This window comes from Parus major, chromosome 20, assembly GCF_001522545.3.
Source record: "Parus major isolate Abel chromosome 20, Parus_major1.1, whole genome shotgun sequence".
In the NCBI taxonomy this organism is placed as follows: domain Eukaryota; kingdom Metazoa; phylum Chordata; class Aves; order Passeriformes; family Paridae; genus Parus; species Parus major.
Genome location: NC_031788.1, coordinates 8,863,871 through 8,934,249, shown reverse-complemented (window position 1 = coordinate 8,934,249; position 70,379 = coordinate 8,863,871). Strand labels below are relative to the sequence as shown.

The following is a 70,379-nucleotide window of genomic DNA, read 5'->3' as shown; positions in this document are numbered from 1 at the left end:
CATTGGAACTACTGCCAAGCCAGGCTGATGGAAATAAGAGGAAAATCACTGTCCTCCAGCCTGAATTCCCAAAGGAAGCAAAGCCTTTGCACAGCCCTGGTTCCCACTTGCTCAGCCAAAAAAAGAACAAAAACAAATAAGGAAGGCAGGGGACAACACCCACAGAGTCTGACCAATGCACAGATCTACCTGGCCTTGCTCTGCTAAATCATCTCAAAATATAGGCTGGTTTCTTGGTTGTTGTTCTTTATTTATATATTTTGGGGAAGGGGAAAAAAAAAAAAAAAAAGGAAAGGAAAAAGAAAAAATCGATTCTTCTATGATTTACGGTGGGGTTAAGGCAAACGTGAAGCTCATGTTAAGGCTGTTCATCTCATGATAAGGCAGCAAAAAGGTCAACAAATTACTCTCTCCCTAATGGTTCATTTGAACCAATGAAAACAGGATATTTTATCCTCCCGGGTCAGGCCTCCTTAGAAATCCTACGTCCCCTTCCCTCCTTCCCTCCTCAGCCTCCCCCTATGCCCCCCTCCCTCTCTCCCCCTCCCAGCCCCTTTCTTTTAACTCCCTATCTCTGATCCTCCAAGGTGACCTTTTCTCCCACTCCTAACACCAAATTTTCTGGCTGAGTGCTGCTGAGCGCTGCTGCCGCCCTGGCCGGGGGTCCCGGGGGCTCAGCCCAGCCTGGGGCCGGGCTGTGCCGGGCTGATGCTGCTGCTGCTGCCCGGAGCGGGGACAGCCCTGCGGCTCCTGCCCCAGCCTGGGACAGCTCCGTGTGGCCACGGGAGCCTCAGCGCTTGGAACCTCGCAGGGGATGATCCAGGGCTCTGCTTTAGCCAGAGCTGGAGCAGCGAGCGCTAACTGCTGCCTATTAGGAATAGCTATCACATCTAATTGTTATCCTTGCCGCTGATTGAGGGGGGAAGTGGAGGGATGGGAAGTTCAGCCGGGTGACATGATGCAGTTTTAATGAGTCTCTCTTTTTCTTTCCCTTTTCTTCTTCCATTTTTTTTTCCCCCCCGGCCTGGCTGTTTTAATATGGAAATATAGTAAATTCTAACAAAATCAGGCTGGCACGCAGAGCACAGACCGAAGGCAAACCTCCAGGAGGCTTTCAGCAGCGGCTGGGCAGCAATAGCAATACAGAAGCAATTAGTTCCTTAAGTTCTTTAGTGCAGGGCCTTTGGAAGGGGGTGGACACTAGATTAAGCCCTGCTTCATTTGCCTATTTATTCAACTGTCAGGAGGCTGAGAGGGTTAAATCGCGTGTTGGAGCAGAAAAGCTCCCCAGAGCCCGCTGCGAGTGACCGTCCCCGGCAGACAGCGCCGGCTCCACCGCTCGCTGCAGCCTGGCCTCACGCCTCAAACAGTTAAAAATGGACTTTTCCCCCCCCTCCCTCTGCAAATGCAGAGCTGCGAGGTGGGGCGGCAGCACAACCTGACTCAGCAAAGGCTCCTGATGTCAGCGCAGCCCCATCCGTGCTGGAATTCACCCCAGCAGAGGCGAGCGGAGCCCGGGGCTGCTCCCAAAGCCAAACACGAGCTCTGCAGAATTAGCCCCACTTTAGAAAAAGAGGATTTCTGAGCTGGGGTGCATGTCTGACACCGGGAGAGGCTGGTGCACAGCGACGGACTCTCTGTCTCTAAATAATGGAGAGATTAAGCTCCACGTTGGGATCTGGTTTGTATTTGCTCCTCGCCTCGCTTTCCCGTCCCCGCAGCCGTGCGTGAGTCCCAGCCCTGCATCCCGGGGCTCCTGCACATCCCAGCTCCTCCCTGTCTTCCACATTTCATCAGAGCTGGATTCAAAAAGTTAACTCTCCCAGAGTAGTTGTTTTGCTTTGTATGCCTCGACGCGCACGCTGGGCATCAATTGTGTCTGTACCAGGGAAGGTTTTAATTACAGCATCATGTTTGTGGTGCATGACCAGTTTATCCCCAATATAGGTCACTAATTTGGATTCTCTTTTGGCTGGAGGATCCCGTAGTGCTGCTCACTGTGATGTCTGGCAGCCCATACCCAACTCCAGAGCTCTTTCTCTCTGTGTTGTTTGAGGTAAAAAATTCAGAGAATCTGTTTTCACCATCTAAGAAAAGTGTGTGCTTGGTTGGTTGTTGTTCCAGGGTTTTCTGCTGTTTTTTTTTTCCTTGAAGAATTAAAAATGTAACATGCTTGAAAGGTATTTAGGGACTCACATACAATCACACACTCAGAGGAGGGATGCCAGTGTGTATGGAGTGTGAGAGCTCAAAACACAGAGAGAGCATGTAATGCAATTTTGTTGTAGCATATCACTGAAATTTGTTGATATAATAACCTGAAATAAAGTATTAAGACAGATTGACATGCCTGGGTAGCACAGCTGAGGATTCAAATATTTAAATCTAACATGTTCTAGCTTGTTCCTGCTGAAATCGATGGAAGTTCTCCTTCACAGCTGATTGCAGTGGGGAAAAATGGATCCAGTTTATGCAGAATAATGACAGGAGGGGGAAGGGGTAAGTTCAGCTGAGTTTTCAAATGTTGATTTCTCAGCTCAAATCAGCCCTAATTTCCATCTGGCTTTTGGTGGGTTTTGGGGGTGGGTTTTTGGGGTTTTTTTTGTTAGAGAAAAAAAAAGGAAGCTATTTTCTTTGACATTCATAAATAAAACAGAAATCATCCCAATGCAAGGAAAGAGAGAGGGAAAAGAGTGAAAAACCTGTTTAATCTGTATCTTCCTTTCATGCCTTTCACTTCCCTTGCCACTCTTCTATTGCCACTTCATCTACCCAAGGGATGAGACCATATCCTGCTGGAACCTGGAGATTCTCTAAGTCTGCTCACAACGGACACAAAAACTTCAAACCACATTTTTGAGCTCCAAATCTGAAAACACAAATATTGCAAAAAATATCGTGGCCTCACACTCAATTTATGGGCGGTCACATTCTCATTCCAGTCACCTCTCTCTGTTCCAAGACCATCCTGAGCAGGCAGTCACTCTTTTACCTGCCTGATAACGTAATTTTTATTTTTTTTTCCAGGATTCTGCAGCCTCACATTAGCAATTTCTGTCTGGGCATTCAACCTCCAGACTGACTTCAAAAGATTTTAGCAACAAGGCACTGGTACTTCCATCGAGACAACAGGGATGCCCCAGTTAATCACAGGAGAAGGAGGTTCTAACCCAGATCCCAAAAGCTGAAATCTTTCAAAAAAGACTAAACCTATTTCAAATTATTTCTACAGAGGGTATTTTCCATCACCCCTCCCCAGGAATATTTCCTTTGATTGACTTTAAATGTTGGGAAAGTTATGGGAAATAGAAAACTTCTGTAATAAGACTCACACAAACACATTTAAAGCTCATTTATAGAAAATTCAAATTTCCATACTAAAAACTTGCCACTTCAAAGTGCTTTCTCAGACTAAAAGCCGAGTTTTCAAAAATAAAGCTGTAACAGCTACAAAAGCAGACTGGAGAATTTTGCTAGAAATGAAGGGTAAACACCTCTTTTCCTCCAAACAAAACTAAATCAAATGAATTAATGAATGGTGAGGAAAATCGACAGGAAGGGTCTTGACATTTCCAATAGGAGCTTTGAAGGGAAAGAAAATGGCAATTCCCAGACTTCCCAAATCAGCCCAAAGAAATCCTTTCTGTGGCAGAAGTCTGGAAAGAGGAAAAATGCATATCCCAAAATACTGCAACACCGCTCAGGGAAGAGCAAGAGAAAACCCTTCCACTGTTTCCAACCTCCTGACTGAAAACTCAAACAAAAATAATTTCAGGTTTTCTCTACAATGTTCCTCAGGTTTGTTTTGTTCAGGAGGGGGGACTGGTTTGGTTTTGTGCTGGTTTTTTTTTTGTTTCAGTTGAGCTTGACAAAAACCACGAACCTTTCAGCTGCTGAATCCTTCCTGCGCTGCTCGCAGCATTCCCGGGAAGGTTCATCTTTTGTGGGAAACAAAGAGTTGGGGGAGGCAGAGGGGAGCAGCAGCCCAGCCCTGCTGCCCCATCCCGCATCCAGGGGAAGGAACGAGTCCCTTGCAGGGTACGACCTTGCTCAGGACATTCCCTTTGCATCTTCCCGGGAAAGGAAAATGCCATTCCCTGCCCCAGCCGGCTCCTTCGGGCTCGCTTTTCCATTCCAATCATCCTCCCAGGGCTGGGTGCTCACCCCAAGCCACGAGCCAAAGTGGGGCTGTGTGCTCCTCAGCTGGAGGAAAACACCGCCAATACAAATTGGAGCCCGGATCGTTTCCTGGCGTTATTTCACTGTAAATTTAAATGGCCTTGGCATTGTGAAGCTCTCTCATTTATTTTAAAAGCAGGAAAGATTTATTCTACCCAGAAGTCGTTCAGAGTGGGATGGAGAACAACCAGGACCTGGGTTTTGCTGTTTTCCTAACAGCTGAAATCAGGGCTGCCTCTGGGCTGAATTGCACAGGGGTTCAGGGTGCTTTTATTTCTCTTCCAAAATACTCTCCTGTTTTTCCTGTATTTCCTACACATTACCTCCTGACATAACTCCTGGTAATCTGATATGCCATTTACCTCTTTAAAACCCACCTGGGTTTTAAGTAGCAGCTTTCCTGCTTACTGTTTTACTGTTTTACAGTACCATCCCTGTATTTCTTGTACATGCTAAACATAAACGTCCCTTCACAGGAATTCAGGTTGTTTTGGCAAACATGGGGTCGATCTCCTGGTCACAAACAAAGTGTTGCCACTGAGGACTGTTCTGAGACACAAATAAATGTTTAGCATTAACCTCCACCCTTTCAGAGATGGTAAAACAGGCTGGGGAAGGAAAAATGACCCAAAAACAAAGAACAGACCTGCAGGGAAGCTGAGCTTACTGCTCATGCTCCTGGCTGGCAGCCCCATCCCTGTACCACTACTCAAGCTCTACATCTTTGCAGGGTATGCAACTGGCATATGGAATTTTCAAAAGCAATTTTGTAAAGATGGGCTTCTATTTCTGTGCATGCCATAGCTTTTAATCCTGAGGCAGAAACAACCAATGCCTGAGTTTTGCATGCATGCATATGCATTACCTGGAAAAGGCAGGCGAATGTCAGTTTTGGGCTCCTACCAAAATCTTCCCTTAGCTGAGTTTTTCTCAGAAACTAGAGAACAGACAGAAGCAAAGCCCTTAAAATATGTTTTCAGGATTTAAAATGCAAACCGCAGCCTTCTTCCCTCCCCACTTGTACCTGGGTGACATTCAGCACCCTGGGGACCTGCAGATCATCCCCTGGATGCAGCACAAAGTGGCCAAGGTGGACATCACCCCACAGAGGTGAATGCTGAGTTTGGCCATGAGCTCTCTGTTGGATAAAAAAAACAAACATGTGCAGAGAGAGGCTGGAGAGGAATAAGAGCAGGGATGAGAGATATTTTTGACTGACCTGCTGTTATTTGAATACACAGACTCAGCTGTGCAGAGAGGCCAGTGCTGGATATTAGCACAGAGGAGATTTCAAGCTCTGCCTTCAGGGCTGGAGCTGGACTCTCTTTGGTGATATATTCATGTCTCCCTTGTGTATAACCCATGAGCTGAGGCTGTGCCCAGGCTGTCAGGGGGAGGAATAGAGCCACACACGTGTTGGATCAGGAGAGTGAAGCATCTCTGGTTTTCTTGGATGCACAGCAGCCAGCCAGGGATACCCACTGCTGGACTCAGTTGTCCAAGCTGAGAAATTCCAGTACCACAATCATCTGAATCACTCATTTACTGCCCACTCCAGCAAGAACTGCCCTTAAAATCTGGGAGAGCTGTAAACAGCCCTTCTTCTATGAACTAAGATGGATGTTTGTTCATATCTGTTCTTTTAGATGTTTATTGCCCTAACTGGCTTTTCATTAAGTCAAGAGCTCTGCTATTAATTTTAATATTCACAATATTCATGACCTTGTAGCTAAATCATCTGATTCACTCCATGTATACATTCTAGGTCATCAAAAGTTTGTTTCATTTCCCCAACACTGGTGTTTAAAACTATCTGACCAGGTCATGCAAATTCTTACAGAGGAATTTTGAAAAATATTCAAAGCCTGATCTTTTCTCAGACACCTCTCTGAAATTTGGGGTGATTATGCAGGTGTAGAAATTAGATTTGTTGAAATCATGCATCAAAAAATAATGTTTTCCCTTCCTAAAATAAATTTTAGAATTTCATGGTTTACCTCCACAGGGCTATTATCAGTTTAAACTTTGGAGTCTGGATAAACTTTGTTCTTCAGACACAAAGGGGAGAAAGAAAGTAAAAGGAAAAAGATATTCATATTTTTGTAAGTGAACATCATTTTCCTGTTGCTGTTTATTCTGACTTCAGCGAATTTCTTATTTTTATAACCTTTTCAAGGTTTTTATCACCAAGAGAGAAAAATATATTTAAAGTATGGATAACCATCACTTTTCCATTTGTGGCCTGTCTGGAAGTTCCAATCTTTGGATCAAACACCCCAGAGATATCGGTGTGGCCCAGGTGTCACCTTCCATCCTCGGCTCACAGGAGCTGGTTCAGCTCTGCAGATTTCATTGGTATCTGCGTCCACTGATGTGAGGTTTTTAATCTTGTCCTTGGGTTGGCTCTAACTATGATCTGAGCTAAGTGGCAGCAAGGTGAAAGGAAGTGATTAATATTGTTTTCAGTGGTGACTGCATCGAGCCTCTCACTCTGAGGGTCTGTGAGCGATGGCCATGGTCAACTCTGCACCACGCAGGATTCGGCTCTGCTAATACACAATTATCTTGAATTATCACACATGCAAGAGAACAACAGAGTCTGAGGGGAAGGAAAAGTCCAGGAATTAAATCAGGCCATAAAATAATGAATCTTCTGCTGGACTAGAACTGTCATGTCATGGGAAAGGAGCAAACTGAAGAGGCTGAAAATTCAACTCCTCTCCCTTCATCAGAAGGGCGGTGGGGAAGCAGGGACGGGGAGCTCTGGCTACCCCAGCTAAAACCTAACACAGGCCTTCAGGCATGGAAAACACCCCTCAGACCTTCCACATCTTCGGCTTTCTTCTCACTATCTTCAGCCTCTCTCCTTGATTTGAGAGGGAGAAAAATCCTCTTGGCATTTGCAAATGGCTGTGATTCAATGCAGCGAAGGGTCTCTACCGCCGCCAGCCTCGCTGAGCCTTGGGAACTCCTTGTGCCATAATGAAATCACATCTGCTGCCGAGTAGGGAGTCAGTGAAGGATGGATGAGTGGGGAGATGCTTTCTCAGGCAGGCTGGGCTCTACTACTTCCCGACTTTAACATCCATGTGCTGCACCATCTGGGGTGTGTGTTGGCCCAGGCATCTGCCCCAGTTCCAGGGACTCTCGGGCAGGTGAGGGGGTGGAGCAGGGTGGCACAAGGACCTTTTTGCAATGGATCAGCTGCTGGGGAGTGAAGGTCCTGATGCTTTTAGGCACTGCCTCGCAAAACCCAGTGTCACAAATGGATGCCCTGATTCCAAGGAGAGGCTGCAGCAGGCTTGGGAAAGCCCAGAGAAGTGGATGTAAAGGCAAACAATGAATCTCATCACAGATTCATGGGAACAAGTGCCTACAGAAGTAGCACTCTTAACAAATTTCTCCAAGCTCTTAGGGCATCTTAAGAGGAGATCACTCTGTCACTTGCTTTATGGGTCTGTGGAGGATCCTACTGGGTAAGAAATGCACATATTTAAGTTTATGGGAAGCTAAACCTAAAATTTAGTGCCCGGCTCTGTTCATATTTAGCTCTGTGCATTTCTGCCATATGGGGCATTCTGGCTGACCAAACTAGCATGGGTTCTGTAATTATTTAATTGCTATTGCAGAATGATACTAGTTATTAATATTATAAATAATAAACAATATGTCTTAAACAATAAACACCAAAGAGCAGAGCATACAAATGTATGGGGTAAAAAAAACAGTGATGTGAAAAATGCATCTCTCCAGTAAAGATGAAACAGTGGCACTGTAGGAGTCAGGGAAATGGAAATACTGGGAAAATAACAGTGTGGTCCCTGCCTTGTGCTGAATCTGCACAAATACACACAATATGAAATAGTCTCTGTCCTGAGGACTTAAAATTCATGGCTTAGGCTGAGTGAGAAAATGCCTTCATGATCTCTCTCTCTCTTGTGTCTCACTGAGGAAAGATCTTCAGGGGTAGAAAGAGCCAAGCCAGTGGATTTTATCATTGCCAGCTGGATTTTCACCTCCATGCCCACTGAAAGCAGCTGGCTCACAGAAAAGGTTTGCAGAGGGACAGAGAGCAGGGACTGCCAGAGAGAAGTACAGGAGCAAAGACCAATGCAAGGGAAAGAGAGCAAGGCAAGAAAGAGGCAGGACAAGGTGTCTGCTCATCTTTTTTCAAGGGACAATGGAAAAGCTTTAGGGGGACAGGGCGGGAGAAGCTGAGCAGGGGAAGAGGCAGGGCTGGAAGTGATAAAGAAAGGTTTCACTGCCAGGGAGGGTGACATTCAACTAATCTTTCCCTGCTGGCACTGAGCCGAGCCTGGACCTGACATCTCCACAGGCAGGTCCTGCATGGGCTCCCTGCCACAGCCACCTCCCCAGCTCTCCCTTTCTTGTCTGTGCAGAGCAAGAGGAGGGACAACATTTACTGTGCTTTTTTTTTGATGCAAAAACACAGTGACTTGGATATAAACTACTCAATATCTCTTAAACCCCCCCACCCCATCCCCTCTCCTAGAAAAACTCTTTCTTTTTTAATTTTTACTACCTCCATCAAATGAGAAGCAGAATTTCCCTCAGTGCTGGGGAGCCTGATGTGGATTCCCATTCCTGTGCCCCCTCACCCTGCCCCTTCCAGCTCTGGAGGCACTGTCCCACATCTCTAGCAGCAAAGCCAAGGGAAGCTCTTTAACCCTGAGGATTTTCCCTGAGTACCTTGGGAGAGGCTGGGAATTTTGGCAATGAGGAGGTAAAGAAGAGGAGATAATAATAAGAGGAATAAGAATACCCAAGCACAGAACTCCAGATGAATGAAGTGCTCCAAGGCCACCTGGTAAATGGCATGGAGACAGGTGGGACAGATTTCCTCCCTGCTCCCTGTCCTCTAATGAAAGATGCACTTTAATGTGCTGATTTCATTTGCACCAACTTCTTTTAAGTGCAAAGCAAATGCAGAAACTCCAGAGATTTGCTGCACTGCTAAAAAAAATCTTTAGTAAATAATTAGCTAAATCATGCATTTATGTATGCAAGTTTTGTGGTGTTTACAGATTAATAATAGTAACAGACTTTGTGTGGTAGGGTAGGGGCAGTGGGTTTACACCTCATCCCCGATTCCATCAAAATTGTCCAGCAAAATACGTACTTTTTTGTTCTAGGGTGTTGGTGATGACACAAGGAGAGAGAAGAAATAAATCTCACTGGGACAGTGTGGACAGGAGCCCCTGTTTGCTCTGGAAAGAATTGGAAGAAGAAGAAAAGGAGTGGATTGCTGCAGTACATTAATTGTACAAGAACTGCAAAATGGCTGAAAACAGAGGGATGATATTTATAAAGCTGTCTAGTTTTGAAAAGATCAAAGGCATAGGTAGAGAAATAATCCACTGGAGATGTCTAATTACAAAACGTATATTGTAAAAATAAAATAAAAATAAAATAAATAAAAAGGAAATATCCCTGGCTGTTTCCTTTGGCTCCTGCCTCTGCCCGGGGCTCGGTCCGCACGGCTGGGCAGGCGCTCACCGGCAGCCGAGGCTGCAGCGCTCCCTGCACCGCCCAGCCCGCGGGGACAGCGCGGACAAACCCCGGCATCTTCGGAGGAGAGAGCAGCTCACCGGGCCACTGTGACACCCAGGGCTGTCACTCTGGGGACACACCAGCCACATCCAGCCAGGGCTCGATTTAAGGAAAAAAACAAGTGTTCTTTGATGCGTGATGGGGAGAGGCCGGATCCCCTCGAAAGCCACCCCCAAGCGCTCGGTGGCTGCGTGGGCTCTGCAGTTTATCCACCCCAAACTGCAGCCGAGCTCCGTCCAAACCCAGCCGGGGCTGTCCCCAGCGCCCCGGGAGCCCCGACAGGGCCACTGGCCGGAGGGGAGCTCCGAGCCTTAGGGAGGGGACAGGGACAGGCAGGGAGGGGCAGGTGGGGACAGCCGGGTCAGCACAGGCGGGACGGGACAGGGACAGGACAGGGACACAAACAGGACAAGGACAGGAACACAAACAGGACAAGGACAGGGCACGGACAGACAGAGACAGGCGTGGGGGAGGCTGAGGAGGGAAATGATGTCTCTGTCCCTGCATTTTGGGCCGAGGACCGGGGCGGGCAGTGGGAGCGGAGCGGCGGAGACCCCCTGTGCCCGCAGGTGGCTGCGGAGGGCAGGGAGGGATGCCCGCAGCCGCCGGGCACGGACGGGATGTTCTCCTGTCCCCACCCAGCGCTGCTGTTCCCAGAGCAAAGGGGAGAAAGCCGCTTCCCGAGAGGTCCCCGGAGCCCGGAGCGGGGGGCCCGGTGCCCCCGAGGGTCCCCCCGGCCCCGGGGCTCCCGCGGCCGCCGCCCCCTCACCCCGGCGCGGAGCTGAGGCTGGGACTCAAAAGAGCAATTTCACAATCGCCTATTAAAATGAGGCTGGGCGGAATTGCATTTCCCCGTCCCTTTAATCCAATAAGTCAGAACTTCTTAACTGATTAATTACAAAATTAATGAGTAAAATGGAAGCGTTTGGGTGAGGCAGGATGGTGGGGGATTTTATTTTTATTTTTTTTTAATGTTGTGCTCTTTAAAAAGACTGATGGAAATAAAGTTACCTCAAAGCATCAGGGTGCTTTGATGCCTATAATAGCAATTTAGTTATTACATTAATAGATTTCCTCTTTATTTTTAACAAGGCATTGTTAAATATGGTCTTGTTTTGTCTGAAGGAGGAACGTTGGAGTTTGCATTTCCCATTATACGAATTCTGCCCGTGCAAAGAATTATTTTGCATTATTTCTCTGCCTTAGATCTCGGCATTAATGTGAGATTATCAGCGCATTTCACGGGGGGAGCAGGACTGGCAAAGCCCCAAGCCCGAGTATCCCCCGGCATCCCGACATCCCTCCTGCAGCACCAGGACTTGTGTTTACACGGACACTTTTCCCTCTGGAAACTACAGCACCCAGCTCAGCACAACCACCCCCCGAGATGAACCCCTCTACCCACAATTCCAATTACACGGGGCTGGTGGTTTGAGGCAGCAGTTCGATGCACACAAAATGTATGTTTTTCCCCCGCTAAAACTCCTCTGGAGAAAATACGGAGGTGACGCAGCAGCAGCCGAGATGAGGGAGTTTTACTCTGTCGTAATCAACTCGGAGGTGCCTTCCTTTCACTCAGCGATTGTCACTCTTGTCACAGAGGAGTGCAAGGCAGAGATGTGTGCCGGGGTGGTACCCGCAGGTACCTGCGCTGGCTTTTCCCCACCGCGGCCCCAGCTCAGGATGCCGCGGCTCAGGCGCGGCTGCAGCGGCTCGGAGCAGTGCCCGGAGCCGCTGCCGGGCTGTTCACACGAGCTGAGCGAGTCTGGGACACAAACAGGCTCCTACCTCCATTAGGGGCTCGTATTTTTGGGGCAAATATAAAAGGAGAGGTGAAACTTGAGGTGGGTGGGAGATCTTTTTTTCCCCTCTCGAAGTGCTTCTGGTAAATAAAGGAAGGGGGGAAGGGGAGGACGGGGATGCTCAGTAAAGCACTGATGAGTGTTTGTCCCCTCAGTTACTTGCAGCTACTTGGAGAGTGGCATCAGGCACAGGAAGGTGCCTGTCCCCTTTACTGGGACCTTTGCTAGAGATGGGCTGATTCAGTAAGAGAGAGAGGAAACCCACAATGCCAATTCTGTTTTCCCTCCATTCCTTAGGGTAAAACAATCTCTCCAAAGCCCTCATGACCAGGACCACATTCCTAGGGATGGCTCAGGATAAACACATTCCCTAAGAGCAAAAAAACCCAATCAGAAATATGATGCTTTTTCCTTTTTCCACCTTCTTTCCTAGGAAAAAGCACTTCCCACAGCCTACCTGGGGGCACTCCTAAACACTGAGGATTGAAGATACCTGAAGGAAGGGGTGTGGGGTTAAAGGGAGGGGACACAGGGATGCTCCAGCCCCACTGAGTGGGGCCCTCCAGCTCAGCCTTGGCTCAGTCCCGGCTCAGTCACCACTCCCCAGTGGAGGAATGACCCAGCTGAAAGCGCTGCTCAACTTCTGCAGGGGAGGCCGAGGGAACAACACCAGAATTCACACATGAAATGGGAAAATGACACCTCTGAGGGCAAGATGTGTCCTTGTCTCTGGACAGATGGACAGCAGCACAGCCAGCCCGGCTCAGAGCCCACGGGAGCTGTAGGGATTTTACAGATACATCCTGCAAAATATCCCCATGAAGTAGATGTGTCCTACAGGCTCTGAGTGAGCCGTGCAGGCTGCACAAACACAGCTGGGGTGATGTGGAGCACACAGGGCATTACAGCACGAGCTCACACACAGCCTGGCCATGCAGGGAGATGTGCCACCCCACTAGGTATGTGTCACATAAATATATAAATAAACTCCAGTTTGCTCAGCACATCCGTGAGGAATGAGCTGTAGAGCTGCCCCAACACATGGGCAGTGTCACAGCGTGGGAGAGGGGCTGTGGCTGTGCCCACCAGAGCCATGGGGGAATTTGTTCCTGCTTTCCCCTCCCTGAGGCAGATCCGTGCTTGGCTGTGGGGTGCCCTGAGCAGATGGTGGGGAGCAGGGCAGGGGCACCAGGCCTAGGGGGTCAAAGGCTGTGCCAAGAGATGGGGAGAACCCTGACTACCCCTCTTCTGCATCTCCCCATCGTGAATGAACATCCACAGCTGGGCTGAGGTTGTGGGGGATGCAGGGGAATGCAAAAGTCAGAGGGATGGGGCAGGGAGCAGGGAATTGTGAGGGTCCTTGAGTGGGGGGCAGCATCAGCCAGGGATGTCTCCAGTCCTTGCACCCCCTTTCCCAGCATTCAGGGCCCGTTCACAGCCAGAACCCCCTCCCACAGCCCTCAGCCTGCACCCGGCTTCCCAGAGCCATCTCCCAACATTTTGCAGAAACCCTGTTAAATAAGTGACGAGCAGTATTTAAACACAACGCTGTAATTATCAATTCCCCCCACATCCCCCCCTCAGATGTGAGGGTTTAATTGGCTCCGAGATGAGGAAGCTACGAGCAGCATTATAAAATGAACTGACCCCGCGAAATGATGCAACATCTGGAGGCAGGGCAGGCGGGGAGGCAAGAGCATCTCTGCGGAGCATCCGTACGCGCAGCCTGCGCCGATGGGAAGGGCCCTGCGGAGCTGCATCCCAGCTCCTGCCTCGGCAATCCCGTGCTAAGAAAGAGAAGCCCCTCGGTGCTTACCTGCCCGCAGCCAGGCTCGTCCCCTCAGCACCTGCAGAACAGGAGCCCTCTCCTTTCAAACAGCCCTCAAAAATTTCCCCTAAGTCCACCCGGGTGATTATTTTTTTTAGAGCTAATCAAGGAAATAAAGTTAAAGAGGAGGAGAGTTCCTCTTGTTTGGGGTCTGATTTGGGGGAAGGAGGGGGTGGGGGCGAGTTAAAGAGACCAGTTGCTGCCCACTGCTTTGACCAGTGAGGGATTCAACCCTTATTACCATTTTGTTTTTGTCCAGATTTGCAAGTAGGGCCCCCTGCATTCAAATCATCGCCCTCCATCCTTATTGTAAAGGACAGGCCTTAGTGGGCCCCCTTTGGATTGTCCTCCATTAACAATCCCTTCTTTTGTGGAGGTGTTTCTTTTTCTATTCACACACATTGCTGATGGTACTTCAGGCCCAGCTCTTAAAGAAACTGTTTGCAAAATTATACCTTTCCACACACTACTCCACAAGGAAGCGGGGAACTGTAGTTAGGAAAACATTATTGAGGCTTGTAATTTAATTAAAAATGTTAAAGCTGGCAAAGGGGAAGGGAGAGAGGGGGAAAAAAGAGCATAAAGGTGCAAAAGCAGGAACCAGGTTTATTTATTTTTTTTTTGAGCTCAGGGGCAGTGCTCTCACTCCTGCCCGTGCACAGCAGAGCGTGTCAGGCTGCAGGGACACAGGCAGCCCACGGCTGTGTGTGTGCCACGCTCCCGGGCCAGGCACAGATGATGCAGCCAGACACCCCTAAGCAAACAATGTTTTTAAAATGTGAATGCAAGCTCGGACATGCGTGGACAGAGCCCGAGGGGCACGGCTGTGCAGCGGGCGCCTGCAGCTGCCGGCTGCTTGGGGCAAAGGCCTGGCCTGCGGTGGCTGAGGGGGGTTGCACATGGCTCCTCGTCAGCCTCCTCCTGAAAACATCTCTCTTTAAGAGTTTAGGCTGAAAGAAAGCTGGAGGAGCTGCAGCCCGCTCAGCATCCTCAGAAAGGCTCAGAAGCACGTCTGCAGCGAGGACACCCTTCCTTTGGTTATTGTTGTTATCCTCGTCGCCAACAGATCTGTAAATGTTCAAAGAACAACACGACTTTAAAAAAAAAAAAATCATAATAATTCAGCTGGCGAAGCAGGGCAGAGCCTGACCTCCGGCTCCATGGATGAGTGCTTCGCTGGGACCCCTGCTGAGCCAATGTGGACCTTCAACATCAACTCAGAAATTGGTGTGATTTGCCTGGGAAACCAGCAGTCATAGAGCAACTGGCCTTGACAAGATGAAGAGGAAATGTATAGAAGACGTTTAATGGGTCGCAAAAGGAGGAGGGGGGAGAAACTCAGCCTGGAGTCCTGCATTTTATATGTCTGGAGGGGCCCTTCTGCAGGAAGGGAAGGAGCAGGGCTGGGCAGGGAAGACTTTTTCAGGTTGGGCTTCATTTCCCAGCCATCAGAAACCATCCGGGAACGCTCTGCCCTGCAAAAGGTTATTTCCCTGTCCCTGGCTGGGACTCAGGCCCGGGCTGGGCTTCCAATAAACCCGGTGATTTCTTTAATGTCAGTGAATAGCTGAAGGCAGCCCGGCTGGCGAGGCTTTGTACATAGACGCACTGGGCTTGGATTATGCACGCCTAATCGCCTAATTTTCTTCGAGTGATCTGGATGCCGTACTCTTGGGCTGTGGAACATTTTATAAATAGCTGTGCTTGGAGTTAATATGATTTACTGGAGAAAGACCAGTTAAGCAATTCCCCACCTAAGTAGAGCAGTAATGAACAGGCTCTGGAGAAGATGCCTTCCCCACCGGCTCCAAGAGGGGGTGGGCAGGGAAGCGGGGATGCAGAGAGGTGATGTTTATTTGTGTGCGTGCACAGAGTGTCATTGATTTTTAATTGTACTAAAAGAATTGCAGTAGCCACAGGCTGCCTCTAGGACTGGACTTCTCCCTTACATATTTGCAGTGAATCTGTGGCCTCCCCCTCCTGCTAATGCTTGTACTGCTGCAAAATCCCACTGCGGGAGTGAGAGGGGACAGCAGAGCCCTGCCCCACTGCACATCCCTTCCCCTTTTCCTTCCTTCAACCCCTTCCCTTTCCCTTTTCCTTCCCTCATCCATTTCTCCTTCCCTTTCTGAAGCCAAACCAAACCAGGAGGTTTTGTTTCTGCTTTTGGGTTTTTTGTTGTTTGTTTTTTGTTCTCTGCTGCCCTGTTCCCCATTCTGAGGAAACTCCATTGTCAGGGGGTGTCAGCAGAGCCAGGCAGAGCCCTGAGGGACAGGAGCACCACTTGGCCTGTCCCCTCCACCAGGGAGGGGACAGTGGCTGCAGCCTTGGCCAGGAGAGTCAGCAGTGCCTGGAAACCCAGTGAAACCACTGCTGAGCACAGTGACCCCCCCTCCACCACCACTGGAGCCCTGAACCAAAACCACCCAGATTTCAGTGAGAATCCCAGTGGGGTCTCATGCAGGGACCTCTCTCCTCCCCATTACTGGGAAAAATACAGCCTGGGACAGTATCCTGGAACTTGGGGGAGCATTGCTGGGATCAGGGGTGCTCCTTGGGGAAGAAAGGGGAGATCAGCAGGTTGAGATGATGAAAACAACACTCTTCTCTTAGAAAATGTGAAGAGGAGGAATACACAGGCTTCAAACCTTGGTGGTGCTGGTGTGGGGAAACTGTCCAAGGCTGTTCTGGCTCTGAGCAGCAGCCAGCAAAGGCTGGAGATGGGGATAAAGTGGTCAGGCCTGAGCTCCCCAGCCCAGGCTGGCAGGGGCAGGGCAGGGGCAGCAGTGGTTGGTGGCTCACTGGTCAAATCCCATTTGACAGGTAGGAAATGCCACCCTCGGGGTGGGCCAGGAGAGGGTCCCCCATTCCTGCCAGCACGAACCCCACACCCCAGTTGTGCCACCTCAGCAGGGAAGGAGCTGTGCACCCCCTGACACCAGCACAGGGGTGACCCCAGCACGGGGGAGCCCCCCAGGGCAGGCCCTGCTCCCCCCACACCGGGGGATGTCAGACCCCACTCCCCTCACACTAGGGCAGCATCCAAACCCCAGCACACCATAACCAGGGCACCTCCCCGCCCTCAGCTGTGCCTGCTCCAGGTGACCAGGAAAAATTAGGCTGGAAACTGTCCTGGTGATTGATCCGACCAAATAAACATCTCTAGGGAAAGGGGGGAAGGAAGAAAAAAGCCTTTCTGCAGCGTGGAGCCCGAGAGGGGAAGCAGGTAATTAGCTATGTGATGGAGCAATCCTCTCCTGCCGAGGAAATTCTTGACACCAGAATTCTGCCCTGAGAAACCAAGTGTGACCCAAGTGAGGATTTTTTCCCCCCCTTCCCCTTTTAAAAATTAAGATCATTATATGTTTTTTAAATGTCAAGCCCAGGAAGAAGTGGCAGGGGTGGGGGTTGGGGAGCTGCGGGCATTCTTCACTTCAGAAGCTTGAATGTTTCAAAGTTGCTGCTGTGCTGTTAGCTGACGGCTATTGTGTGTGTTTAAGGCTGGGGGGGGCTGGGGAGGGGGCTCGGACCCCCCGTTGGTGTGGATTTGCTGTCCAAAGACCGTTAGAAAGAGGCAAGAATGAATGAGATTGAATGGAATTGTAATGCACAAGGCCCTCCTCCTTTCTCAAGGAGCTGGGAGGCCAGGAAAGCGAGTCGTGGGGAGAGCAGGCAGCTTTCCTCCACATAGGAAGAGGCTTTGCAAATCAGCAAATTGTATATTTCTAGGGGAAGAGGGGAGGGAGGGGGGTTATTTATTTTTTTTTATTACAGATCTGGAAAAAAAAAAAAAAAGCCCTGCAGCAGCTAAGAAGACCAAAAGGAGACAGAGAGAGAAAAGAGGGAGAGGAGACTTGATAGAAAAATCTGATTCCCAAACCTCTTGTAAGTGTAATTACTTTCTAAGAAAATGAATTGCTTTCTAAGAAAGATAAAAAATTGTAGAAAAATGTCTGAAATTATATCAGGGAGCAAACTCTGCTGCTGCCTTTCCTACACAGAGAGATTTCTGGGGCAGGACCCAGAGGCCTAGAACCCTCAAAACCTTTGTCTGAGGCTTGAAAGATATCTGGGCTTCATTTTAAAGAGATTTTGCTTTCTCCTCCAGGCTGTGGGTCAGCTCCGAGGCGATGCTCGGGCTGGCGGCGGGGCAGCGGCCGCTCGGCGCTGCTCCGGTGCCTGGGCCGCGTCCCGCTGGCAGCAGACAGACAAAGGCTGCTGATTATTGACTGATTCAGCAGAAATGAGGAGGGGAGATGAGATTTTGGGGTGTTTTTTAGCGCTCTGCAATGTGTGTGTGTGTGTGAGAGAGCACGTGTGTGGTGTCTGTGTGTGTGTGTGTGTGTGTCACGTTGTCCAGGACGGGGCTGAGCGCACGTTTTCCACGGTTTGTTGTGCCGCAGTTGATTTGGGGTTCAATCCTGTATATTTTCCTAATGTGGTCATCTATGCATGGTGGAGCAGGGGCTTGGAAATGGAAGGAAAGTGGAGGCATGTTGCTTGTCTCTGGGATTTCTTTGTTCGGGGAACAGTAGGTGGTAGGTTTAAAAAGGCAGAGAGCGACAGAGGAGGAGAAGAAGAAAGAAATGAAAAAAGAAAAAAAAATACGGCCCTTTAAGAATCATCTGACTATTTTCTTCTGGGATGGAGAAATGCTGCATTAGAGATTAAGGAAGGGCTGTGCTTAAGACAAAATGTCTCACTGGAAGTGCTGGTAAAATAGCAGCCAAACCCAGCCTGCCTGTAAAGCCTGGGATCAGGAAAAGGCTGCAGGGCCGCACAAGCAGGGGATGAGCCGGTGAGGGCATTTAATGACAAACTTTGGAGGGGCTGAGCCGATGGTGGGTTTGTTTTAAAGGAGAAATAAACCCTGCTGCCAGCCTGCCGAGCAGCAGCGCTGCCCCCCCTCCCCACCATATGACACCGCTCAGGCACTACCACGGGGCTTCGCATTGACAGGAGGCTCAAAATACCCCGACCCGCTCCGCCGGGGGACAGCAGAGCAAAATCAGCCCCTCGGGTTTTCGGGGAGGATTGGCGGGGGGACAGGGGCAGGCGGAGGAGCGAGCGCTCGGGGACAGACAGACCGACAGAGCCGGCTCCCCGCAGGGCCCTCCGGCCGGCTGCGAGCCTGTCGGGAAGGGCACGGAGCGAAACATCGCCTCGTTTTAGGCGAGAAACAAACCGGGGGTGTCCCGTGTGTCCCCCCGGGGCTGAGCCGGGCGCCCCCGCTCCGCTGCTGCGGCTCCGCGCCTTCAACACCATGGACAGCGAAACGGGGCCGGGGGGAGCCCGGGACAGCGGGACCGGGGCGCCCGGGGAGACCGGGCCGGGCAGGAGGAGAGCCCAGGGCAGGAGGAGAAGCCAGGGCAGGAGAAGCCGGGGCAGGAGGAGAAACCAGGGCAGGATGAGAAGCTGGGGCAGGATGAGAAGCCGGGGCAGGATGAGAAGCCGGGGCAGGATGAGAAGCCGGGGCCCGGGGCTGCCCAGCCGCCCCCGCATCCCGAGCATCCCTGGAGCCCCTCCGCATCCCTCGGCCCCGGCTCGGGGCAGCACCCTCGGGGCTGGCTGCGGGGTCCGAGCCACCCCCGGGGACAGGCCCCGTGCAAACGGCAAACCTGAGCCTTTTCCTCCGTGTTAATTTGTTTAGGTTGTTTTCTTTTAAATCGATAAAAGATTGAGAGCCTCGGTCTGGCGAAGTAAATAGGTCAATATGGAACAGGCTCTAAATAAGCAGATTTTTTTTTTATTTATTTTTTTTTAAAGTTTCAGAAGATGAAAAGCGAAGGGAAAATTCCCTTTGCTGTGTAATGTCAAACGCTGATTGTCCCTGGTTTGTGCTCGTCATGAACCACAGCATTATAAAAGAGTAAGAGGAAAAGGCACACAAACAGGGACAGGGGCTCTCAGTGCTGTGGCTGCCTTGTAAATATGGCTCTTGAGTTTGGGAGGTGATATTTCACCTCCCTGCAGAGTATTTCAGTAGGCAATGGGGCCCACCAGTTTTTTACGAGCTGCTATTTGGAGGCGTTCGGAGCCTGGCCTGGCATGGCACGGCCATCAGTGAGGGAAACGACGGCCTCAAAACAATTGTTTTGCTCCAGCGGGGAAGGGAATAGATCTCTCTTCCAGCGGTTGTTGCCCAGCTGTCCTGGAAATGCTCATAGTGCTGAGGCAGGGAGAGATTTCAGCACTGGAGCAAGACACCTTCCATCAAAATAATTGTATCCTGCCTTCCCCCCCACCTTACACCTTTCCTACCATGAAGGAAAATACCACAGTGCATGGAAATACACCCAGGCAAATAAATCCTTGCCTGAAAGCTCTGCCAGCGAACACACACAGCACTGCTGGCCATAAAAGTTACTCTAGGCAGGGAATAAGGGCGTGTAGAAAGCCACAGACCTGCACATCCTGGCACAAAAATGTGAGTGTGCCTGTATACAGGTATTTTGGGGGATGTGTGTGTTTGGAGCGGGAGGGATGGGTAATTAGCACTGAAGAAGCAGGGTGCTTACCAAAACCTCAAACATATGCAAGGCTCCTAAGCAAGACCTCTACTAACTGGACATAGTCTGTTTGTTATTAAACACAAATTCTTTTCCCAGAGATTAAATTTGGTGACCTGAGATAAAAGAAATAAATCTCAGAGCCTGTTCCCATTGTAGCAGCCGCCCTGTGATGAGGTCTGTAAGTTTAACCAACAAGAGCTGCAGCAAACCCATCTCTGCTTCCCAGCTCTCAAAATGGATGTGGTGGAAGGATATAGTGAAGCACCAGCTAAACTGCAAGTACAGGATGCCTGAGAGGGCCGGGAGAGATGCCTGGATGCCACGGCACAGGTTAGAGCAGGTTGAGGGCAGCAAATCTGTACGTGCTTTCGGCGTTTTCCAGGGTGGAAGTTTTAGCTAAAAAAAAAAAAAAAAAAAAAATGCTCTCTCTGTTTGTCACTTGGAAGTCAAACCCATTTCCTTCCAGGTCCTCGCTCCTGTGAATCTGAGCTCATGCAGTGTTAAGAAAAATCTAGCATTAAACCCCAAATTATAAAATTCATATTGTATATTTAAAGGGAGCCTCTTACTTTATATAACTCAGGACACATTGTCTCTTCTCAGAGAGAACGGGGGTGAAATCCTACACATTACTTTAAAAAAAAAAAAGAAAGAAAGAAAGAAAACACGTTTTAAAATTACATCCATGTCAGCTCTAAAGAAAATTATCGCTGATGTCTTTTTGAGCTTGGAAATATAACTGTAGGATTCAGCTTTCCCCTCCCCCTCTGCCCCTCCACCCCCTCCCTTCCCAACAAAAAAAAAAAAAAAAAAAAAAAAAAAAAAAAAAAAGAAAAAGCAACAGAATATATAAAGCTCCTCTGATTAACAGTTTAGGTGCAGAACCCTATTTATAGGGTACACGTTCTCCTGTGCCGCCTCGATCCTCCAGCCCGGAGCGGTGCATTATTGATGCAGCTGCAAGTGCTCAAAGCTTAAACAATATTTTTTCCGAAAGCCCCAGCAGCCCGCCCGGGAGGAAGGTGGGGACGGGCTGGCGATGGAGTCCTGAATGTTACTCCTCCAGTTTCAAGGACATCTTGCTGATGAGGATTTGGTTAATGGAGGAGAACTTATGTCCTAGCGGTGACGTCATTGGGTCCCAATGTAATCCTCTTGTGCTGAACCCAATCAGCAGATGTGCTGAGAGCCGGGATGCGGAGAAGAAGCTCTAATCCCTTAGACTGGATGAGATCAGCTGAAACAGCCAGGACTAGACCCCAAACCCCTCTGCTAGGAAGATCAAGAGAAAAGGGATAAATTGAGAGAGACGCCTCATAACCCCTTTAAAGAGCTTCGGAGAAGAGAAGAGAAAGATGGGTGGTGCACCAAGTTCATCTTGCTTTAAAGCCTAGCGGGAGCCTGGTTTTCACTCTGATGAGGTCCTTCTGCATTGTTCCAGGGCAGGAGGAGAAAAGAGGAAAAAAAAAAAAAGAGAGAGAGAGAGAAAAGGGGGAAAAAAAAGAGAGAGAGAAAAGTCTGAAATTCAAAGATAATGAGAGACTAGGCGCCTTTCTTATTCATCTCCAGCTTGCCTACACAAAAACAAGCGTCCTGAGCCACGGGAGGGCGTTTGCACTGGATCTGAGCGAGGAGCGGAGTTTGTGCCGCCGGAGCCGCCGGGCGCCGCGACCACGAGTGGGTAAATCCGCTACGAGCGGGGCTCCGGCTGTGAGCGCGGGGTGCGGGCGACAGTGGCGGGGAGCGACCGGCACTATCGCTGACTTGGAACAGCATCAGGATTTTTTCCTCCCCTTGTGCAAGCGACCTTAATGGGCTTGTGATTTTTTTTTTTTGTGTTATTTTTTAAAATTTTTTTGTTGGTGGTTTTTTGTTTTTATTTTTGTTTTTGTTTTTTTGCTTTTGCTTTTGGACGAAAAAGAGGGGAGGAAGGGGAGGGGGTGAGAATTTTTCAGACGCGATATCTAGAGAGAGAAATCGTCCTAAATTCATAAGGCGACTCTAAATATGACGGCGACCAACGAAACCGGTTTAATTGCTTTACCCCTTTTCGATCCCTCTCAATTTTTATTTTTTTTTTCCTTTTTGCATTGCTATTCATTTTTTAAATGAAGCGATTATTGTGCCAACCGCGGCGGAGCGGAGAGATGGGAAACGCATGTTTAACCTCCGCCGGTTTCCCTTCAAGAGGAGAGAAATCGGCTCCTTTGCCTGGCCAGCAAAGACAAACACACGAGCGGGATTTTCTTTTGGCTCTGGGGAGGGAGCGGGGGTCCCCCGCATCCCCCGCCGGCTGCCCGGGGCTCGGATAGCGGCGGCCCGGCGTGGAGGGGAGAGCCGCTCCCGCAGCCCCGGTCCCGGGGGGGCTGTGAAGCATCTCCGGCCGCTTTGCCGCCGCTCCTGCCTCCGTGCCGGGACGCGCCGCACTGCACCGGCAGCCGGAGGCTTGTTGCGAGATGTCCTCGGCGCTACCGGCTCTGTTGTTGTTATTATTACCATTATTATTATTATTATTAATTATTATTATCATCATCATCATCACCAGCCACATTTTTCTCGCTGGTAGGGCCGGAGCTCGGGATGTGTCCGTCTGTCCGCCCCTCTGCCCCCGGGGCTGCTCCGCGCCCGGCGCTCCGCATCTGCCCGGCTGCGCTGCAGCGGTGAGGCTGGGAGGAGGTCCGGGGGACGCTGCCGACTCCGGCAGGGCGAGGAGCGGGGGGGAAAAGGACGGCAGCGGCTCCCGGCCGCAAGGCAGCCCCTCCTCGCCGCCCTCCTCCGCTCCCCGCCGCCCCCGGCCCCGCCGCGCCCCCGCCCCGGCGGAGGGGCCCCGGGCGGCGGGGAGGGCGGCCGGCGGTCCCGGCGGGGTGGACCCTGCACTGACAGCCTCTCTCTCTTTCTCTCCCCCCCCGCTCTCTCCCGCAAGCCCCGCTCGCCGCCTGCCCTGCTCCGAGCGGGGACAGCCCGAGCCCCTCTCTGCGTGTTCACAGCGGACCTTGATTTAATGTCCATACAATTAAGGCACGCGGTGAATGCCAAGAGAGGAGCCTCACAGCTTCATTTTCATGGAAATTGGGGACATAAACCCTCTAATTACACTTAACAACAGCCACGGAGCGATCTATGGAGCATCCTCGGCCTTTTGACAAATAGGAGTAACAATGCGCCAGCGCCCGGCGGGGCAGCTGTCTCCTCGCATTAACGGGGGCACGGGGGGAGGCGGGGGGAGGCCCCGCTCCGGCCCCGCCGGGGCTTGCGGGGGCTCCCGGCGTACAAAGGGCAGGAGGAGCGGCAGGACAATGCGGGCAGAGCTGGGGGGGCCGCGGGCAGGGAGCGCTCCGAGGAGCGGGGCGTGGGCGGGGGTGACGAGCGGCCCCTCGTTGCAGAGCGAGGGACCCCCCTCCCCTGCAAAGGGACACCCTCCTCTTCTCAGCCTCCACAGTACCGCTCAGAAGCTCCCTGGAAAAACACCCCTCTGGGGGATTTTAGGAAGGGGGGCGCTTTTTGCTTCGTTTTTTTCAGCAGCTCTTTTTTGGTTTTATTTTTGCCGTTGCCCCTGCAATGCTCCTCCCTCGCGTGGGGGCTCGGCCATGTGGCTCCCGCTGCTCTGCGGAGCTGCAAGACAGGTCCAGGGTCCTGTCCTGCCCCTCTGAGCCCCTCTGCAATTCAACTATTCACAGAACTAAATGATAAGCCTGCTTTTTTCCGAAAGCAGGGCTGGCAAGGTGAGTGGCTGCAGCACTGCAGCCTCCCCAGTGCCACCTCCGGCCCTGTCACCGCAGCCTGCAAGGGCACACATCCCCTTTCGCAGTCTCCAGCGAGACTGCAGTAGCCCACACCTGTTCTCAGGTTAGGTTTTAGACCTCAATAAATCTCTGTTGTAAGACTCGTGTATTCAACTTCCTAAAGACATAGCGATCCCCAAGTTTGAGCCTCCTGAGGACTGCGCTTGGCCAAGGGAGGATCTGATTATTTGGCATCAAAAAGCCATAGAGTGGGATTGAGCCACATACAGCCAACTCTCTGTGCCCCCTCCCCGCTTCATCTCTGCTCCACTTTTGTCAGCATTGCGTCTGTCCAAGGAACCGAGGCCATGGATGTCTCCATCCTCCAGCCCCGCAGTGCCTGTGTGGGACACACGACCTTGTCTGCAGTGGAAATGTCAGTGGCAGAGCGCTCGCCTTGCTTAGGAGGGGGGGAAAGGAAAACCTTCCCGAGATCTGTGGGATTACTTGACTTCAAGCTGGCCTGTGAAAAGCAGGGACTTTCAGGTAGGTCTCCTGGGGGAAGCGGGGAAAGGCAAGAAGCAGAGGACACGGGCTGTGGAGGACAGGAGCGTGGTGCTGAGGCAGTTCTGCTGCAGAGGCATTGCACAACCGAGCAGTTGTGGATGGGTCATGCCTCCAAACCTGTCAGGAGACAGGACTGAGGAAGCACCCGATGCCCACAGAGCTCCATTGAGCAATGCAGCCACCCATCCTTCTCCTGGACCTGATCCTGAGCTCTGCTCCAGCGAGGCCAGGTACCCTGTAACTGCAGCAGCTCCTGGGGCAAGAGGCTGCGAGGTGCAGGATGGCCCAGCTTCATCTGGAGGGCTCGAGGGGCACAGAGGTCCTTAAAACAAGCTGGATTTTTCCCCTCCCTCTTTCCCAGTAGATCAGCACAGGTACTGAGGTGTTGGAGACCTGCTTGCTCTCACATCCATCGTGTGCTGCAATGTCACATTTTGACCTCATTTGCCCCCAGCATTAGCCGGGCTATGCGGTGACTGGATTCACCGCTGTGGGATGGAAACACCCCTGATCTCTTCCATACAAACCTGTGGGGTCAAAGCTCCAGCCACAGGGCAATTCTGCTCTTGAAGAAGTTCTTGGCTCTTTGCACAGCTGGTAGGGAGGAATAAGAACCCCAGTGCAGGGAGACAGATCCTGATAAACCCAAAGTTGACATTGAGAGAAGGGAGTGAGCCACTCCAAGGTAATCTGCAGTGCAGCAGGAGAACTGCTGGCTTCCTCCAGCAGCCACCAAGAGGCCAAGGACAGCTCTGAAGGAATGCAGGTAACTGGTGGGGGCTGTGTGAGGCCCAGTGGAGCAGACTGGGCCCGGTCCCCAGATTGGGATTGAGACTCAAGATGGGTTGTGCCAAGATGGTGCAAGCCAGATGCTTATCCTGGACCAGATCTCTCTCCAGAGAGGTTGTCACACAGACTGCTCAGCAAACAGGACTGCCTCTATTCCCAAATGTTCTTCCTCAGGCTTCCTCTGTGCTCCCTTCTTAGACAAGAGGGGATTTATTAAGTTTGATCACTTAGATGTGACCCTCTTCCCTCACACAAAGCTCCGTCCTGTGCTACCACACCTCTTGCTCCAGAGTGCCCGGCAGTAGTCATCCCCATCCCTGCTCTGGGCAGAGCCAGAGGCTGCAGCATGGCTGGGGGACCACACAAACCCCACCAACCTCTGGGGCCACCACGCTGCAAGGAGCTCCCCGTGTCACCGATGTGACACCCAGGGAGGCAGCAGGAGCCACATCAGCTGTGGCTGGCAGGCAGGGCAGGCTGGCAGTGCAGCCGGCCGTGGGCTCGTGTTGCACGCTCCCTGCTCCTACACTGACCCCTCTTTAGGTAAGTCAAGGCTCAGAGAGCTCCGTGTGCCCATAAACTGCTCTCCCCAGCCTTCTCCATCGTCTTTGCTGCTCAGTGTGGATTCACAGGTCCCTTGAGGATATGGTCCCACTTCAGTGCCAGCTCCTTAGCCGTGGTTGGTGGTGATCCTGCAGTGATTCCTGGCTGGCTCAGAGGCTCAGTTCTGCTGTGGTTCAGCTGGAGGCACCTCCTCCAGGAAGTCACACATCCCACAGGCTGCTCAGCTGAAAAAAGCCCCCAGAGCAACACCATTAGTCACACAGCAAGGACAGCACTGCCACCAAGTCACCTCCAGTCACAGGCACCACCTCCTTGACATTCAGAAGGAAGATTTATCTAAGATCAGGTATACTCCTGGGCCAGTCACAGCTTTAGTCCAGTTTTCTGCTGGGAAAGCCTTGGGGAAAACATGAGCTGCAACAATGGGTCTGGATCAGGCCATTGTATGATAGAGTCACCACGGAGGAGAAATCATCACCTTATTTCCTCTGCACAGTTCCCCCACACTCAGGAGTGACGCAGTTTCCTTCCCACAGGGAAAAGCACGGCTGGAGCCAAGTTGGGGTGAGAAGGAAGCATTACCTTCCACCCTCTAAGCACCTCTTCCTTGTAGATGTACACAAAGCACCAGTCTCCACATCCACATGACAACTGCTCAGGATATGGCTTTGCACGTGACAGGCTCATCCTGTACAAGTCCTGACATCAGCCACTAAGGACAGGTTAAAAAATAGCTGTCTTTTCTCCCAAATCACCACAGGGCAGATGGAGCTGCCACTGTGCGTGCCAGGGAGGCCTTGGATTTGAGCTACACTGAGAAATACAGGCACCACTTGTAAATAGGATAAGGAGAAACCAGCCTGGGCAGAGGCCTGGCTTTTGATGACATCAGGGTAAAGCTAAGAAAGAAAGAGCATAAGAGTGAAGAGCATAAAAGGCTGCTGCAAGGAGAGAGAAACAGACAATTTCCACAGCTCTGTAGGTAGGAACAGGCCCAATCTGCAGCAAGAAAGATTCAGGTAGGAAAAGAACCTTCTGGTGGAAAGGACAGAGAAGCACTGGAACAGCCTGAGAAGGAGAAATTCCTACCCAGGGAAAATGCTGGGGAAGCACCTAGCAGGAGTCCCAAGGGGGCACTGGTCCCTCCAGCCTTAAAGTGCCACAAGCAGAAGGTGGCATCACACATCTATTTCTCCTGAAAATATGGCAGAGCCCCCAAGCATCTTCAGGTCTTTTCCTAAACCCAGAGGGGTCATCTGTGTCTCCACAGAGACCAGAAGGGTGCCACTGCTCAAGTGACAATAAAAGTGCAGTGCCTTGTTGTCCCCATACAAAAACAAGGTTGAGGCATCACAACAGAACTGGTCAAATTCAAGCATAATTTTTTACTAAAAGGATAGAAATGGGGTGTATCTTCATCAGTCCTATGGAAATAATCCCATTTGGGATTACTTCCTCACATGGTTTGTCCCAAGCCAGCTCAAAACCAATTGAGAGCATTACCAAGGTATAATACCCTCAGGTGACATCCCAGAGGGATTGTCATTTTCTGTCACCTAATAGCTCCCTTTTAACTGACTGCACACCTTCCTGGGTGCATTTGCAGAAACAGAGGAAAACGTCGATAATCTGATATGTGTAGGATTATGTATTTATTATACATCTGAAAATTCATATTATATATATAGTCATATACATAATATATATATTAGGCGGCCGTCTCTCTCTCCAGAGGACTTGCAAAATCAGACAGGGAAGGATTCAAAACACCCACTCCAGGGCCCTGAACCATGCCCTACCCTCAAGGGAAGGGAGAGGTGATTTCTTTACGCTTTCAGGACAATCCACCTCGCCTGCAGCACAGCTTTCCCAGCCTGGGCTGCCCGGGTTTTGCCACCTGAAAGTGAGAGACACACAGCACAGCATCCTCCCTCCCTGCAGAGCTCGCCTGTATTTCACAGCAGCTTTCCTGTGCTGTTTGTGGAGCCTCTCTAGGACGGGGAGAGCGCAGGGATCGCTTTCACAGTCCGCTCTCATAACCCGCTAGGTAACCGCACCGTCAGCTGCTGCCCAGCCCGAGCACGCAACACCTCTTTAAACTTTCATTACCTTCAGCACAAAGGGAGAAGCGGGCAGGGGCAGCTCCCGCAGAGCAGACAAAAGCGGGACAAAGCCGCGGTGGCCGCTGCAGAGGGCCAGGTGACCGCGGGATGGCACCAGTGGCGCTCGCTGGTCCCCGGGACACGGGGATGCTCCGGCCGCCGCTGCCCGGCCCGCCCGGGCGAGCTCCGTGTCACCGAGCCGCCCATCAATGATTCAGGAGCCCGAGCCTACACACGCCCTGAGAATTTGGTTTCAAGACTGCGGCTTGAATTAAATTTCATTGTGAATTGAGGAGGCAGCCCCGCTGCCTGCCAGGCCGGAGAGCTCTGCTCCCGCATTTATGGAGACAACCAAAAGGGATCTTCTACTATATTATAAATGGATCTTCTACATTCTTTCACTCTCAGCATTTTAGCCCATCTGTCTGCCTGTGGCTTTGCCGCTGGCCGAGCTGTGAGCTCTCTCTGTCCGGAAAGCGAGGGCGCTGCAGCCCCGGTGCCCAGCCCTGCTGCCTGCCCGGGCTGCCGGCCCCTCTGCGAGGCACGGGAGGCGGCCGGGGAAGGGAAGGGACCCCGTGCTCGGGTGGGAGCCGTGGCTGCTGCTGGGCACACGGTGGCACTCGCTCTCCATCCCAGCAGAGGCTGCGGGAAGCGGCGGCCGATGCAGGATGCAGAGCAGGCGTTGAATTGAATTGCTCTGTCTGAAGATGCGCGCTCGGCCCCTGCCCTGCATCCCCCGGGCCCTCTCTGGACCTTCCAGACACGGCCGATCTGCTCCTGCCCCGGTCCTTTCTCTCACACGCAGCACCTCTGGATGCCAGGGCATGTTGGCCAAGAGTTTGTGTCTAAAACGGCAAGGCTGGGAGTGTACAAGGAGCAAAGCCTTTCCTGCAGGTCTGCAAGTGAGCACTGTGATAAACCGGACCACCTGAAGCCCTTTCTCCCCATAAAGATGGAAGAAGGTTACAGTCCTCACCTAAAAACTGTTTCTCCCTCCTTTCCCTCATTTCCACAGGCTTCCCAGCTGAGATCCACATGAACACACTCCCTCTCCATCCCCAGAGGCAGCACAAGCCTCCTCTTCCCCAGCCTTGCCCCTGACAAGTTAAAGCAGCCTCCAGGGAGAATGGATGCTCCCCAGCACTTCACTGCACAGTGGTAACAGCCAGCCTTCCCCCGCCTCATTCCATTAAATCTTGTACCCCTTCCCATATGGAAATGCCAGCTGATTCAGAGAGGTTCATGTTTTGTGCAAAGCAGTGATCAAAGGCTTGCTTGCAGCTGCTGAGCTTGATTTGAGCTATTGCATGACACAAGAAACTGCTTCCTAGCCCACCTTATCCCCAACAGCATCTCCAAACGAGGAGTGGTATTTAAATGAATACAGAAATCACCTAATATGATGTGTCAAATCCCTTGCATTCAGATGGAAAAAAAAAAAGGCAGAAGCAAGGGAGAGGAGGTGGTATGTGCACGTGAGAGAACTTGTCAGGAGCTTGTACATCAGCTCACAGAGAGAGGACTTTTATCCCGTGCTTGGAAATGGGCAATTTCCATTCTAGAGGGGTTACTTGTAGGGTGGCACCCTCATAAAAGCCATCCCACGGGGTCCTGCAGCAGGAGAGGTTGTGCAGAGCTCATGGCAAGACACAAGGATGCCAGCTGTGGGGCAGCCAGGTTGTGGGCCTGGAGCAAAAGGCACGAGGAGCTGACAGCCAAGTGTCTGCAAATAAATGAAAGCAGGGAGAAGGGAGGTGGAACTGGGATGGAGCAAAGCAGCACTGCAAAGTGGCCAGTGAAAGCAGGAGGACATGGGGGCTGTTTTCCTGGGCTGCCTGGCAGTTTTCTGCTCTAAACTCTGCTGGCAGCACAAACCCTTCCCACCCAAGGCTCCCCCTTTTCCCAGTGTGAAAGCCAGCAAAGTCAGACCTCTACACTGTCAAATCCTGGTGCAAAGCCTTACCACTGGAAACCTGTCATTCCACAGCTACACTCAGGTGCAGGCCCCAGAGACAGAAAAGCTTTTGGCATCGTTACAGGAAAAGATCTGGAAGTGCTGTAGGAAGTTACATCCCAATTAGCTTCACGTAAAGGTGGGGTAAGCATTACAAAGCATTTAAAAGATCAAATGCAAAAGCACAGCTTGAGCAATAGGGACCAAGGTGACTTCAGCAAGGAACAGTTGTGGTTAATCTGGTGGAGCTCTTTGAGGCTGGAACTGCTGCAGCAGCCAAAGGGGAGGGAACAGCACAGCACAATTAGGTTTGCAGCATGCAGTGGACAGGGCTTTGCAAAAGAAGCTAATGACTGAGATGTGGAGTCCCAGAATAAGTGGATGTGCTGTGGCTTAATGCTCTGGAAATTGCCCAGAAACAAAGATGCAAGCAGGAAGGTATTAATGGCAGCCTTCTGTGTCAGAAGGAAATGATTCCAGGGATGCAGCAGTGCAGCCAGCTTGTCTGGAGCAGAACAAAAGACAGAGAGGGAGGACAGAGCTTCCTAGGGCAGGGGGCTGCATTTCAGTCCTGAACATCATATTCCATGACCCCTCATATGCCAAATAAACATATCCCTCCTTTTTTGGTGGTTTTTTTTTTTGTTTGTTTGTTTTTTGGTATTTTTTGACAGAGCTGCTGGAACTTTGCTTTTTTTTTTTCCCCATATTTTTTTTTCCTGCTCTAAGTTAGTGCTTGTTTTTTTGGATTTGTTCTTGGTTTGTGGCTTTTTTGTTTTGATTTTTGTTTTTGTTTTGGGTTTTTTTGTCTGGTTTTTTTTTGATTTTGCATTTTGGTTGTCTTTTTTTAAACAAAATCAGGAGCTACTTTCAGAACAAACTGTGCCAGCAGCACCCACAGGCCCCATCAACGTGGGGATGGAACAGTTGCATGGCTGTGATCACATCCTATACTTGGAAGGCCAAGCATGAGCTATGCCAGATGGTGCCAACTGGGAGTTACATTCCCTATATCCTTCCCTGCATTCTGCAAATCTGCAGAGAAATGGGAATGGCAGGTGAGGAACAGAAAAGCCTCATGTTGTACCCTTCAGCTTTGGTAAGAGCTTTGCAATGCAATAATCTGACACACGTGAAAAAGAATTCCAAGCAAATGGCAGCCAAGAACCATCTCAGTTCCCAGGATTCAGCAACCTGAGAGCAGGGACTGAAGAGAATACTCCAGCATGACTAAGAATGGAGCTGAGTTTTCAGCTCTAGTCCTTGAATTCTCTGCTCAGATGTAATTCTCACAAGCCAGGCTGACTCTCAGCTCAAGCCACATCCCTGCAAAGACCCCAGTCTGAGGTTCCTGTCTTGTGGGAGTCACATCTGGGAGTCAGAGCTGAGCATGGCATAAGCTCAGGAAAATAAAACAAGGGGTAAAATATTCTTGGCTCCTGAAGCACTCATCCCACAGGGAACAGAAACCCAGCCTGACCTGAGAGCAGCAGAGCACACACAGGTTAAGGGATCTGTTTGCCAGAGGAGGATGCAAAGCACTTTGAGGGGTCAGCACACTCATACAATTTACCACAATCCAGTTCATTTCCACTTCTCCACTCAACAGAACTCTGGGAACAATTTACCAACTACAGCACACGACCTCAGAGTGATCCACACATACCTGTACATTTAAACTAATTCAAAGGCATCCTAAATATGCAGTTGGACCTATGGAAAGAGCCAGTGCCCTGCCCAGGTCTCTTAGGTTCATCTAACTGAGCTCTGCTGATGGCCACTGAAATGGCAATGCTGTTAACTACAGCAGCAACACCAAATTAGCACCATGGAGATGATCAGGATCTCTGCAGTTGGCTTCTTGGCATGAAGCTTGCTATTACATTTCCTCCAGCTTTGCTAATTCTGATCCTTTACCCTCCACTGGCTGTGCTAACTGTGCAGCCTGGGGTGTAGATCCAATCACTGAAATAAGGTATTTTGGATTTTATAGTTAGAGTTCAATTAAAAACAAAGTATGGGGAGGATTGTAATGGGGAGGGGAGCAGCCCTGTGACAGAGACTGTGCTGTAAGCCAGTGTTGCTACCAGAGAAAAAGGAACACTGAATAAAATCCTTATCTTACCAGCACTTTTAGGCTGTAAAAGAATTGTAGAGCTCCCTCAAACCCATTGCTTTTTTATTTATTGGCAAGTTCTTGCAGGAAGAACCCACCCTTGCAGAATCCCTTTGTTGGGCTGGAACAACCCAACGTGGGATGTGCTTTTACAGCATGGGCAACTGGGCAGGCATCACACCAGACCAACTGTCTGACAAAAGCTGTGAAAAAGGGGTTGCTTTTCCTGGTTTGCATCTCTAAGAACAGTTTCTGATGTATACTGAGCCTTCCAGACCTCCTCCCTCCTCTGCTATTTCATTTCATTGTTAATCATCCCACTTTCCTCTTTGTTAGCATCATTAATACCTTTAATGCATTCTTATAAAAAGCACAGTGAGATTGCCAGCTAGTGGAAATCAGCAGCATCTGGGGCTGTGCCAATTCCCTTCAGCTCAGACACACAGTGATAGTTACCACCTTCCCATTTGTGTGAAGAAAAAGCCATCACTATTTCTCTGTGCACGTCTCCTCTTGGAAGCAAATGCATGTGTGTGTGTACATAAATGTAAAATACACACTGATATACATAAAGCTATTATACAGCAGAAAAACCCCAGTGTTTATTCCAGAGTGTGATTTATTTGAGAAACTAATGGCTTTTTACATGCAGAATGCTCTTATTCTACTGAAGATGAAAAGTGCCTTGGAGAATGAAGTCTCAGAAAGCTGCAAAAGTAACTGCATTGGAAAGGATGACATTAGATCACAAAGAAAATCCATTTTCACTGTCCAGGACTCTGAGCCTGTGTTTGTACAACATTTCCTGTGGGCAGAGGTGTCAGAGTGGTATTGCCTATAAACCTCCTTTTCTCTGTGCTCTGATGACTCCTGTAAGTAATGTTTCAAACAGACTGAGTGCTTGCTGCAGTCACCAGGCTAGAGATGCTTTGTGCCTCTGGACAAACCTCACCAGACTGACTAATGGCACAGCTGGGATCCTGGGAATCATTCAAACACCACCTCTATTGCTCCATGAGCCACAACTGAGGGATGCTGCAGCAGCCACAAGCCTCTGAGGAAAGCCCATGTGGGCTTCTCACTGCAGGTGTGCTGGGGAGGCTGATCACAGCACATGCTGTGCACCACTTGTTTTCCCTCTCCTCCTCCTGTCTTTCCATTTATCTCTAAGATAACCACACCCTCACACTTCAAAAAACAAATAAGAACAAAAATCGCAGGGTTGCTTTTACATTTGCCACCTTCCCCCCTCTGTCTGCTCAGGTTTCTGTTCCCTGGCCCCTTCTGTGCCTCCCTGCTCCTGCAGCAGGAGCGAGCAGGGCTCTCTCATGTAGCACAGGCTTCCCACAGCCACTGTCCTCCCTGCTCGGAGCATCTCTGAGAGAAAACCTGCATCTGGTCACTGACTGAAAAGCACAGCTTCACAAATGCCTGGTATGTTTTCACTCACCCCCTTCATCATCTCCTCTTGTGGAGCAGCAGCCCTTCAGGAGGAGGTGAGAGGGAAAGGGGCTGTGGGTTCTCTGGAGTCCCAACACAGGTCACAGTCCCCAGAGCAAATGGCAATTCTGAATGTTTCTGAGGAGGGTTGTGCCTCACAACTCACTCTCATTTCACCAGGAATGCTTTTGGAATTCAACAAGAGGAATCTTGTGAATCCGCAATTTGTGATCTGTGGGTTCACTTGCTTGTATTTATTATTTAAAATAAACTCTAATGGATAAATAATTTTTAAAAATCTGTCTAAAGATCACCCCATCTGCTGGTCTTTTATTAACACCTTCCTTTTCATCTTCCACTATCATGTTCTTTGAAATAACTGAATTAGCAACTTGCAGTGTTTTCCCATCCTCAGCAAGGTCAGTAAGTTCAGGAAAAAATCTGAAATGGTACCTGGCTCATAAAATTACTCCTCTTCCCCACCTACTATTTTACTCACTACGGGGAGATTACATTTCCCTCGGGGGCTCATTAGTGTTGCTCTTTCCTCAGCACCAGGAAATCTTTTGCAGTTGTCTTTACTCCCAGTTGATAAAAATTGCTCTTTATTTCTTCTCCCAGCTCACTGACCATGACTCCCTGGTTCTGAAGTGGCATTTTCAGAAAGACAGAGATTTTGGACCAAAAAAAAAAACCCCACCATGCTTCTAACCTTGCTGCTGCTTGGGAGTGGATGAACGAGCTGTCAAGTTCTGCAAATCAAGCACTCAGCCAAGGCACACTGAAAGATTGTTCTTTAAGAGACAAACAGGTTAAAACTAGGAATTCTTGTTCCTTGTCCGAGCAAACAAGGAATTACTGCAGTTACAGTGTTTTAGTTGTAATTTCTCTTTTCCTGAGGTCAAATATATAAAACTGGAGGACACAAAGCAGTGCCCCTTGCTTTCATTTCTGAAAAGCTGCACAGCAGTGATACAACACACAGCTACACCTCCATAATTGGTTCTTTTGTTCCAAATTTCTGGTGGCTGATCTAGCAATAGTGAAAAAAAGCACAAATCCCTGAACACTGTGAAATAATTAGCTCAGTTCAGCAGGTACTACATATAAAAAGCAGGGCAGAACAGCCCTGAATTTGGTGTGATTAAGTGTCTGACAATCCAACTTCTGCCAACTGTTCAATTCCAGCACGCCACAACTGAGTATTTTGATTCAAAGGGAGATCTCAAAGTGATACAGAGTGAAGACTAAAAAGGATAAAATATAAGAAAAATCTCAACAATTTGCCAGTGGCTTAAGAAATAAAACCTGCTTTGATACCTCAGAATCTATTCTGTCCCAGAAATGGAGTCCTTCCCAGTAACTGCTCCTTCCTGACACCTCCAGGGCCTCCCTGCTCAGCCTTTTTGGCTGCTACCTCTGGTCCCTGCTCTACCTTAGAGCACCTGTGGGAAAGGACAAAATAGCTCCTTTAAGGATTAAACCTGCACTCTTTAAACAAATGGTTCAACAATCCTCTGCAATGGCACAGTTTTGTGATCAGTCCTACCCCAATCCTGAGCAGCAGAGCTGGGAAGGATCTCAGCTTTTGTGTATCTCAGAGCACCTTTCAGAGAGCTGAGCGTGAGTTGAAGATGGGAACAGAGCTCTAGAAACTTTACAGATAGTTGTACTTAATAAATATGAATTTTCATGCCAGGTAACAAATGTCACCGATGTATTTATGAAATATAGGCCAAAACATCAAAGCACCTTGTCTTTTCACCAAAGTGTTCTCAAGGGCTCTGGATAATCAGATTTTTTACAAGTGGCCAAAAGCCTCTGCTGACAGTTTTGGGGTTTTTTTTTCAGACCTCTGAGTTCTTCCCCCAACAAATCAGAGTATTTGTGCTCACATAAATGTATAGTGTTGATATTTTACAAATTTGTTTGAAACAGATTTTTATTAGGAAGGATTTTCATACACACCAACAGACTCAGAAAGCCAGAGTCTCCATAAATCCCCAGACCTTCCAAAATCCATTATTTCCTGAATGGGTTGATTATCCACAAAGGGGGTGAAGAAGAAGCCATTCTCTACCAGCAAATTTAATTCCAAACTTCATAAATCTGGGCCCACAGCAGGGCATGTGCAGTCTTGAGTGAAAAAGTGACTCTCCCTCTAGGTGTAGACAATGATCTGGTTTGCTACTTCTGAGCCTAATGACTCCCAGCTCCCCAAAGTTTTATCAGAATTACTAAATACTATTTCAGCAAAGTGCCTTCAGCTGCAAGAACCTGAACATTCCATTTCTCTGCCATCAAGTCCTTTCAACTGAAATGTGTTGTCACAAGACAGCAGCAGGAACAGTTCCTACTACATCAGTGGTTTCTAACTCAGGAGGGTTTGCAGAATGCAACTTCCAGGGAGATGCTGAGCTATCCTAAAGACTGAAATGTTATCAATAATCAAATTGCTCAAGTTACAATTTGCAGACCCACAGAGCAAAGCACAGAAATCAAAGTAGATATAAATAATGAAAAAAGCTCCCTAATAATATCTGTATAAATCAATGTATCCTTTACTGACAAAAATTATTTTCTTCCTATTCTCACACCCAGATGGTGAGAGGGAAAAAAATATTTAAGGAAGTTGCTTGCAATATGTATTACTGCCCAAGGCACTGCATTAATAATCTAAAAATACCTGGAGAACGTATATTTGGTAAAACAAGTATTTACACCTCTTTCCCACTGTCTTCATTATTGAAAGCACAGCAAAACACCAGATCCTACTGATTTAGCAGCAGTTGGACATTAGAAATGCATTTGGTGAAGACTTTACTGTCTGTCTGTTGTCATGGTAACATCCCAGGTAAAAATAATTTCTTGAATAACTTATAAACAGACAGATGGCATAAAACCTCCTACGCTCTCCAAATTGAAGGATATTCAGTAAAAGACAGTGTTGGTGCCAGTTCCATGAAGTCCTGCATGCTGAAGAAGGCACATCTCCAAGGTCTTACTCGTGCTGGCAGAAACTCACCTCAGAAGGTGAACAAAAGGGAGATCAGGGATGCTACAGGAAGCAAAATGAGGAGACACAAGTCAAGTCAGCACTCTTGTGTGTAGCATTTCCCAAGGGATTACAAAGGTGCCCTGAAATGATGATCCTCCATAAAACAGGGAAATTAATTCCGTATTGTACCAGGGAACAAAAGCTGTTCTTGGAATTGCTAAAGCCCTGCCCTGCTCATGCTCTGACAGGGAAATGAGAAACATCCCTGACTGCCACCACCTGCAGGTGCAATGCAGTGCTGCTTCTGCAATAGGCAATTTGAAAGCTTTTTTTAATCAACATAAGCTTTCTGAAGACAGGAAAGCTGCAAAATAGATAATGTTCATACCCAGGACATTTCCCTTCACCCTCACATTAGGTCAAAGCACCAAGAGATGTGACCTGGGAGGTTGCACTGTGGGAATGATGTCAGCTATGGAACAGTCCATCGGGCTGAACCATGTTTCTTGTGAAATCCAAAATCCCCCTCTGCCAAGTCACACCCCAATTCAGTCATTTCAACATTCTGACTCAACTCCTAATTCTAAAAATAGGCTGAACAAGAGCTGTTCCTTCTCAAAGGAGCTGTGGACAAGGCAGGCTACAGCCAAGGCAGTGATCACAGCCACAACTACACTTGCTCTGTTCTTGGGCAGGATCACAAACCCCAATTAAAAACCTGCACTTTCCCAAAAATAGTGAACAGCTTTCTCCTGAAATGAGCAGATGCTGAGCACTGTTGTCAGCAAGAGCCAGAGCTTTTTCCAAGGGAAACAGATTGTTCAACATAAAGAATTCAAAGTAGCTGAGAGACCAGGAAAAGGAGCATTACATCAAAACACACTTCCCTCCTTCAGATGTTTGTGCTTTGTTTTGCATTTATCTGCTATTTTAACTAAATCTCCCTTACTCCTCTCAGATTCTTTTCTCAGTAAGTGCAGAAATTGGAAAAGGGCAGTAACATTACATCAGTTAGTTTTCTTTTGATAGTTTTGCACTATCTCTGCATGCAAGTTCTTTTTTATGGCCACATTTATTGGAATTTCCATCTTTGGCCAAGTAAAATCCCTCATTGTTAAAGAGGAAAAGCAAATCACTTATTCATGCTCTGTAGTGCACTGTGGTCAGTTTAATGCTTAGAAATACATACTGCTCTCCTTTCCACTGAGATCTCACTAATACCCTTTAAGTAAATTCATAAATATCTTTAAGTTCTCCAAAGAAATATCAAGCATTTTCTGAAGACACACATCTTTGAATATCAACAGCAGTGTTAAGGGTGGGGGGGGAAAGAAAAAAAAGTAGAATTTTAAATTTTACATCCTCTATTTCCATTTCCCAAAAAAGAGAAGTAAAAGATCAGTCTGGCCTTATGAACATGATGTGCTATGGAAGAGAAGTAATCTTGAATTTCTGTCTGCCTGTTTCTGCCCTCACATCTCAGTGCAGGTTTAACTTCATTGTTTTCTCTACAAGCTCAAGTCACTCCCAGCGACAAATATAATCTCCATAAAGATTTGATTATTCAGTACTATTAATTTTGGCATACTACCTGCAAACAAATAAGTTTTTACCTCTCATGATGCATATTACAGCTTCAGAGCAGTGCAATGTGCTGCCACCACCAACCAGCAATTGAACCAGAGAAATAATTTAATTTCTAATCAGCATTTGGTGTTACCAGCTCCATTTGGCTTAAAAGTGAAAGGCAGCAGCATTACTGTAACATCCAAACTCCAGAAACATCAAGCAAAGCACCTCATTTAAGGAGTGAGTTTAAGCACTGATTCCAAAAGCACACAGGAACATTCCTTTAGAACTATTACTTGGACTAAATAAAGAATAAGCAAGACTTGTGACATGAAATTATTCTTCAAGAGACACTGGAAGAATGTTTCTTCCCCCTCACAGTGAAATGTGAACTCTGTGAAACACAAAAAGTGACTCATCCCTTGGAATTGCAGTGGCAGAGGATTGAAAAATCAGGAGCAGCAGCCAGCACTGCAGTTATGGGAGCACCCAATGTGCTTGTGATGAATTATTTTACCCACTGTTAAATCTTCTCTCACCTCTCTGATAGGGCTGTACAACACTGCAGTGTCACTAACAAATCTCTTCTTACTGTTGCCCATAAAGCCAGACTGCTGAAACACAGCATCACTTTAATACAGTCAAACTAGTTCCAGCTGAAGGCTCACAATTATTTAAATTTTTTCTTCTAGGAAACATTTACCTGGAATCTATAGGTATATTATAGCAAAGAGCATTTAGATCTGAAAAAAAAAAAAGTACTGAAGTTGTGTAACTAACTTTTCTTGAGGGTCTATATGCAGCAGTTCTCTTTGGCTTAGAATTACCAGTGGAAGTGTTCTGATGTAACAACTGAAACTAACAGCAGGTGCTTTTATTGGATGGCAACATGTTTATAAAATGCAGAATTGCTTCAGTAAGTCAGTTAAAAAAAGATATCAAAGCAAATTACTACAGTTCGAGCTGGGAAACACAGCCAAGTGCTGGGAAAGGAACTGGTCAGAGCGTTACTGGATTTGGGAAGTTCTTTTCTTACTCTGCTGACCCAAGGCTGTGCTGCTCCCTCCTCAGGGACATGGCACAGCTGCCAGTCCTCTCCTCAGCTTCTCCACCATACAAGGAGAAAGAAACACGAGTGACAGCCACTGCACGTGGATCCAGGTCCTCTGAGGAATGGGAATAGTCAAAGCAGCTTAAATATCCTCTGCAGAGTCTGTGAAACCATTCAGGTGTGTTGAGAGCAAACATCTGAGTTACTCCATCAAACCCCTTCTCAAGTTAGATTCAATTGAGGAGTCAGCATAAAGGGTGATTGGAACAAAGGAAGACAGGTGAATGTAGGGAAAAAATGAAAATGACATCAAGCTTGCTAAATATGTATTGTTTATTAAGGCTTGTATTCTCCTAGAGGAAAAAGTTAATCTGATGCTGTCCATTACTCCTTACAGGCAGTAACAGTCCAGAGACAGAGTTATACGTTCTAAATACAAGTCTAAATGATACAGATTAAACTTTATTTAAATTGGAGGTCCTTTTGGAGTAAATAGTATTCAGAAGATACTTGCTTTCTAATATAGTAAAAGATCCTCTACAATAAACACGTGCAGATTCAGTGTGCTAGAGCAGCGGACATGAGCACCATTTCCATGCTTAACTGGAACTCCAGTTGGTGACAGGTTCTCCGACGGTCCCCTCACTCCACAAAAACATGACAGCAAATTCAATTTCTTAAAACAGGTTTTTTTACTCATCCAACAGAAAAAAAAAATTAGACATACACACTGTCAATTTTAAACATCTGAGGCATAATCCATCATATTATCCGTACTATTAGTTCCTACGTTAAAGCTCAGCATTATCGGTATAAAAACTTTAAATGGCATTAGGATTTGGGGGGGTTGGGAGAGAGTAATGAAGGGAAGGATTAAAAATGATCTGCAATTAACTAATAACACCTGAAAGCTGAAAGGTTTAAACACATTGTTTAAAACCCCTGCAATGTCGATAGCATCACATTATTATTTAATTAAGCTACAAAAACCGTAAAGCAGAATTATGGCTGAGAGAAAGCGTCTCGCTCACCCTCGGCAGGATATGGAATAACAGATGCACACTGAAGCACTGGTTAACAGAATGTGAAAGGGAAATATTTTCCAGAGAAACAATTCCACTGACAATTTGATTTTCTACTAGACAGAAAAAACCAACATGGCGCATCAGCAGTTTTAAAAGAGTAATTGTACAGATAAATAAAGAGGCAGAGCATCTGCACAAAGTGATCAGAAATTTAGGGGTTTTTTAATTTTAAATTCTGAAGTGCAGTATCTTAGGAGGTTTTATTTTTTCAAATGACAAAAAAAAAAAATAAAAAAATCAATGCATGGTTCCTTACTTCTGCCATGAAGAAAAAGGGATTGGGAGAAGGATAAAGGAAGATTTGTCATGTATTCTCCATAATCTCTATATCTGGCTAGGAACATAATTCGTGCCAAAATAAAGTCTTTGGGAAGCACTGACACTTTAGTATGCTCATGTATAGGTCCACATTAGGTTAATATAACTGTTTACCAACTTAAAAAAATAAAAACAGACACACCTTTATTAATGATTTCTACAGAATTTTACATAGAAAAAAGATACAAATTAATGCAGATCCACTTGGGCAAAAATAAACTACAATGTACTTAAAGATGCAACAACTTAATTTCCCCTGCACGAGAAGATATATTGGAGCTGAAAGCTTTAGTTTGTCCTGATGCCAGGATACAGCACCAGTTATACTTAATTTTGTTTCTCATAGTCGAATTTAATATCAGTTCTAGTATATATATCAAACTGTATATGTTTATTCTTATTGTTTGTTTCGATTCTGACGTTCCTGCAAAGAGAAAAAAGTTAAGATTTTAGTCAAAGGAACAAGCAAAGAGTTTTTAGTAGTTTAACAGCACTAATGTGATCCCAGACTTATACACTTAAAACAATGCTGCAACATTTTATAAATATATTGTTCATACCCAACAAACCCAAGGACTTAGTGACTTAAATGTTTTTAAGTGCAGCCTCAAGTGGAACATCTGGATGAATCCCTGCAGTCACTTCAAACCAAAGTCACAGAGAGAGAAAGGTACAAAATATCAACACTCCTAAGGAGAAACAGGATCTGCAATATTCTGCTTTCTGGATTATTTTAGCTACTGCAGTAGTAGCACAACCAATACACGAGCAGAAAGCAGATGGCAGATTAGTGAACTCCACAGAACTGGTCTAATTTTGAAGCACTCGAATGACTTTGGAGTTTAGTCACATTCAGTAAAAGCAGGGATTTGAGCTGTCGAGAAATTCTGTCCCTAGTTCTTCCTCGTGGTTCAACTACTCTGGGAAGCACTGGGAAATACTTGGAGGTAAGAGATAAAAACAACATTAGGTAGAAGAAAAGTTTTGTGCTTCTACATTGTCTGATAAAAGCCAGCACAGCTGGGCTGGATGACCCAAGGGTGTCCCAAAGTGCTCAGCACAGCAGCTGGGAGGGTCTTAGAACCTTTTTCTGAAGTTTCTGCTAGTCACAAATACGGAAGGCAGATAAAGGTGACCCAAGGGATACAGCTGGGGGCTGCCTGCAGTGAGCCCCCGTCAGTGACCCTGTGCTCTGCCAGCAGCACAGGGCTCCCACAGACACTGAGCAGTGCCCAGCACAACAGGGCATTTCTCCACTCAAGGTTTCAGGAGCCCAAGTGCAGAAGGTGCAATGACAGCAGGACAGAACCAGGCTGCTGGGTCTTAGTCCTGAGCATCCTCCACCTAAGGCACCCCCACAGAAAGGGCTCAGCCTTCCCGTTTTTGCTGCTTAGAGTGCAGAAGTGGCATAGAAAGACTCGACTCTGTACTTAAATGCATCAATATGGCACCAAACCCTAGTCCAAAGGAAATTGTGAACTAGCCTAAGCAACACCAACAGGCAACTCCTGAACTGACACCTTCAGACTTTGTTTTGTGGACTCATTCTGTATAAAGTTCACCTCAGAATTGTTTCTGTTGTGATGTAAAGCTTACTTGGAAATATACCAATCATTGTAAATGTAATAGTCTGCATTTACAGCTTCAGCTGGTCACAGCATAAAAAACAACAGAGATTTTTAAAAACTGAATATATTGATTTCTGCCTCCAGGCAGAATATTAGTATTTCAATTTTCATAATAAAATTAAGTAAACAAAGTCCAGAATGAATTATTAATCTGTAATTTAAGACAGAAGTAAGAGATAGTAAAGTTGTTATACCAAATCAACAAAAGAGGCTGTGTAAAGTGGTAGAATTTATTATAAAAATCTATATTCCTCCTGTCTTTTAACTCTCAACTATGATGAATTATCAGCAAAAGCCACTTCTTAATGGCAGTGTCAGAACATTACATGTTGTTCTTAATAGAAAGAGTTTATGTCTGCCTGACATTTCAAAAAGGTGGTTACAACATATCTAGAACCAAATAATATAAACTTCATTTTCAGGTTTCCAAAAAAAGGTAATTGTTTCATCCTATTTCCAAGGCACATCCCCTTTATGGCCCTACCATGTTCATGAGCCCGATTCTTTCCCATTGCCACCTCATGTAAACTTATTTTTAGTTTTCTGTGTAGTCACTAACTGACCTCCCTAATTACACTTTCTTTAGCAATGGAAACTTCCCATTCTCATGGACTAGTCCCACATAGAAAGAGGCAGGCTAACACCTGAGACCTCTACCTGAAGGGCTTATGGCATTCAGAAACTCAGCTCAGACTCTGTAGTTCAGTAAAAAGTGCTCTTTACTGAGCAAGTTCCCAAGCAGTTCCTCCTACCTTGCTTTTTGCTTTCTCTCTTGGGGGCTAATCTGAGTCTTCCTCTTTACAAATGTCTGAAACCACATAAAGTGATGCAACAATTCTTCGTGATCTGGAGCATGGCTGATTTTTAGCAGCTCTAACTTTCAAATTCTCTTCCTTACTGCTACTTAGCACTACTGCAAGCGAGAACAAACAGTTTTGTAAGCAGCTAACAAAGCTGTGCTCATTTTGGTTCTGAAGATCCGGAACCTTCAGCTTCTCTTCTCCAGTGGAATACTCTTGATATCTCACAGGAGAGCTCCAGCTCACACTTCTCCTTCAGGACACTAATCTGCATGGTCTTCAGACACAGGGAAAATAGGTTTCCACAAAACTTGCAGAAATTTCCATCTTGGAGACATTCATCCCTGTCAAACTTCTTTTCTCTTCACCTCAGGCTAAAGTAGCTTCAGCTTTCCTACTAAACTTGGTTAAAGTCAGTGGGATCAAAGCATTCATCTTCAGACACAAAAATAGAAATGTTTTCTTTATCTCAGGAACACAGTATTAATCTTAACATACACTTTTTAACTAGAGCTTTGGAGGAAGGATAATATTCCATCCTTTTAAATTCTGTGATTGTGTTCACAGAAAGCTCATCACTGAAAGGAATCGCACAGTGCTAGGAGAAAATGAGTATTTCCAGGTGCCAATACGCACCAGCCAACACTTTTCAGTATTTAATCACCTAAAGCAGAACTGGTAATCTTGGTGACTCAGGAGCTTTCTGACACTGTGCAGCTCTGCCAACACAACACCAAGGTGTAGAGCTCAGTGTCTTGCCCGGACCAGAGGTGACAGCTCAGCAGCCCAGTAGAGGAACTGGGACCATCTGCTGTGGTGCAGATCTGGGAGCATGAGCTGCTGACAGCTCATCTGTCACCTGTGAAGTACCAAAATCTGCAACAAGTTTGTCTTTACAAGCTTTTAAACTTTGGAAGACAACTTTGTTAAGGCTCTCATGGCATGCTTTTAGGGAACATTAATAACCAATACCACATCATACTCTATTTTTTTCTTTAAGAGAAGCTCTCTTCAATATCACAACTTTTTTTACAGTTTTCAGACCATGAGCTTAGATGACAGAAGTAGCTCTTTGTGGGCACTGTAGCAGCTCTGGAACTGACTGAAAAAGGCTGTGAGGGTCAGGTGAAAATTCATGCCACTCACTGTTTTGCTATTTTATTCCAGACCCCAATACCCTTCCATTACTCCCCTCCCAGGTTCTGGGTCACCAGACTGGGTTTATGTATTTCAGTGTGCCAAATCAAAAGCTGGACTTACATTCCAGCATGACCAAATCCTCTCTCAGTTCTGGAGGGTTACCTTCTTTCAGCAATGCTGCAAAGTGATGAATCTTTAGCACTTGAAAGTATTTCATCCAGCATTACCTGCCAAAGCCCCACTGGATAATTTGGCACTGGCACTGAGGGCTCCTACATCAGTTAAACTCAGCAGCTGGAGCTGGCTCTGCACACAGCAGCCATGGAAAAGCTGGTTGGTTAGCAACAAACTAAAGATCTAAACATCTAAAGAGCTGAAATGCCAGTGGCTTGCCCTGCACAGATTAAGTTATTATTCTCTACTAAATATTTGTGTATAAGTTAAATTGTATCATTTAAGCTCTCCATGTACAGCTTTTCAAGAATTGTGTCCCTTTGTAATCACAAAAGCAATGAAATGGAAGCACAGAATTTCAACTATTTTACAGCTAAACAGGAGTATAATGAGTTCAACCCAGCAATCTGAAAACCAGTTGAGATGGCACCTATACAAACAACTATCTGAAAAAGCCAATTAGGTCATAAGATACTTTAACTGACAATAAGATTATTCAAAAATTACTGTCACAGGAAGAATAACTTTTTTAACAGGAAGGTTTGAACTTCAAAAGCACAAACTTCTTAACAATAAGAATTCAAGGTGCGTGTATATCCTGTTAAAGAACAAACTCTTCTAGAATTCAGCTTGACTTCTAAAATTCATTTTGTCAACAAAAGGGAAAAATAGTGACTTCCAGACAAGTTTTATAGAGTGTAACCTGACAAGCAGCATCTTATTTTTCATTCCTTCATTGCTGCTCTGCTTCAGCTCTCTAGCACTATTACCCTCCTTGGAGTAGTTTGGTGTCCCATTTTCTAAGCTATTCAGTGGAATCTAAGAAATACTAAATTAGACTTCATAGTATATTCTGTGAATCTATAATACAAGCCAGAGCCTCTGTTCTAAACAAGGAAGGAAAATGCATTATTTTGAAAAACTGATCCTGTTACAAATAAAGCAGTGAGCTGGGTAAGAATATTTTTGAGCAGATAGTGGGAATTAGTTGTGTTTATTAAATCAATCCAAGATGAGATCAGCTCAATAGCCAAACACCAGCCCTCTGAGATCCTACAAAGCACAGGAACTCTGGTGTTTGCACCACCACTGGGATCTTGCTCAGGCCAGGGAGTTATCTGTGTAAGTGTAGATCTGTTATCACTTTCCCTGTGCTCTCACTTCTTAAACACCCACAGTTCTCCCCTCCAGCCTTGGCAGCAGAGCACAGGGAGACAGAATTAAAAACCCAAAGCAATCACACCCCACTACACCACAAACACTGGAACCCAGGCTGCCTCACTTTGTCAAGATTGTCTCCTACATAAGGGAACACCTCTCCAAGACACAGGCAGCATTAAATATTGAATTGCTAATTATCCACTGAAGGAATAAAGTGTTCAAGTAAAGCCCTGTAGGTTTTACCTTGTGGAACCCCACAGGGAGTACACAAGAAAAACTTGCAATTTTAAGCTGTCCTTCCCTGCTGTGCTGAGGTCAGCTATGCAGATCTGTCATGGCCAAGAAAAGTTCAGCCTCAAAGTTTTAAAGACACTGAACTCCTTTTCTCACATAATTTAAGGGCACAATCTGTGAAGACAGCTTAAAGCAATCTTATCTATACTTTTAAATGGCAAGAAAAACTTTAAAATGGCAATTTTAAAATTTAAGCTGCAGGAACACACATTAAGTCTTTGCTTTAAAAACACCTTAAAACAAAGTGTGAGCTACCCTAAACTAAACCAACCAGTCAAACAAATGCTGTATTTGCAATGGTATACAAAAAAGGTCTAGGAAACACTATCAACACCAAGCAAATTTAGGTGTTGCTTCAGTAGCAACTACAGATCCTGATGCCTATTATTTTGCCAGGCCATTACTTCTAGACAGCCTAATTAGAGAAAGGCATTCTTGAAACTGAGGCTGTGGGATGGAGAGGGACAGAGATCCCTTGTGTTAGACTTAGAGCCATGAAAGTGTATGGGAAGTTTTATAACACTCTCCCAGACTTCTCTCACTGCATCTTCACTCAAAACTTCAAGAATTAGTAGACAGATTAAACCTGGGAACTGAAAACCTTTATTTAGCCAAATAATACATGTGACTTCAGCAGCATAAATGCACTCTTTCTAGCACTATTCCAGCAATATTATGCAACTATTTCTTTTCCAGAGAGATCAACTGAATAAACAAAATCAGGTTTCTTATTCTTAAAGGTGATGTACAAATTTCAAATACCAATACAGGTATCAATTTTGATAGCCCAGTTCCAGTCAGTGTTAAAACACCTCATATTTAAGGCAAAAAACTTAAGTGACAATCACTGGTAAACCCAATTCTGAAACAAACTATTTTCTATTAACCATTTTAAGATAAAAAAATAAATCAAACTCCAATAAACTGGACATAAAGTCCTTTACCCGTATTACTGCTTAGCTTTCTGCTTTGAAACTCATTGACTTGTGAAACTTTCACAGAGAAATATGCATCAGATTTGTGTTGCTAAACACAGAAGAAACCATCAAGCTGAGATGTATTAAAAACATTTTGAATTCCTACTTACATTTTTTCCACCATAGCAGCCTTCACATTTCATTTTCCCCATATCTGTGTATAAAATAAATTTTTTAATAAGTTTACCTTCCGCACCACCTCCTCCTCTTCCTGGCGCTTTTCATAATGAGAAAAGTCATCAAAGATGGAGGTCGTGTGCTTGTAAGTAGCAATAATTTTAAGCACTTGTTTTGCTTTTTCTAAGGGCACCTCCTGTGTATCACGGGAGTTTGTAACGGGTTTGTTGTCATTGTTCTCCAGCCTGATGTGTCTCAGTTGGTTGTTGGGCACATCCTTCACAAAGATCCACTTGACATCAAATTTCCCCTTCCACTTGTCCTGAGACCAGACACCTGCACTGGTGCCATAGTCCACAGGTGATTTCATCTCTGCTACTCCACAGAAGTGTCCACTGCCGTTGACACTGAACAGCAAATACACCGGGCCCTTGCTGTTCATGGAGCGAAAAGCGCTGTCCAGGCGTTTGTTGCCGTGTTCCGTACTACACCAAATAGAATATTTAATGGAACGATGAATATCATCCTCGGAATAACTCTTTATTATGAACACGCGTCCATTTTTAAGGTTCCATTCGAAATCTTTAGGGTTATAGCTGTGAGCAGCTTTCAGTTTTTCAAGGACAGGATGGGACTCACCGCTCGGAACTGGGTTGGGCTGGGTGCTGCCAGCTGAGTTGGTGTCGTTCCCAGTTCCTCCACTTTGGCCAAAAGCTGCATTTCTGTTGCGAGGAGCTACCCAGCGGTTTTGGGGTGGCTGCTGAGGGGTCTGATACTGTGGCTGAGTCAATGGAGGAGGCTGAGCTGGAACAGGCTGAACAATTGGTTGCTGCGGCTGTGGAACAGACTGAGGAGAAGGTATCTGTTGGGGGGCAGGAACTTTCGCCACAGGACCCTTATTGTCCCAAGTACCTATGTCCATATTATGCTTTATAGGGGGAGGAGGCAACGCTCCTCCAATTACAGGTCCAGATTTTGTTTTCATTTTAGGCTGTGGTTTTGCAGGCTTGCTGGCAATAGCAGCCCAAGAGGTTGGTTTAGATACTGGCAAGTTTACATTAGATCCACCATTCCCAGAGAGGGCACCTGTCATCCCGGCACTGTTAACAACAGAACCTACTGTTTTCACTGCAGAAGTTGTAACATCTCCACCAATCTTAAGTCCAACCATTCCCTGTTCAATACTGTTCATTCCAGGAGCTTTATTTAATGTGTCATTATGAAATCCTGTTTGTCCATCCACAATGGTACCCCCCAGGGAACTGGGTGGGTAGCTGTAACTGCTCCCATATGCTGAGCTTTGTGTCTGCTGTCCTTGGGATCCGCTTGTTCCCCAAGCTGAGAAGGCAGGATTTTCAGGGAAAAAGTTAAACCGGTGTTGATAGATATTATTTCCCAGACCCCCAGGCTGTCCAAAAACGGCATCGTGCATAAAATGATGATCCCCATTACTGAGCTGTCCATAGGTGGTGAGATAAGGGATAGGAGGATCTCCTCCTGTAGACCATGGTGCTTCACTGAGAGAATAGGGGAACCCAATAGATGGTGGATAATAACTGGACAGATAAGGATCAGTCATTGATGGATAGCTACTGTTCTGTTAAAGAGAAAAAACAGTCACCAGATAAATAAACCCTTCATTTATAAATAGCCACAAGACCAAACAGAAAAGAACACCAGAAACAAAGTAATGTAATTTCTAATGACAGATCTTAGCTCACACTCCAAGAAGGATTCAGGGCTAAAATGAAGTATCTGAGCATTTATAATACCCGAGGACTAAGGGCTCACACTGAGGTTAGTACTTGAGATTTTGAAACCATGTAATCTTACTTACACTACTAAGGTTATTTAGTAGCCAACACCCCAAATTATTGCAAGGAACATACCTAACTATATTTTGGAGCTCACAGAATATTTCGCTCACAGGATGTTTAGCATTTATAGATTGCTACATGGAAGAAGCTTTAGACTAAAATTACCTTAATACAATAAAACATATACTATTAGAATCCTCATAATGGAGTTGTTTTGAGGGTCTCCAACAAAAACCCCACACCTCAAGCAGCAGAACATACACAGGCTGCTTCTGACACACATGCCAAGTTTGCCACAGGTAAGAGATACAAACTGACACTACATGGCCTGCTCTGCCAGAGACAAATCCTGCCAAGATGGCACATGACACAAACCATCCAAACTCTGGGAGAAAAACCCTTTCCAGCCTTTTGCATGAGTCTTTTCCTCCCTCAGTAGTAAAGTTACAACTGTGCAGGAGTGTTCCTGACTGGCCTTCCAAAGAGGACATCTCTCCCACCCATGAAATAAGAGACCAAGCATTTATAAACCAGCAGACCCCCTCTGAAATTTCCTCCCTCCCCTTCAACTGTTTCTTAGACCAAGCTGAGAAGCTTTTCCTCTCACTAACACATTGCTGGCACCTGAGTTTGAAGCATTCCATAAGATTCTTATATTCAACAACACAAAAGAACAAAGCCAGGATGTTCTAAAGTGGGTTTTATTCCTCTTCAAATCAACTTGAAGCAGATATATTGGAGATCTTCCAAAGTGACACTCCAACCGTAATTACCACAGAGGGGGTGGGAAGGTCAACATCTCCTGTTAATGAGTCAAACAGTAGCTCGCCTTTCCTTACTCATAAAGACTATTTTAAGAAGAGGAACTCTTCTTTCAGACTGCTAGATCTAAAACTTGAAAAGAAAAATATATCTGCAGAATTAGGAAAACTGCACCAGAACTTCAGCAATTTTTCCAAAAAATCTGATTATCTCTCAGTTTTCTAATCCTTGCTGAAGACAAGCCTAATATCTAACTGATACAGAATCATTTTTACTGCTCATTTTTCAATGATGTCTTTTCCATGACACCCCAATGCCACAGTAATTCAATAACCTTATGTTTCATACACAGAGTGATACCACAATATGCCTCCAAGACTTCCATACAATACTGCAAACACTTCAGAGATTGAAACAGACTAAATCCAATGTTATTGATTCAAAAGAAATTATCTCTGCCACTGTTCAAGCTGCTCTTATTTACACACAAATCCTATCACTAACAAGAGGTACCAAAATCACCTTCCTATGACATGATCCTCTAAAATACAGTTTTCTGAGCCTCCCAAGCTCAAAAAAAGTAATCAATATTTAGCATAAAAAAACATTTTTCTGAAAGACTTTGACACTGCTGAGTGTTATATTGTAAAGTGTTAATTAAAAAAAAATAAATAAATCCAACATAGATAAAAGGGAGGAGATATAAGTAGTTCTCTCAGATACTTATGCTCATATATTCTACAACTTTAGAATTGAAGACCAAAAAGAGTAAGCCTAGAGAAAAGCAAGTGTTTTGTCTCAGAAATATTTAGGCTAAAAGATTTTAGACAATTCCTGCAGCTGTCATCTCTTCACACAGCCTGTAAAGTCTCCACAAGGATTCTAACAAGATTAAAGGAAAGTTTCAGCAGCCATCCTTACCAAACATTCAATCTATTTTGACTGGCTTTATGCCAGAGTGTGTAAAAGAACCCCTGACAGAAGTTCTTCCCTACAACAGCAGAACATTTATTTCAATAAACTTATCCTTGACCTTTCTGCACTCTTCCATATCTTTCTTATTAAAAACCCCCAAACAAAACCAACTTAACCATTCTGTTAATTATCAAAGAATCTCCTTTTCCCCAAAATATGCTACTTGCTAGTGATCCCCTGCTCCATAGGAATAAGCTCTTGGTTCTGAATGACTTTCCAGAAGGATGCTTTACTTGCTGAGTGTAAATCTGTATATGGAGAGTCTACTTGACTCAGTTCCCTCTGCTCTTAAAAATACTTTTACCACAATATTACTAACCCACGTTTGATTTTTGATGTCAAATATATTATTGTGTAAGCTGGGGCTTTAATTTCCTCATTTTTTTTTAAATACCCAGTTGATTTCAAATTTTTTTTTTAAGTCATCTGTACTTTACAGTAATTTTCAAGGGCTGAATAAATCTGCCTGGATAACTGGATAATAAGGCTTTGTTCAGCAACATGGTTGTCTTCAGTACAAAAATCTCACAGTCCTAATTAATGCTACTGTCACTTTCCACTTAAAATTGTAAGAGGACCTACACAATTGTTTCTTGTGCCATGCCAATTTTTCACTGCAGCATAAATAAACTTGTCAATGGAACTACACTTCCATAAAGAAAACTTTTATTATAATTATGGAAATTCGAACAGCCGTAGCAATTTTTCTATTTAATCCTAATAACTGAGGCTTGTTGACAGCAAACACGAATTTCCTGAAATGAAGCTATAATAGATGGGTCTATTTTTATTATGTGAATATTCAGTATGTTTCACAGTTTAGTTTTAATTAATTAAAAATTTCATACAAATGTGACAAAGCACAATTTAAAGAAATCAAGAGTGATGTGAATGCCTCAATTTTTTTATAATTAATTTTGTATTAAAAATTAAGATTTTACTTCCTTTTTCCTTTCTACCTTCCACAGCACTTTAACTCCAAAAGAAGGAATGACTGCCATTAAATTATTTTAGGTCTGGGGAACATGTCAATGCTGCAAGCAAGCTCAGCGATGTCATCAATATTAACACTGGCATCTGACAGCTTTAGGCTGAATTATAAATTCCCCTTTTAAAATGTAACACCTAGCTTTCCTATCATAGACCTCTGGTAAGTGTTTCCCTCTGAAAAAGTGTTTCATACTTGTGAATGAAAACATTTTGCTCGTCCAGTTTCTAAACATTTTGTTCCCTTAAAGATTTGAATGAGAAGTCAAAAATTACTTCAGAGAATACTGTCAATTAAAATGGTATTTTAGGTATGGATGCTGATTTAATGTACATTATAATGAGAGTTTACATTACAATTCCTTACTCTTAAGTAACACATCGTTAGTTCTTAAAATGTATCAGTGTACATGAAAGAACAACGACATTTGCTGAAGTGTAAAAAAAGGGACAACTCTACAAAATACCTAGACAACATCCAACCCAAATCTCAACTACATTAATTTCTATGATTATATAAATATTATAGATCAGGAGAGCCCAAATGCAGAATTTTCAGACTCCCACAACCAACTCGGCTATCAAAGAACTGTAAGATCAGTCTGTCATAGTCCAGCCACATCAATAACCTGCAAGGGGAGGAGGAATCTGCTCCAGCTCCTTGGAGCATTAACTTTTCACTTGTGGCCATCTGGAGATGCAGAGTAATATCAGCTTTCAGAACACAAATGATGGTTCTATCACCAAGTAACACAATATGCTGTCATTTATTTTTCCATTTCTATTTAAGGCATTTGCTCCCTCCACACAATCCTATGAATGAAGTGTCAACAGCATGCCTAAGGAAAAAAAAAAAAAAAGTTAAAAATACACTAACCTGATTTGACTGCCCAGAAAGGTAAGGTTCAAAATCGTTGTCATGAACTGTGTCCTTCTGATGTAACGAACCATTTTGTACTACAAAAAAAGGGTTACAGCACATTATAATCCCAGCAGCAGCAGTGCAGGAATGATATTTCACCCTATTGCTACTTTAGGAAAAGCCTTATCTCTTCTGCAAATCAAGAAGACTCATAAAAAGACCAAGGGATGAAATTTCCCACCCCCAGATAGCTTCTCTTTATATTACTACTTATAAAACAAAGTTTGAGTAAACTTAATTAATTAGCAATTAAAAATTCTACAGCTGAGAGTGAGCAAAGAACTCATGTGAATTAACTCCAAACAAAAAATCATTACTGAGAACAATTTTGTGAAAAAAGATTGGAAAACAACATCTATTGTCCTGGCCCATAATTAGAACACAGAAACTCACAGTTCTCCCAGTGTGTGTTATTCACTGCTTAAGCTGGCTAAAATAAGATGAGGTGAGGTTACATTTAATTATGACATGAAGACTGCTAAGTACTTTGGTATCCTGAGATTTTCAGGAAAACTTAAGTTTCAACGATCTCATCTGTAAAATAAAGATATCTGCCATAAAGTCCTACTTCAGCATAAAAGAATGTCTGATAAGCATTCGAAAGCCATTACTGACTGATATACAAACCAAAATGGCTACTAGGTGCCTTCAAATAATTTCCTGTTTGCTTTAAAGTTGAGAAAACAAGGTCAAATACATAGTGTGATAGTTGCTGTATTTATCTATTTCATAGAACAGCTGAACAAAATATAATACTACACCAAATAAAATGTTTAGCAAACAAGTTTGGGAATTTAGCAGAATATTTCTGCAAAGTTTGTCAATGGGAGTAGAGGCAAGAGTGTTTACAAACACAGGGAAGGTTTTTCTTCAACTAAAAGGTAAGATATATTAAAAAGCATTTCTAAGTTGGATGTTATTACTATCTAAGTCTTAACAGTTATGTACTTGTTAGCAATCACAGTAAGAATGAAGGTATTTTTTAGATGACTTGTTACTGAGTTTAATTTCAGATGAAGCAGAAGAGTTATAAAAATGCCTATTATCTCATCAGAAGTTATGCACCTTTTAAGTTCCCTAAATTATTAGGTTTATGGGCTTAAGTAAATATCTCATCCAATAGCACAGCAGAAATACAACTGCATTCAAAGAGTGTGCAAAAGTAGGTAAAAATACATATATTGAACAGGGATATCCTTGAGCCTTTACGTAGCAACCTGCTTCCTATTAAACTAGGATAATTATTTAGTACCAACACACAGTTCTTCCCACTGCAAATCCAGCAGCATTAAGTAGGATGCAGGCAAGCTTGGATGAATGGCAGTCGATGTTATTTTAGAAACAAAGCACACATTCCCTCATTACCAGATGTTTTCCATACAGAGAAACAGCGATACATTTCTGCTCACCTACAGGTACTTGTGTAACCGAACTGTTAAAATAACAATATAAGCGATCAGATCACAGCATGATTTCTCACCTTTATTATCCTGTCCTTTCGGTCTCTGGGAAGCCACAGCACGTGATTACGGGGAGAAAAAAAAAAAGAGAAATAAAAAAGTTAATTTTAGAAAAACGCTTATATTTTCACAGCACTGCAAACCCCACAGCTTCTGAAGACGGGGAAGACTTATAAAAATGGCCAGCAGCATCTCAAGGTTTGTTTGGACTGGGGTTGGAGCAGCGTGTTCCACGTATCACTCAGCACCGGCCTTCCTGAGAAATGGCCCCGGCTCCGGGGAGGAGGCGGGAACGTGCTGTGCCCACAGGGGAAGTTAAGGAGAACGATGGAGGTTTAAAGCAGCCAAGGGGGAGAAGAAAAGCCTCGCGGGGCCTGCCCGCTGCAGGCCCAGGAATCCCCCCGCCCACGGGCCGCCTCGCCACTCACTCACCTGAGGGTCAACGCTTGTGGCAGACATAATTCATGCACAGGGCCGCCGTGGTTCAGCAGAGAGCGCCGGAGGACGAGGCAGGGCCGCTCGGCGCGGCGCGGAGCTCCGGGGCCTGACGGAGGGGCGGCGGCGGCGCCTCCTCTCCCCTCAGGCGGCGGCCGGGCGGGGAAGGGGCCGGGGCCGAGGGGGAGGGAAAGGGGCCGCCTGGCGCCTCCTCGAGGCGCCTCCTCAGGGGACGGCGCTGCAGGCGGCGGTGGCGCGGCTCGGCCGTCGCGCTGCCGGTGCCGGCCCGGTCTCTCACATGCCCGCGGGCCGGGCCTGGGGCCGCAGCGAGCGGGGCAGCGGCGGCCGCCGACTCCAATGGCGGCGGGCGCCGGGCTGCGGTGACGTCAGCGCCGAGCGCGCGCGGGGCGCGCCGGGAGCGCACGGGGCGGGGAGCGGGGGAAAGGCGCGCGGGGCGGCGGCGCCTCTGCGCGTGCGCGGGAGCGCTGAGGGGAGAGGGGGCCGTGAGGGGAGTGAGGGCAGGGCAGTGAGGGTGATTAGGGCAATTAGGGCAATTAGGGCAGTGAGGGAGCGCATGGCAGATACAGCACCGCACCGCATCCCGCCGCACAGGCCACTTGGGTTGACCGACCTGGGGAACGGGAAGCTGAAGGCACCGCTCATGGCTGTGTGCGACTTCCTCGGGAGGACGGGGTTCTTCTCCCGGAGGGTGGTCGGGCGCTGGGACGGGCTCCCCAGGGATGTGATCACAGCACCGAGCCTGATTGCGCACAGAGTCACCCAGAATCACAGAATCACAAGGTTGGAAGAGACCTTTAAGATCACTGAGTCCAACCCATGCCCTAACACTTCAACCATACCATGGCACCTAGTGCCATATCCAGTCTTCTTTTAAACACTTCCAGGGATGGTGGCTTCACCACCACCCCAGGCAGACAATTCCAGTACTTGGTCACTCTTTCTGTAAAAAATGTTTTCCAGTGGCACATGGAGGGATTCTTGGGTGTCGTGTGCAGCGTCAGGATTTGGACTTGATGATCCTTGTGCGTCTCTTCCAGCTCAGAATATTCTCTGATTCTGTCCTTTCTCCATTCCTCTCAGCCTTTGCGAGGACTCTTTGCCCACAGGCTGGGCTCTGCAGGATCACAGGATCACTGGATCACTGAGACAGAACCGCTGAGCTTCCTGAGTTTGAAGTGACCCAGGATCACTGAATGACTTACGTTGGAGAAGACCTCTGAGAACATCAAGTCCAACCTATGACCCAGCACCCCTGGCCATGGCCTGGATGCCTTGGCAGAGGATCACAGCCACTGGCAACAGCAGCCCTTAATGTGGGTTTTTATCAGATTAATTCAGTTTTTCTTCCCTTCCATCTGTTTTGCAGAACCTGGGTGGAATTGTGGGCCCCGTAGCTCAGTTTTTGTTGATTTCATCAGGGCCAAGGTCTAAGTCCTGCAGTTTATCAAGTCTTAGAGCATCTCTATGCAGGTAAAAGTGGCAAATTCTGGTCGTTGTGAAATACGTCAAACAACACAATCATGCCTTCCTTTAGACACAGTTAAAACCAGAGTCTTCTCTGTGTTCACATGTTTGGAACTTGCTAATTTGAGTTTGTACTTAACACTCTAATAAAATATCTGAAATGAAGAGTCTACTTTCGTATTTTTTCTGATTAGACATCCAGAGATGAGGACGAAAGAGTGGTGCTTTAATCCTCAGCACCTGGACAAGTTTTGGGTTCTCTGTTTGAATTATGTAGTAAGTAATAATTGGTATTTTCCTAGAATCCCAGAATGATTTGGGTTGGACAACACCTCAGAGATCATCATGTTCCAATCCCTGCCGTGGGCAGGGACACCTCCCACTAGACCAGGTTTCTCCAAGCCCTGTCCAACCTGGCCTGTTCCTATTCTGTTTTCCCTCAGTGTAATTATGGAGCAAGTTAGTGAATCCCTGCAGTGGGCAGTCCCTGAGCTGGAAAAGTCTGTCCAAAGAACAGAGCTTCAAAAAACAGGACCAAAAAAAAGTGATCAGCGTGGCTGTGGGGAGGAACATGTGTGTAGAAGGAGAAGGGAAAGGCTGGATGCCTGGGTGATGGGCACTGCTCCGAAGTCCATGTGATTGTGTATGTTCACATCTCGATATAGAAACGATGTGACTATGAATCATCCTCGCCAGGAGAGCATGTGGGCAGAATGGTAGAGCTCTCTCTGCTTCAGCATCCCAACGTACAAGGGGCTGCTCTTAGGCTGTACCTGTTAGATTACACCCAGAGGCAGCATGGCACATATATACATGCATGTACATGTCTAAGTCTTTGTGGGAATATTTTTTTTTCTGTTGCATTTGGAAAATCTGATATTTTTAATTCCTTGTAATGCTAAGAATGATCTCGTCTATCCATTAAGAAGTGCATTGTATTTTAGAAATAAAGCCAGTAAGATGAAAAGTCTCAGTTGAAGGATATGGATAAGGTAATATTAATATTTTGATATATAACTTGGGATACTCTTGGAATGTAACACTGTAACCCAGGGGGAAACACAGGGTTTGGTTTTGTCTTAGTTGAATGAAATGTGTTCTTCTAGTTTAAGAAAAAGTTGTACTTATCTTTTTCATCCTTTGCTAACACTCTGAAATCTCAGAAGAGTTCATGTGTAAGCTACAGCACATTTTTGTTGGTGTTTTTATTATTTGTTATTAATGTAGGTTTTACAGGAATTTTATGCAGCCCCCTCTGTTATGAGCATGGGAGAAAATAAAATATTGCCATCATCTCCCTCCTTCACCCTACACCCCTGTGGAATGTTCCCAAACCAAGGATCCAGCATTCACTTCCATCATTTTAGGGTGAAAAATAAAAGCAGAAACACAGAGAAATTGTATCTGTTCTCCTCTCCTGTTTCTCATGTCACTGACACATTGTTTGTGAAAACATGAGGAGGGAAATCATATGCAAAGAGTGTGGCCTGTGAACAGATCCCATCTGACATCAGCATCACACATGCTGTTCCCTGAAAGACAACTTCCTTGGAAAGCTGTGGCAAGGAGCTCAACGGAGCAACAACTGAGCACAGGGACTCTCCTCTGTCTCCTTCTTGATCTTCATCCTTGGCAACTCCATCTTGCTGCTGTCGTGGGGTTTCCATTAAATTAAATTGTAAGGTCAGTCTGTCTTTGGTTACTTTGTTGTGCATTTTTCCCTTCAGCTCTTTGCAGTGACTTCAGGTTGCTCTGTTGTCTTTCTTCCTTGTCTTTCAATCTGGCTATTGATTATTGATTCAAAGAGAAAATAAATTCATTCCAAGCCAATTTGCATGGATAAAAGCAGATGATTGTTGTGTGAGTAGCTCAAGAATAGATCTTTCTGCCTGTTGCCCAAGCAATATTCAGGCAGCCAGGCACGTTCTCTGCAATAAAAACACAATCCAAACTATAGCAGGATTTAATTGGAAAATCAGATGTTCTATGATTGTTGGTGGCTGATTTTCTGTCAATTATAAAGTAGGATGAGCTCCATTAGAATCACAACAATGCCTGACAAATCCTTCTTTACAGGTAATTTAATGGCTGAATGGTGGAACTGTGGCCACAAGTGGGTAAGAATCTCAGGAACTGTTAGTTTAATATGTGACATTTTTATATGTGATTTAATTTGGAGTTGCAATGCCACTCAGTTTACATGAGGTTCCAGGTCTCCTATTCCTGTATCTGCTGGCTTGGAGTAGGTAAAGGGAATAGAGCCCAAATGTGAGAAATGTGAGGCTCCTCCATGTCAGAATCAGAATTAATTGGGAAATGATCAAAGTCATTCAGAGGGAGAGGAAGAAGTGCAATTCATCTTTGGGAAAACTTACCAGGTGTTACTTAGGAAGGAAAAAAGCAAGAGAATATAATTGATATTTTCTGTACTCACTGTGGGAATGTACTTAGCCCTACAGTTTAATTTGGATTCCCAATCCCTGTGCTGCTGCTCAGGCCTCTAAAAACTCTGTGTGCTGTTTGGGTCATGGATTGTTATCTGCTGAAAACTGAAAATTGTCCATTCAATTTGCAGCAGCAGTGAATTTTTACAGATTTTTTTCAAATATTCAGAATGTTATGGGAAACAAAAAAAAAAAAAAGACAACAAATAATGGATAGGCTTTAGGATTGTTCTCTATTTCTTCTTTTTTTTTTTTTTTTTTAGGCTTTAGGATTGTTCTCTATTTCTTCTTTTTTTTTTTTTTTTTCTCATGATTTTTGGGTTCACTAGCAAGGGCAAGAAGGGCTAGAAAACTCAATGAAGAGAAAAAATTATCCTTGAAAAAGAAACTCACATTTTTCAGCTCCAAAAGACACTTAGAAAAATAAAAGAGAAGCTATTTTCTAAAAACACTTTCCTTTGAAAAAGAAGTGGACAGTGGTCAACCTACTCTTCAATAGCAGCAATATTTTTTTTAATAGGCTGGACAATGAAGCCATGAAGTTTTTTAGATTTTAAGGCCAGTTCCTCTACTGATTTTTTGAGTATCTGCTGTGCTTTGCAGATTTTCCTTTTCATATGTACTGTGTTCTGTTCTGTGGGCTGGGATATTAATAGGATTTGATTTGAAGCACTTTCATGAATCATGTTGCAAGCTACATTTAGCTATTCCTAACTATTACAATACCTAAAGTTTTGAGGCAATCGAATGCCATGGTAGTGGGGGCTAGGGGAAAGAATTAGGGCAGGAGATGAAAAGATTTGAATCCCTAGGAAATCACAAAAGAAGTATTTGTTACTCACCTGTGCATTAGTTCCAGCAGTCTCTATGTATAGTATGTATACTTTATAAGGGCATGCAGTGATAGGATAAGGGAGAATGGCTTTAAACTAAAAGAGGAGAGGTTTAGGTTTGATATTAGGAAGAAGTTCTTTACTCAGATGTTGGGGAGGCCCTGGCACAGGTTACCCAGAGAAGCTGTGGCTGCCTCATCCCTGGAAGTGTCCAAGGTCAGGTTGGACAGGGCTTGGAGCAGCCTGGGGTGGTGGAAGGTGTCCCTGCCCATGGCAGAAGTTGCAATGAGATAAACTTTAAGATCCCTTCCAACCCCATTCTGGGATTCTATTATTTACTTCATAGGAACGTTTTCCAGGCTTCCTGAATGAATGATTGTTAATGTATGGAGAAATAAACAATTTTTTATTATTAATGTGTTAGTTTTGGGGTTTTTTTTCATAATTATTGAAAAGTCCACTGAGGGAAGCAGAGCAAGGAAGCTGTTGATAGGCAGAGAAGATCCCTGTAGATGTATAGCAGAACTTATTATGGGAAAAGAAACACTTGAGCTGCATGAAATAGCAAAATGAGACTTCTGAGCTTTGCCCTGCCCTGAGGAAATGGCTCTGTGTTTGTCCCAGGGGTGACCAGTCACTTTTCAGTGTGTCTTGTCACTATTCACTGAGTTGAATCCTTTTTCCTGTCCACAGTGGATTTGTTTTATGGATGCTGTGGAGCTCTGTGTCAACATCCAGAGGTGTGCCTTGGTCCCTGAGGGCTGCCCTGGGAGCAGCTGAGCAGATGGGCTCCCTCAGGGGTGTTCCTGTGGCAGGAGCTCCCCAGGGAGCAGGTGCTGTGTGCAGCACCAGACCAGCACACCCTGCAGTGGGAGTGAAGGGGGAGGACAGCACGCAAAGAAGAGGCAGCCAGAAGAGGAAAAGAGAGCTCCTAAGTGGAGAAACAGCAGCAGTCATCTGTGTCTAGGGCTTTAGGTGTAAGGATTTTGTCTACCGTGCTTCAGGCTGCAAAGCAGTTATATCACAGGGTCTGAATGTTTCATTCTGAAAAATGGATCCACATCTTAATAGTGGCTAACATCTGAGCAGGTGGGAATGGGAACTCTGCCATAAATTTGCTCGACACCCAGTCCCTTTAGATATCAGTTGCAGTGGCAAGCTATGGTATCTCCTTTTGTGTTCCAGACTCTTAATTTCTTCACCAATGCCAACTGACACCCTTTTTTATCTCCTGTTATAAAAGCCTCTTTCCTCAGTAAACTCTTAATTTATTGATGAAAGCACAATAGTGTTCCTCGAGCTAAGCCACACAGAGCAGCTTCAGCCCCTTACAGCTGTGTAGCACCACGAGGGTAGAGGTGCTGAATTCTGCTGGAGTTTTTCCAGGGATTCCAGTCACTTCAGTGCTTTCAAGCTCTTCATTATGCTGTCTCCAGATATTCTCTGGCCCGTGTATTTATTGATTGTTTTCCTTCCAAATCAGGTTGATAGCAGCAAGCAGATTTTTGATTAATTATGTTTATAATACTTTCTTCATCGAGTGTTTCCAATCACTGTCTAGTGATGACACTGTTGATCATTATCACTGATCTGTCCTGGACTCCTGATTGATGTTTGCTGATTCCCACATTTGTTGATCACTAGCTCATGACACTCCTCATTTTAAGAAGCATTCAGAAGTTCAGCAGTACATCTTAATGCTCTGAAAAGAAACTGAAAAAGTATGACTTGCTAAAAAAGATCAGTATAAGTTGCATACAACACACTACTGAGTATGTTACTTGCTTCCTGAATTTTGGTGTGCTGGAATAAAACCCTACCATTCATACATGGTGACTTATTTTTTCTTGCTCTCAGCACCATTGGTGTGTGCATTTCATCTCCTTCTGCTACAGTCATCTCACTGATCCTCCTCAGCTTTCCTCTGTTGGTGAAATGTTCACCCCAAAACCATGAGTGTATCCCCACAGATAATCAACCTTAAACCTGTCCTGAAGTTTTTATGATAGAAGAATATTATGTATACAAGAAAAAAAACCCCAAAAAACAAAGCAAATAACCCCTGCCAGAAGCAGACAAATGTTGTCAATTAACTTAGAAGCTGCTTTTGAGCTCCTCAAGATTTATGCTATTCTTCCCTCTTTAACAATCAGGCTGGAGCTTCCCCTAAAACAGGTGGAATTGTGCTCACCTTTGGGAAGCCATGTGGTTAGAAGCAGCAGCAGATGAGATCATTGCTTGTAAAATGCTTGATCAAATCAGAATTATCAATCACTTTTATTGGTTAAAAAAGGTGATTTGCTAAAACCCATCAGCAGACCCCAAATAGCCTCTGCTGGAGGGATTCTGTTAATTCTGTCCCTTGGATTTTTAGGATGTATTCTTCAAAAATCTGCATAGACTTAGAAAGCACAGGATCCATGGAGTGGAAATAACATGTGATTAACTTCATATGTATTTTATTACATGGAAATTCACTAAGGACAAACCTCCCCAGCACATTCTCTTGTTACAAGATTCTGTAAATGTCATATAAAAGCACTGCCCTCTACTGCTCAGGGGCTTTCATTAACGAGTATTTAATTAGCAAAAACCCAGCACTGTTTTGTTTTTTTTTTTTTAATGAGAATGATTGTTATGGGCTTGCCTGTAAAAAGAATCTTTTCTTTGGATCTTTTTATTGAAAGAAAAATGCTAATTTATCATTTCTAAGAAACATGAACCACCCATGCTCTTATATTTACATGGAGAACTGATATTTTGTCAAGAGTTTAGAAGAAGCTTTATGCATCTTCTCAGGCAGTGGTAAAAGAAAATACATATTGAAGTAATTACACCTTTCAGAACTATCCATAAAATCTTTCACTTTGTGGAATTGTGACCATAGGAAGGCAAAGGAATAGCAGGATTTCAAGTTGTGAAGATGCAATGTAGAAGATTTGATTCCCAAAGTAAAGGCAATGCAATCTGTTCAAGCTGTCTGGAGAAAATTCTTGTTGCTGTTTATCTGCTAATTTTACAGAACATTTTCTTAAGAAATGTAAGGTGCAAAATACATGTGAAAACAAGCTGAAAAAGATGCAGAAATACTGTTAATAGAGTCACAGCAAAATAGGGAGGTGACAGCCATTATATCATAGGATTATATCAGGATGTCACACCTGGCACTAGACTAGGTTTTAACAAGATCTGTTATTTTCTGAAGAAAATTTGAGCTTAACTTTATACCTTTGCCTTGTGACTCCTTTTTATAAAGATGAAATTTGAACTCGTTAGCCAATAGAGAACTTCAGCCCATCCCAACCAATTGGGGGCAACTAAGCTTCATAAATGGCCTCTGAGGCAGGTGGCATCACTCACTCCTTGGCAGTGTTTCTGCTTTGGGAGGGATTTTGTGTGAAGCTTGTGGTGTTGAGAGAGTTTTAAATTATGGAAGCTTTCTGGGGTTTAGTTAACATGTTTCAGGTAAAGTTGTTTGTTTTTTTTTAAAATAATTTTATTTAAATAGTGCTAATTGTTGTTGTGAGCTGTAATGTTGCTTTTCATTGCTATGTAAGTAGTGGGTTGTGGTAGAATACTGGTTTTTAGTGGTGTTATAGCATTTTAAAATTTTAATTTGGTTTGAGGAGTTTCATTAGCAGAGTTAATGAACCTTTTGCAGTGCATATGAATATGCAGGTAAACCATAATGGGCTTCTTAATAAACAAAAGATAAATATATTTGTTCTCCTATGTTACACCTCTTATTAAAAAAAGTCTTTTGTGAAGGAAATAATTTTCTTTGTGAAGATACAGAGCAAAAGCTGTGAAGCTTGCTCTCAGGTGCTTTCTGGAATGGAGGAAAGCTAAGATAACCTGGGCATCATCTCTGTGAAACCCAAAATTTGCTGTAGCTTGAGTTACAGCTTTTGCTTTGTTAATGCTGGAAGATGAGAGCAGCACTGATTGTGGAGCTGTGCCTGATGAACAAGCTTCTGTGTTCTGGGAGCAAAATCTGCTGTGAAAGCAAACAATCTGCCTTTCCTCAGTTTGCTTAGCTTGCAAATTCTGCTGGCCATCAGTGACTAATGGCTTTGGAGCCTTCTTTCTCAATGGACTTTTCCTTATTCCAGCGACATAGATCTTGAGGAACTTCTTTATTGTGTTAAATAACACACAGTTTCTGGAAGAGACTTTTGGAGCCTTTTCTTCTAACCCTGCTCTCTGTCATTATAGAGGGAAATGCTGGTTGCTAATGAACTTTTTCTTCCTTTCTACCTTTTAATATGAGAGTCATGTGGTTGAGTAAGTTTGATTTTGCTTTTAAAATCTCACTAAATGTGTACCTATTATACATAGGTATATATAGGACAGCTGTTGATTTTGTGACTAAAATGAACTGTTAGCTTTTTTCCTCCTTAAATATGTTGCAGCTCTTAATTAAGAGTAGTTCTTCAGACATGCTACTGACCTGAGTGTTTCTTCAGCCTCCTCAGCATCTCTGTGATGGTGTTTGCTGCAGAGTGGCTGCTGCATCTATGCTCTCCACTTGTTTGTATTTTACTGTGCACTGCTGTAGTTATCTGTTATTTTAATGTGCTGTACCAGCCTTGAAAAATTGTAGCTTTTAAAGGTGTGTGTTTATGTTTTTTTCCCTTGATTTACCATTTCCCTCTGTGATATTTTGGGGTCTGTGTGCCAACAATGCTTAGCCCTGATAACCAGTAGATAGGAAGTCACACTTCCTTGGGTTGAACTTGTTTATTGAGTTGGGTGTGGAAGGGATTTTGAGGGCCCTTAATTAAAAAAAAAGGGGGTTGATTGCACCTTTCATGAAGTCCCATTGTGTAAGGGCTTCACTCCAAAGGAATTAAGTTGTTCCTGATTCTCAGCTGTGTCATTGTGGGGCCTTTGGAAAGTGTTTCTGGCAGCCATAGGGAAAGTGTTGGCAGCAGTGGCTGAGTTGCAGTTCAGCTTAATCACCCAGGGAAGGGCTGTTACCTTGAGCAGGATCAAAGCTTGGAGAATCAGGCACTTGGTAACTTGTTTAATTTCACTCTTGCACAGAAGTAGCATGGGCAGAATATGACAAAGGCTAGAAAATCCTTGATTTAAGGATACCACCTCATAGAAACTGTACCGAATTATTTTAGGCTATGTCTTGGAAAAGTTTTTTAATAGAGCTATTTCTAGATAATCACTGCTTAATAATCATGACAATAAAGACATGAGAAATGTGATGTTTTGTATGGTGTTTGACTGTAAATGGGAGATTGAGACATTGTTTGGGTGTGGCTGTTCTCTGTTTTGTTATGACATGCTGGTTTGGGGAATAAAAAGCAGAGCCTTTTCAATGCTAGTTTAAAGGCTTAGCAAAATGGTTGGGGATTTATGTTGCAGATCAGATGCCAAAGGTGGGCTTGGTTCAGCTTGGGAGGCAGCACAGGTTTTGCCCTCTTCTCTCTGTTCCATCTTTCCTGTAAATTTGGCCTTGGAAAGCGCTGGACTCTTCCCATCAGACACCAGTGAGGGCTCAGCAAAAGTTCAACAGCAAAGTACAGAAACACCAGATCTGTGGCTGGGCTGTAATTCTGAAACAAGCTCGGCTTTGTTGCGAGCAGGAGCTTTCTGGAATGTGCATGGGGACGGGGAATAATAACACGGGGTGAGTGCTGCCTGGTGCTGGGGATGCAGCTGACTGCTCTGGGCTCCCTCATCCTCTCTTTCAGAGCACAACCATGGGGGATGCAGCACCAGCAGAGCAGCCCAGGGGTGCTCACTGCCAGCTCTTCAATTCCAGCATGAGGAGCGTGGCGAGGAGGCTCAGGACTTTCCAGCACTGGCCCCGCAATGCCCCCGTGTCTGCCCGGGACCTGGTTGAGGCTGGATTTTTCTATGTGGGCCCCAGGGATGAAGTGCAGTGTTTCTGCTGTGGTGGTGTCCTGAAGGACTGGAGACCTGGTGATTGCCCCATGATGGAGCATCTGAATTTCTTCCCTTCCTGTGAATACCTTTGCAGTGAGGATGTTGGGAACCAGGAGAGGCTGTCCCTGCAGGAGATCTTTGACACTGTGGATGGGCAGTTCCTGAGTGTCTTGCAGGGGATAGTCAGTGAGCAGACAGCCCTGCCCAACGAGCCAGAGTACCCCGAGATGGTGACGGAGGAGATGAGATTGTCTACGTTTGACAACTGGCCACAAAACTCCAACGTGCATCCAGAGCAACTGGCTAGAGCAGGGTTCTTTTACACAGGTAGGTTCTCTGGGGAAATGTCCTTAATTCTCATTCAAGTTAATTTTTGGAAGTTTCACTGTTTTATTGCTCTTAGAAATACTTGTGTGTATGTGTATTGTACTTAAAAAAACCACATCCTTCCTTCTGCCTGTGCTGTTTCTTGTGCAGAATTTATTTCAACATTTAACCCCTGTTTGGGTACTGAGGGGGTCCATTAGTAAATACCTCCTTGCCAGCAGGAGAGGAAAAGATGTCGTGTTTTAAACATATGCTTTACTGGCAGAAAATTTTGTGCTTTAAGATCAATTGAATGTATTTATTCCTTGCACTTTTAAAAGGACTTGAGGATCATGGTGTGTCATGTTTTGATAGGCTGTGTCTTGTACTGAAGCCTTTTCATCTCAAAACCCCAGATCTGAGTCACAGCTGTATGGAGTCAGCCCATCTGGTTGTTGCTGTGGCTTGTTTCTCTAGGGACTCTTCATTTGAAATACAGAAATTAGATACTTTTTTTTGGTGCAGAAAGTTGGCAGTACTTCTTGTAATCACATGCATGTGAATATCAATATAATTCCCTTTGAGAATGCTTTGCTGGTTAGGTAACAGGTTTGAAGAAATACTCCTCTCTAAATTGCCCAGCCAGAGGAAAATACCTGCACTGTGGCAGATTGTGGTTAGTGAGCAGTGTGTTGATGGGTGTAACTAATTACAGCTCTGCTCCAAAGGCAGGCAGGGGGATTGGCTGGGGGGTTGTGCATGGGAGCTCAGCTGCTCCCATAGGTGCTGCCTGCTGACCCCCTTCTGGAATCAGCTCAACCAGCTGCAGCTCTGGGAGCTCAGACTGAGTTCCTGCCCCTGAACCATGTGCACTGTGTTGGTAAATTGTCATGTGTTCCTCTTTTTCTATCCAAAACCTGTGTTTTGTGCTGAGTCTTGCCCCAAGGTCTCACCTGGGGTTAGTGTAGGGCATGTAGTGTCTCAGGTATCTAATAATCTCTTGATCTCCCCTTCAGGACAAGGAGATGTAGTGAGGTGTTTTTACTGTGATGGAGGCGTGAGGAGCTGGTCCTTCGGAGATGATCCTTGGAGGGAACATGCCAAATGGTACCCAGAGTAAGTCAGTTAACAAATACCCCTCATAGCAAGGCCAAAAGATAGATCATGCATTTCACTCTGATGCTTTTCTTTCATAGGATAGAAATGTTTATATCCTTTCACCTTAAAAGCAAAATAAAATGTTTAAGCTCAGATGGAATGGCCCAGTTCAGACCTGACATTCTCTAATTTGCCCTAGAGTTCACTATCTAAGAGTTCAATTAAAATAACTTTCTTTGGCATCAAAGAAGAGCTTTCACTACTCCTACTCTGAGGTACAAGAAGAAATGTATTGTAAGCCTTGGCTTTCTGCAGCAGTTCTTGTTTCTTTCCTATGAACTGCTTTCTCATCAGTCCCTGTGGTGTATTCTAAAGCAGGTTACAACTGAGCTCATCTTGGGCCAAAATGAAGACTGAATTAAGGGGAGGGATCATGATCCTCTTACTGTCAGCCTTTGTGCAAGAGGTGGGCAGGTGAAACACGTGATACCCTGTCTTTAATGGATATACAGCAGTTTGCTCATTGCCCGTAACACCCTTTGCCTCTAAAGTCAGACTGCCACTTTACTCTCACTTGGGAGATCCTGTACTAATGTATTTAAACTTTTCTGCTCATAGGTGTGAGTTTTTACTGCACTCAAAGGGGAGAGAATTTGTTAACAGTGTTCAGGCGACCTTTTCTACCACCCTGCTGGCTCCAGTGAGTCATTAATATTTTGTGTGTAGTGGATTGGGTTTGGTAGATGGGAGAGTTTTAAGCACAGGCTTCTCTTTCTGTATCATTTTCAGAGACATTCCTGGGATCAAACTGAGCAAGACTCCTTTCCTTCCCAAGGTCAGTGCTGTAATTCCATGGTGTTTTATCTTCTGGTGAATGTGTTGTAGTCTGAGTTCCACCAGCCCAGCTCAGCTGTTCTGCCCTCTGTAGATAGGGTGCTTGTGAGATGTTTTGATACTCTAGAAGCTGTTTCACTTTGGTTTTAGGAAATGGCTTCTAGCTAAAGATACAAAATTACTTTTTCTTGTGAGACCTTGTAGTCTAAGGCCAGAGACACTCAGCTAGGCTGGATAATCGTGTGAGTTTTGAGTGTTTACCGAACTTATCTTTGACTTTTGCATGCTCTTGCTGTTGATGTCTGTCTGTCAAGTCCTTCACAACAACATTTTAAACATGCTTGATAAGAAACCAGAGAACAGGACAGGGTCTAGATGTTCATCAAAATGTTGATCTTGGGGTTTAGTTCCATTTATCAGTTGCTCCCAGAAAGTAAGTAGGCAAAATTTGGCTCCCATAAGCTTAAGTAAGACTTGAGCCTTTGAAGAGACTGCTGGCTGAATTTCCTGCTTCTGCTGTTACTGATGAATGGTTGAGGTAGGAGAGGCTTCAATTGGGATGTTACACTTGATGTTCATGAAAGCAATTCTGAGGTTTCTGTTCTGGGATGTGAAAACAGAGATAAGACTTCTGGACTGATGCCAAACACAGGAGACTGTTCACTGATAAAGTGAAATAAGCCATCCAAAATGAGTGTCTGGGCTTTTATGAAATTTGCTTTGATTAATTTTCTTGTGAATTATGATTTGAAGTAAAAAATAACTGTGGAAGTTAATCTAGCTATATGGATATCTTGAGGAGTGTTCTAGGATTTATTAATGCCATTTTATGTAGAACACCATTAAGGAGTGGCTGTTCTTGCCCAAAGTTCTGCCTTTTTTGTAAATTACCTGTTCACTGCTTTACAGATCCTCTGAGGGATTGGAAATTGCTGGTTCATCCTTCTGAGGATCAGAGTCTCATAGTGCAGAATGTCCTGCAGATGGGCTTTGACCCCACCTGGGTGGCAAACCTGGTAGAGAATAAATTTGTGCTGACTGGGACTTTCTACCAGTCTGAGTCGGAGCTGATTTCAGAGCTGCTGCAGTCAGGCTGGGGGGCCAGCAGCACTGCAGGAGGACACAGAGGTAGGCCTGACTCACAGCTGGGCTGAGGGTGTTTAACCTCTTCCTCACTGCACCTGGAGCACTGCTGGGAGTGTCCTGAGGGTCTGCCTTCACTCTGCCCAGGCTGGCATGAAGAGGGGCCATGCCCTCAAGCCTGCTTTTCCTGGGACACTGAGCAATGAGGTTCTGATTTAAAGAAACCTGGAGAAGCTGTGGTTACTGGGAGTCAGTGGCTGTATCTGCCTGCACTGGGCTGTGGTGGGGATATCCTTGGTGTTTCCTGCTGCCCTCAGACCTGCAGCTCCAAATGCACAATTTCACAGCTGATCCAGACAGAAGTTTAAGTGAAGTGAAGGTTACTTGAAGATGAAGCTCCTGCCTCCACAGCATGGTCTGTCATTTCTGTATCTAACATAGCAAAAAAGAAATCCACAAAACTGGAATTTTGATTAAACAGTAGCATAGGAGCTGGAATGACCAGCTGATGTAATAGATAAATCAACTTTGAGGAGAGACTGTGATGTGGACAGAAGGGCCTTGGCAAGGAGGTGAGTTTACATAGCAACTGAAGCACCACAGAGGACATCAGCCACACCAGGCTGAGTTGTTAAAATTTTAACCAAATGCTTCTGAGGTCCAGGGTATTTAATCTTTTCACACAGCACTGTCAGGAGAAGGGGTAGCATTGAAAACCATCTTCTTTTCTGGTTAAACAGGTGCTGTTCAGAGAGAGACTGGAACATCGAGACAAGAAACGCGATCTGTGCGGCAAAAGGAATCAGGTGCTCTGGGCTGGCAGTGGTGGGGAATTGAGCTTAAGCATAATTGAGATGAATTCTAAAATAACAGTATCAGTAATCATTATGCTAACTCATTTATTTGATTTTGAAGGAGACTATGTGCTATTTCAGTGGTACCTGAGCACAGGAACCCTTATGCAGGGATTGGAGTGCCCCTGTGAAGCAGCTGCTACAAAAAAATCTAGTTTATGGGGATAATTTATGTACCACAGTAAATGCTGTTGAGCTGTGTCCCTGCTCTGTCCAGCATGTGTAGATAAGCTCAATCTTGTGTAGATAAACCAGTCTACAATAGCTGTAGTTTTTCAGCTTAAATGAAACTTGAGAGGTACTTTTGCCATCTTTACAGTCTCTGAACAAAACAATGGGCAAGTTGCAGTGTGACTTCCTAAGCTGTCACAACTGGCACTCTGGAGCTGTGACAGCACTAACAGCTTGGGCTTTTGTTTGTTTTTTTTCTTTTTTTGGTAAAGATGAGTCTCAGCTGAGCACAGAAGAACAGCTCCGCCGCCTGCAAGAGGAGAGGATGTGCAAAGTGTGCATGGACAAAGATGTGTCTGTTGTGTTTGTTCCCTGTGGCCACCTGGTAGCTTGTGAAGAATGTGCCCTCAATTTGAGGCTGTGTCCCATCTGCAGAGCTGTCATCCAGGGGAGTGTGAGAGCTTTCATGTCCTGAGCCATGATGCACCCAAGGGGAAAGATAAGTCTGCACAGCTCATTTGTAACTCAGCAAAGGGAGAAAATAAGTAAATAGCTTGCTGGAGCAATCTTATTTGCAGGGTGGCTTGGCATAAGTGTAAAAACTCACTAAATGTGTCTCCCATGCAGTGTTTCTAGGAAGAACTTCTGGTTTGATCTACTCTTGCTTTAAGACTGCTCCAGGAAAACTCTGCTGAGTTCTTTTGTCCTCCAAAATGAGGCTTTTATTGACAGAGATTCTCCTTAACGTTTTTTTGTTTTCAAGTGAATCTTTGCTTTTTGTATTGAAATCAAAGACTGTTTACAGCAGACTCTGGTTCTTTCTCACTCAGCAGTTGTCTAGAGATTATTCTGCTAGGGATTCCTTCAGGAAGTTTGATTGAAAATGGGAGTATTTTTTGTACAAAATGCATTCCATTGAGACTAGAATACTCAGCAGCAGTGTGTTGTGGGGGAGGGAGAATCTACCCTTTTCTCCCCTTTTTGTTGAGTTTTCAACAACTGATGAAATGTTTCAGTAATGCTAAAATTTGCATAACTAAGTGGAAAAGCCTGGCCTGACTCTCCAACCTCCTTGCTTTCAGCTGACCTCCCCAGGTGGAAGGCTTTTTGCTCAGGGTCACTGGATGGTCTCCTGGAAGCTTCTTCCCTGGCTGTTGGGTATTATCCTACTAGAAAACAGCTCTGGAAACCTAGCTTTTTAGAGCATCTGTTTTCTGGCTAAACTCGTGATTCTTATTTAAAGTGGAATATTCCATCATGTAGCCAAAAAGTTTCATCCACACTATCACTTGTTAAGTGAAGGGAAAGGAAATATGTTTTTAAAAATGAACTGTTTTTTTTCATGGAATAAATGTTTTCCTTTCTTTAACTTGGAGGTCTGAGTATCTGATTGTAGTACAATTCCCTGCTGGGGGAGGGGTGTGGTGGTGTCCTATGTGAGAGTGACATCAGGTAGTAAATCACATCTGTCCTTCAGTGCTAAGTGGGCACGAGTAAGAAAAGCAACTGTTCTTACCATGCATTGGTTTCCTTTGGAATTTACCAGACAGC

At 45.6% G+C, this 70,379-nt stretch overlaps 2 protein-coding genes and 1 long non-coding RNA gene across 6 annotated transcripts; 2 read left to right on the top strand and 1 right to left on the bottom strand.

Annotated features, from left to right (window-relative positions):
• Nucleotides 1-39,079: 39,079 nt before the first annotated feature.
• YTHDF1 (YTH N6-methyladenosine RNA binding protein 1) lies at nt 39,080-54,206 on the bottom strand. 3 transcript variants are annotated; one of them, XR_004499939.1, is made up of 5 exons: nt 53,814-54,205; nt 53,402-53,426; nt 51,877-51,956; nt 42,548-48,055; nt 39,080-40,591 (listed from the first exon to the last, which is right to left on the bottom strand). XR_004499939.1 is itself a non-coding variant. In XM_015647225.1 (5 exons), the coding sequence occupies exons 1-5, from the start codon at nt 53,838-53,840 to the stop codon at nt 40,565-40,567; spliced, it is 1,686 nt and encodes a 561-aa protein (XP_015502711.1). In that variant the 5' UTR covers nt 53,841-54,206; the 3' UTR covers nt 39,080-40,564. The 3 variants fall into 3 exon arrangements, 2 of the variants coding, with proteins under 2 accessions (XP_015502711.1, XP_015502710.1); XM_015647225.1 differs by having other exon boundaries at nt 46,529-48,055; nt 53,814-54,206; XM_015647224.1 differs by having other exon boundaries at nt 46,452-48,055.
• A 124-nt stretch (nt 54,207-54,330) lies between these two features.
• Nucleotides 54,331-55,466, top strand: LOC107213153. Its single transcript, XR_001524646.2, has 2 exons — nt 54,331-54,617; nt 54,918-55,466. It is a non-coding gene; the product is annotated as an uncharacterized LOC107213153 (long non-coding RNA).
• A 6,477-nt stretch (nt 55,467-61,943) lies between these two features.
• Nucleotides 61,944-70,169, top strand: BIRC7 (baculoviral IAP repeat containing 7). 2 transcript variants are annotated; one of them, XM_033519123.1, is made up of 8 exons: nt 61,944-62,043; nt 64,287-64,809; nt 65,805-65,904; nt 66,505-66,586; nt 66,676-66,721; nt 67,630-67,848; nt 68,544-68,609; nt 69,101-70,169. In XM_033519123.1, the coding sequence occupies exons 1-8, from the start codon at nt 62,008-62,010 to the stop codon at nt 69,301-69,303; spliced, it is 1,275 nt and encodes a 424-aa protein (XP_033375014.1). In that variant the 5' UTR covers nt 61,944-62,007; the 3' UTR covers nt 69,304-70,169. The 2 variants fall into 2 exon arrangements, with proteins under 2 accessions (XP_033375014.1, XP_033375015.1); XM_033519124.1 differs by lacking the exon at nt 67,630-67,848 and having other exon boundaries at nt 61,945-62,043; nt 69,101-70,168.
• The last annotated feature ends 210 nt before the right edge of the window (nt 70,170-70,379 follow it).

What these genes read in the sequence shown, in the direction of transcription:
- BIRC7 (XM_033519123.1), top strand. Translation starts at nt 62,008, where the DNA reads ATGGAAGCTTTCTGGGGTTTAGTTAACATGTTTCAG. An exon ending in CACTGCAGGAGGACACAGAG is followed by an intron (nt 67,849 to 68,543) that starts GTAGGCCTGACT and finishes CTGGTTAAACAG; the next exon opens with GTGCTGTTCAGAGAGAGACT. An exon ending in TGTGCGGCAAAAGGAATCAG is followed by an intron (nt 68,610 to 69,100) that starts GTGCTCTGGGCT and finishes TTTTTGGTAAAG; the next exon opens with ATGAGTCTCAGCTGAGCACA.
- YTHDF1 (XM_015647224.1), bottom strand. Translation starts at nt 53,840, where the DNA reads ATGTCTGCCACAAGCGTTGACCCTCAG. An exon ending in CCACAAGCGTTGACCCTCAG is followed by an intron (nt 53,427 to 53,813) that starts GTGAGTGAGTGG and finishes GTGGCTTCCCAG; the next exon opens with AGACCGAAAGGACAGGATAA. An exon ending in TTTCTGGGCAGTCAAATCAG is followed by an intron (nt 48,056 to 51,876) that starts GTTAGTGTATTT and finishes TCTCTTTAACAG; the next exon opens with AACAGTAGCTATCCATCAAT.